This window comes from Pleurodeles waltl, chromosome 6, assembly GCF_031143425.1.
Source record: "Pleurodeles waltl isolate 20211129_DDA chromosome 6, aPleWal1.hap1.20221129, whole genome shotgun sequence".
NCBI classification, from domain to species: Eukaryota; Metazoa; Chordata; class Amphibia; order Caudata; family Salamandridae; genus Pleurodeles; species Pleurodeles waltl.
Window position 1 is genome coordinate 448024445 of NC_090445.1, and position 72089 is coordinate 448096533.

Sequence of the window (72089 nt, forward strand, 5' to 3'; positions counted from 1 at the left end):
TAATAAAATAAAAAACAACTCCTTCCATGTTTAGATTGATCACAATGCCTGACAGTAGCTGTGCTGATTTCGGGCATCCTGAACATCTAGTCTCATTCTTCTGATGCTTCCCATTGCAAATATATTAGCCGTAGTCTGCCTTTATCAGCATTAAAAGATGAAAATACGTTGAGCCCTGCTAGCCAGGAAAAAAAAAAAATTAAGTCACACTAACCACTATCACTATAAGGCTTGTCGCAATGTCATTGTTTAGCTGTGCTGATTCCCGGGTGTTTGGTCCCATAATGCTGACCCTTCCCACTGTGCAGAAATTACCTGCGGTGTGCCTTTAATGACATAGAAAATTTAAGTATACCGAAAGCTGCCAGCCATATTAAAAAACAAAAAAAAACTGATATCCTCCACCACTTGCTAGAAAGGCATCGATACCAGGATGATCCCGCTACAAGAAAATCCACAACTTGCCAATGTGTGAAACAAGCAACTGAGAAACCGGTCTGCTCAGTCTGTGTAGACGGCATTGCATTTTATAAATGACACAGCATCTCACAGCACAATAACCAGTGTTCTCTCCTCAACACAGGCAGAAAGGACCTGAACCAACTAACTAAACAGTCCATGAGACGAGTGTATTTCCCAGCTCTCTCCCTTGCATACTTTGAGAGGCTCCATGTTGCTCTCTCACCCATGTGCTTCTCCCACACACCCCCTGTGTTTCGCTCACCCTCGTGTGCTTCCCTCAGGTATTGCTTTCTTGTCTGACTGTCCTTTGTAAATCTGTTGTGTTTTGTATGGGCCAAAAACTGCTGCAACAGTAATTCACAAATTTTGCTTTGTGGTAAACGGGCATTGCATAGAAAGAAGCACTATGGCTCAATATGCCACATTCCTGAATAAATACCTCTGCCCCTCAATTTTTGCTTTAGTTTTGTTTGGCTCTTCTCATTGGTTTTGGCCATTTAGTTTTTTGTGCTTATAAACATTAAAAAAAAATGTTTATTGGAATATTTACCACGGTTTCTCTACATTCATATTATGCCTAAATAGTGAAAAGATCAAGCACTCAAGTAAAAGTCTGACTGATAAATACAAAAACAAAATACAAAGAAAAATTAAAAACTAGACAAATGTTTTGGTGGAAGTACCCTCTAGCTAAAAATAAAAATAAATAAAACTACATGTGTATAAAAAGGGACTGCACATTAAAAAGCATGTTAAGCGTTCAGCACCCACCCAAGTTCATTTTAAGGAATGCCCCTCCTCTACTTGTTCTTGAGGGAAGTGTGCGTTTTTGCAGCTCCGTCTTAAGTTGATAACTAATAACACAAGACACATGCATTTCTGTTTTATTCCAAGAATATTTATTACAAAATAAAATGACCCGCTAAGACCAGGTTTACTTTATTAACAGCACATCGTTCAGATTTATTTTGCTGAAACTCCGAGACAATATTTATACAAACAGGTGGCACACTGAGGGAGACGGGGCTTGTATGAGAAGCCCATTTTAGCTACAGGCAAATTCAAGCAAATTCCCTAAGCGTTGTTTGATAAATTTAATTACACTGCAACACCAAAAATATATATCATAAATACACCTCACCCATTATCTGGGGAAGTAATTGTAACAATCGGAGAAAAATCTGGAAGACAAACTGCAGCATCTCTACATGCCCCTAAACTACAAATGAGAACAAAACCTGATCATCAGGAGTGTGGAAAAATGTAACCCCTTGGGCAACTAGCAAGGCCCGATTCTTCTTCTAGCGGAATCTTCAGTCATACTATGTGCTAGAGCCACACTTTCATCCATCATTTATATGCACAGTATATGTGATGCCAATTGTCGACTTTGTCAGACAGAATTAACTGGCTTCGCGTGTTAGAGTATGATGACCTTAGTCATTCTAGTCCCTAAGGCTGACGACGGTAACGTTGGGAAAGGCAGCCACAATCCATTTCCCCACATGTACACACTTAATCCCTTCATTTTTTCAAGTTACTTGAAAGGAGATGCATCATTTTTAAGAACAACACAGCTTATGGAGGTCGAAGTCTTCTTCGAGGGCTTGCAGATCCGACACAGACCTTTCTGTATTAACTCAAGGATAGCATGTCAAAAGTAAGCCTAGGTGAAATTTTAATTATGCCTAATTACGCTGGCAAAATATTTTGTGTTACATGAAATTTGTGACATTTTGCATTACTCAACTGTGGGGAATTTTTGCATGTGGGACACTCGCACAGAAAATGGCACACAAACATACATTTATCTTCTGAAACCGGTTGCTCATGTGACAGAATTCACACGAGAAACTGGCAAATCACATTTCACAACAAAAGTATAATTTTGTGCAATTTCATTAACTTGTATCGACATTTTGCAAAAACTCATGAAAAAAAATGCTACTTTGTACACCCATTTGCAAAAAAATAGCCTAATCCTTACAACATTAAATTTACTGGGAGGGCAGGAGGCCATACCTCCATAATAAACGCTAGGTCCCGCCTCTCCCGGCAATTTTATCTCCTCTAAATAGAAGTTTTCCTTTGCTTCTGTGAAACTTTGATAAAAACTTCTAAGTTGTTCTATCAGAGAGAGCTTACTGCAAAGAAAAAGACCCTAGTTGGAATAAAGGAAAAGGGGCGGGGTGGCTCTACTCACACACAAATGGCTCCCAGTCCACTCCAATCATAATTCTTGAGATTCAGGCCCCTCCTATATCTAAATTGTCTAGTCAGAGGGGCTGGCTGCAGGTCTTCTCTCCTGGAAATCAGCCGAAATGTGAGTGCTTTTTGAAGATGTGACAGGATCAAGGTCAAACCCTCTGTACTAAAACTAAAATTAGTGTGCTTACCTTCAAGAAAGTGGCCTGGGAATTTATAGGTGAATTATTACTACAATTTAAAGGTACTCTAATTTTCCTTTTATAGGGTTCAGTTCATTATGACATTGGTTATCAGGATTCAATAAAAGAAACGTTTTATTTTATTGGAAACATGGTAATATATAAGCTTATCAATGGTCATTCTAAAGGTTGTACAACACCCAACGAGGATTGTTTCAAAATATTTATTTTCATATTATTTTCATTGAGATAGGAGAAAAACACCCGGATTCTAGAACTGTATCAAGCAGGGAGCATTCCCTAAATACCTTAATTTATGTTAAAAACAAATTTACAGTGCATTGTGAAGGCGCTTACAAATGCATCCTTCAGAAACCGTCCAATATCCTTATTTGATAACTCCAAAACAAGCATAACAAACTAGTGTTTTATCTCAAGATAATGTCAAGTCATAAGGTTACCTTAAACAAAGGGAGCTCTTGGCCTATTAGTAAACCTAAAGGTATATGGACTGTTGTACCAAGACCTTTACAAGTCGCAAACCCTGCAATACACAAAATCTCAGGACATGCAACCACAAAATGGCTTTTTGGTATGTACTAAACACATTTTGCAATTCAATAAAGGGTTAACAAATCATAAATTAAGTTTAGAAGTGGACACTGACTCACAATTTGGAAGGGGTGTATTTAGAGCGTCCCTTCCAAATTAGTATGCAAAGAATGGTGTGTGACCCATAACTATGACCAGAAACTATTGAGAAATTACTGTCTCCTCAAAGGAGGTAATAACATCTGCAAAAGGGACCTTGTTCCACTTACTGAATATTGGAAAATGTTTAAGGAGAAGGCAGCCTCATTTCCTTTGGGGAAATGGGGTGTATTAAAAAGAAAGGTTAGTTTCTAGAAATGCAATCACAGGCATGGTGATCTGCTGACCCTAGAAGGCCATCATGCCTGTTATAGCTTTCAATCAGAATGAGTCTCAATTTGCGACCTACATCATGAATGTATTTTAAGAATGAGACAGGTCGAATTGCAACCCATTCTGAATCCTTATTTTACAAACTGTTCTATTAGCCCAATAGTCTGTTTGGAAACTCTCATTTCATTCACAAAAACTCAGTGCACAATTTACGACCTCTTTCTGCCAATGAAATGTTAGTACATCAGGCCCATAATCTTTCTGGCCACCAGGACAAGTTTCACGTAATTTTGCTTCACACATCTACATACTTCAGTGTGAAAGTTTGTTACTATCTATCCCATTGTTCATCACCACCAATTGAAAGCTTTCCTGCATTTCATATTTTACTTACTATAAAATAAGGGAAAGAAGATACAACCATTTTCTGGAAACGTTTTCGGAATGTTGGATTAGCAATAATATGTCTGACACAGCAGCTCGGCGCTTTGCTTAGGATGAAGATGCATAATTGTGAAGGATAGCGTGCAAATTATATACTAGCTTGCTTTGCCAATTGAGAAAGTGCTCATGAAACAGATGCTGTACTGAGAAAGAAAAGAGCCTAGAAATTCTAACGCGAAAAACAATGGGCAAAGAAAAGGATTGTTAAAGACGGGGGCTTGAGCACAGAGACGTTGCTGTGTAACTAGTGAAGTCATAAAACTTCACAAAAGACCACTGCCTCTAAATAGGCAGGAATGGACAGAATGTATCACTTCAGTGCATATGCTGAGCATATTTTTCATATGCAGGATTACTGTGTGTGACTTGTAACCATGGTTACCCATTCTCTGTGGAAAGGTCTATCCCAACGACATATTTTAAATCACTTAAAAAGACAGTTTCAACCAACTTCATTGCAAAAGGGTAACTGAACAGACCTACTCTAGCCAAATCAATGATTTGTACAAAGAGGCGCCCTATAAACAAAACCTGGCATAACATCAACTGGAAAAACAATTGCCTTGGAGAAGAAAATCAAATGGCCTCATGATTTAAGCCCAACACCGGTTTCATTTAAATATACACAACCTATACTATGCTTAGGATCAGTGGGTTAAGATAATATTTCAAAGATCAAAAATCAACTTACCTAAGTGCTAATTCGACTGGGGGGGGGGGGGGGCACAAAAACTCCGTGAAGTACACTTAAAGGCAGTGAGAGATCAGCAAAATAGAAACTTTTACAGTAACATCAACGTGAATTTATCAAGTTTGTGCTTGTGATGGACACTACAGCAAAGCTTTTGCCTAAACCTTACATAAGGGCATATGTAATTTTAGAGTAAAATAAGTCTATCAAATATACCACCATCTTGTATCACGGATGTACGACTTGTGACCCTGAGTTTGCTCTAAGATTGAACTCATCATGAAAGGGACAGAAACAAAACCACAATCACACACGTTGAAAAGGCCTTAAATGTGAACAAAGTACAACAATTAACGCTTCACTGCCAAATAAAGTTTAATTATTCAATGAATAACCCATCTTTAACCAAAAATAAAGAAAACGGTAAACATACTTAGGAAAAGTATGGGAATAAAGAGGCACATTATTTTTTAATTCCAGGTACTATTGCCCCAGTGATGCTGCAATGAACTTGTTTTCACAATTTGGGTTTCCTGAAGGCTTACCTATCTCCCGACATCAAATACTCCTCAAAGGTTTTCTATTCACTTTTTAGCTAAATTGCACCTTCCTGAAAAAAAAATCTGAAATTGGGGTTAGAGGAGTTTAGAACATAGACGAAAAATACATCTCATATTTAATTAAGTGCTTAAGTGTGAGTGACCTTGAAACCAAACTGAGTGTAATTCATGTACATGGAACAAGCAAAGAGCTTGGACATACCAATCCCATGTATGGAGTTTATGAAGAGCTCTGTTCACACATGCATTCAGCCATAGCTCTTTATCTGAGCGTGGTAACATCTGGAGGACAGAGGGGTATTCAGTCCACATGCACATGTAATCTCTAACCTGTTAAAGAGGAAACCGGGTTTCATGTCATTCCAGGGTGGAAGGGTTCTTCCAATGGTTTAGGAAGAAATGAACTTCTCTTGCAGAGGGAAGACCTCACCCCTCGCTAGAGGGGTCTCTTCAAAAGTTTACTGAGAAGTTAATTCTCCAGCCACATTCAACGTGTGGCCTCCCACTGAAGCTCGAAAGTTGGTAAAGATTGTCAATCTCCACGTATGTTGTGTGCAGCTTCTGGTCAGTTAGAGAGGGAATTCTGTCTCTTTGTCCATTTAATCTTGTGCCTCCATGAGGAGGGATGGTCCTACTAAACTTATATCAGCTCAGTTCAGATCAGATCAGATCAGATCCCTGTTCAACCCACGGCCTCTGGGGAGAATGTTTAAGGAATGCAGAGACCAGCTCTTTACAGGGGCTACTAAAGTATTGTGTGCTTCCACCATCAGACCTGCATCATCTCCGTATTATCACATACTTTGTAATAAAATGGCCACGCTCACATTCAGGATGACTGCCCTAATCCATGGCAAGTGCTGTGCATCATGATGAAGTGCAAGACCCCAGTCTAAATTATCTTGCCTGTCTCAAGCACTGGGGTAGGGGAGATGGAGGGGCATTAGCCTCCCTCTGCCCCCATAAACCCAAAGTGAAACACGAAAGGGCAACTAACTGGGGCTGGCATTCGGAAATCAAACTGCAGTCTGTCGCCAAACTACAAGAGGATTCCCTATCTCAGATCTTCATGCAAAATCAACTGAGAAATAAGCATAGATAACTCGGAAAAAAACACATTGTTTTTCTCCTAATCTAACCAAAACCTGAGAATAACAGACAGGTCCACAAAGTGTTTTTGTAACTATGTCATACCTTGATATAGGTGTGGCCCACTCTTAAATGTCCAGGCATAATTTCACACAAAAAAGGCTTATTGATTCCAAATCTTCAAAATAGCAAATTGTATTTAAGCATCGATTAACAGTAGGGAAGTCATCAGGGAAGGACAGTCAAGCTCATTGCTCCAATTCCCGCGTTCCTATTTCAACATTATTTCAATAATTTAAAAAAACTTGATCTGTTGTTTCGTGATGTGGATCTGCACCGCCAAAACTAGGTGGCAAAAAATACTGTATTTTGTCCCCCCGCCCGCAAGTTTTCTTAATTACAAGCGATCTGTTCAATCTCAAACCAGTGAAGGGCCCCACAACAGTTGCTGTGTTATGGCCCCACAAAAGTATTCGTCATGCAGAGTGTAAAACCTGAAGCTCACAAGTTTGGTTCCTGGCAGCCTTTCATTTTACTGACAGTGCTAAAAGGAGAAACAATGAATTTGGTACAAATGTTCGCATATTGTTCAAGTGCTAAAAAGGAGAAGTTAGATAATAATATGGGCCTCTCTTCTAGCATACACCATTATTTTAAGAAACTTGTCTCACTGCAGCGGTTATACCGAGGGTGGAGATCTAGCTTTAAAGCAGTCAGGATAAGAGGTATAAATAATAACATACGGGATATAGGTGGGAGACCAGCAGTGAGGTGGGAGACTCAGTAGTTTTTTTAATTAAAAATTAAATTATTTTTTATGTCTTCCACCTAAAACTTCTGTTTCAATGCAAGTCTAGGGGGGGATTAAAAATCGCCGAATATTTTTCAGCAAATCTCCCCATTTGTTGTTTCCAAATGTTACCTTTTAAGTGAAGACCGAAGGGACTACGAAGTGTCATTACGAAGACAGAAACTCGCTCTGCACCATTCTCTACTGAATGCTTGCAGACGTGGAGGCAACAGCGTGGAGCAGAGCCTCGGCGGCTGCCAAGTAGGAACTGCTCTTCCTGCTCTAGATCTGAAATACTGCCAGTAGAAGCTGTGCTGCTTCCTGGTCAACAACGAATAGCCTCAGTCCCCAGTGACACGTGGAATTAGGAACTAGCAGCACAGCCTGCTGGTCACCATTACACATCTGCCCATGTGGAACTAGGAGACTGCCACAGCCTTATTTTGTAGCCTTTTTTTAAGCTCAAGAATCACATTTAAAACAGTGATAAAAGAACAAAAAGAAGATTCAACTTAAAGGCAAAAAGAGATAAACACCCATGGCTGGCGCACTCAGTCATTCAACAATTTTGTTGTTTACCATTTGTACAGTGAACAGTCTGTATTGTGGTATCTCAGTGCTTTTGGTAGTCTGTGGAAGACTTAACCGTTGAGAGTTTTTTTTTATTGCAGAATGAGGTCAGCTGACCATTCATATTCATTTGCAGAGCTGCACGACTGTCCAACGGTGACCTATGAGGGCGAGATCCAGGCCAGATATTCAGGGTATCCCCATTCAACACATGTAAACTAGACTCATTTACATAGTCTAAGATTAGTCTGAAAACGTGGTATGGATCAACCTAGGCAGACCCATTCCCACAGCTGATACTGTGCATGTCATTAAATGAATTCTCTTGTGGAGATTTGTAATAGCAGTAAGCAAATTCATCACTCTCAGAAAAGTAAAAGCTGGTGAGATTTGAACCTGTGACATGCTCTGTGGTGAGAACGCCACACACTGCTCTATCTTACTTGTGTAAAACACAAAGTATGGCTTGCAGTGGAAGATTATCGGGCTCCTTATGCCACCTGAGGAAGACTAGGCTGTGGGCTCCCCGAGGAAACTGTCATGATGTCCAAGAACAAGGACAGAAGGGTTATAGCTCTTTCTTCCAGAAAGAAATAAAGCTGTCAGGAACAAAAGACCAAACCGAAATATATAACCAGCTTGTTTCCATCTCTCATGCAAGCTTAGTGTCTCTGCCCACGAGTTGGTCTCCTGCCCCCACACCTTGTGTTGCCTTCTAAAGTACCCTGGGATCAGTGCTTAGGTTAATCCCCTTAATTGGATTGTAAATAAATAACACACAATAGCCTACATCTCCTGGGCTATGGCAAGGTACACACATATCCACACCGACTGAGAGACCAAGCTCACAAAGAGGTCTCCACACTGGGTGCTAAATCTTGAGAAGATTCTTGGCCCAACTGTTCCATTCTTGGTTTCTGCATCTACTGTAACATGTCGACTGCAAATGCAAATGGGCTTTGTTCTCAGACCAGACCTCTGGGAATCTCAAGTCCCTACAGAGGGCAACAGCTGCACATTCCAACAGATGAAGATGGAAAAGGATCAGGGGACATTAGGATTAGTTCATGGCCAGCAAGACCAGGACAGCCAGTGGGGGCAACCAACAATGTCTTTTTTAGGAATGGAAACTGAACAGCTGTCATGAAATAAACTTTACAGGACATGGCAGAGGAAATCCAGGAACTTTTAAATGCTGCAGGCCCTGAAAAGAACTATGGAAATATAAAATCAAGCATTCTCCCAAATGGGTTTGTGAGTGCAATGCATCAACTGGCTTGGTGCCTCAGGTTTCTGAAAGTAAGATGGCCACATAGAGAAGAACAACTTAACCCAAGTAAACTGTACCACAAGCAAATACATACATACTATATTTGTTGGGACCCCCAGCCTCCTGTCACATCCGACAGCTGATGCGAACACTGGGGGGGTAAATATTTAGACATGACACAGCCGAATGTGCTAACCATCAATATGGTATGGAAGACTGTCAGATTTGGTGCACTATGTAGTGCAGAAAAGTAGGATACTGTGAAGAGAAATGCCTCTTGGAGGCCGGAAACATTTATATAAAACATGGATGTAGGGAAGACTCTTAGCGAGCAGTGATGTCAAAGACTTGGCTATGTGTATGAGCTTAAGTGCAGGTCTTCAAGTATGAACAAAGTCCTCCATATACTTAGCAAGGACTGCTTCTTTTGAACGTGCAGTGCATAACAGAGTATGCAGCACTGACTAGAAAAGCACTCTGACATTGTGTGCAATCTCAATTCAGATGCAATCCAGTATTGCATAATTGGTTAATGTACTTTATGGTGTTCAGTAAGGATAGAGGGAAACATTCCCTAGATAAACTCAAGTATTAAGTACTATCAAGCACGTCTCTCCCACAGCTGAGAAAAGCTTGTTGCTGGATTATTTCCAACATCCACACCTGTTGCTTTAGACTCTAAATTGAATTAGGCTAATGAAAAATGGTATCAGACGTTTGAGTCTTGAACAGGGGTTGAGGTAAGAGCATAAGGCAAGGAGTACCAGAGCACAGGAAGGCCCAGGACATTATAAATCCCACCAGTCCATGACAGGGAACGCATCCTCCGTTCAGAGCAAAAGCTGGGGTTAACTTTCATGTTTGGAGGCTCCACGCTGCCCCCGGTGTATCTTCATGTGTTTGGAAAGATGGTCGCTGCGGGCAAACCTCTTCTCACACACCAAGCACTGGTACGGCTTGATCCCGGAGTGGGACCTTTTGTGGCGCGAGAGCTCATCTGAGCGGGAAAACCTGGAGGAAGAGGAAATAGGGTTATTAGTCTATGCAATGGTCTAAAAGCATTTCTATATAGCCGATAAAACAACCTACCTACTCTTAAGTGTGAGAAAAACACTTTTTTGTTTTACCGTTACAACCACTTTAGTTCAGTTAGAATAACACACAAATCACATTTCCATGTATGCTCATAAACAACGGCCAAAATGTGATTGTTCAAATTAGAGGAGGTTTAGCCGACATACCAGGACATATTACAATGCTGAATCAAAAGGTCAGAGAAATGACGTTGTCTCCTACTAAGGTGCATTAGATTCATATACATTTATTAAAAGGAGAAGTACAAGAGAAATATATGGAGACTATCAGAAAAACGTGGCAGGTGTATGTAGGGAAGTCAAACATTATATAACCGATATAGATACTAAACTGGCTTTCTTGGGCAGTATCAAACTCATCATTTTTTACTCTGGGAGTCTTATTAAATACAATTTGTGGTAATATATTCGCAATATCAGTTTTCACATGCAAAAGATTACTTAAATTCTATCTAAGGATTGCTGAACAACTTTGCATTTTTGCTCTGCTTTCCACCAGATTTCTTTGTCCCATAATTTGGATAGAAATTTGGATGAATGTTTAGAGGCTCCTTTGAAATGAATTTCAGAGCTTCAAGATATCATCCATTTTAAAGTGGTGTCCAAAGAAGGCAAACCACGCTTTAAATTTGCAGATCAGACAAACCCTTAAATACAGTGGCACAGAATGAGCACACTGTGCTAGGATATATGCTATTTACATTTACAGCCATATAAAAAGCTGTTTAAATAGTCCCTGCTCTTGCTTGTCCGTGTTATGCTGATCACTCTAAGAAAAATATTTTAAAATGGGAGTTATATCGAAGAAATCTTATTCACATAATTGGAAAAAATGAGGGAAATATGTGTATATGCATGTCCCAAAACAGCAGTTAGTTTGAGATTTCGGTATGCATTTTCAAATAAATGTTCCATTTTCATTTAAAAAAAAAAAAAAAAAAAAAAGAGTTTCTCACAGCTGAACATAACATTGCTTTCCCTTTTAGAACAGATTATACAAAGCTCTAAAAAGAATGTTTAAAAAAATATTACAATGCGGCATGGCCTGGCCGAGCAAGCAGCAGATCTGCTGAACCCACTCGGTTTTGGCGTCAATGACATACAGAGTATCCCACAGTGAAACCTACTAGCTGCTGCTATCCACCAGTAAACTAGGGGACACCCAGAGCACCCGCTGACAATATATGGGGGTGGGGGAAGGGAGAGTCACCTCCCTGCCAGACGGGGTTTGCCTGTTCAGAGGCCGGATTGGACCTACTCCCCTGGTTAAGGCGCTCAAGAAAATTGGGCTAGGGGAGGTACAGAGGAAGCGCTGTCCTCCTTCGCTGTAGACCCTGCTGGCTTTTAGGGGGGTTGGGGGGGAGCTGGCGTGACAGAGACGAGGTGCCAGATCCTGTCAGCCCACCGCAGTGATCTGGACTGCTTCCCTCATCTGGATGCAGGCTCCTGTGATGCATAGCCATACCCACGAGGTGAGCTGTGGGCAGTCAGGGGGTCCACTGCTCCTGTGACACATTTCTCTGGACAAATGCCCTGACGGCCCTGCTGCACGAGCAGCTCTACCGGGATTCTTTCTTCAGAAGGAGGGCAGAGAGCCCTGCAGATCCTAGGCGGGCGGCAGAGGACTGGAGACAATGAAGCCCAGGGCTGCCAATAGACTCGCCTGAGGCCAGTCCTGGAAGTGTGCTGAAGCTCCAGAGAGCTTGGGCTTACAACTGTCCCACCGGCACCAACAACCAGCACCCTGCACAAGGCATTTCCCCTGCAGGGGGAGCACTTCCTCGATGCCCACTGAAGACCTGGAATAACACCGCCCCTCTAAAACCATAAAAATATAAAATGGAAGCTGGAGCTACTACGCCCTATTCTTGGGAAAAGAGAATCAGGGAACTGCATCCCCCACATCAGTGAATGCTCAACCCAAGGGCACCCCAGGCCATGACAGGATGAAACAGGAGTCCCCCTTTACGGCTCTGGCACCAGGCCCACAATGTTCAGCAGAAGCGTGGAGTTAGTATCCTCTGACCACCCCAATGGGGCCCTGTGAATCATCAACCCACCCTTCTCCCCGCCTGACTTCCCAGCATCAGCGAGTAAAAAGCCACAATGGTGAAAGGCAAACCAGCTAAGGAGAGCAGTCAAGGAGCTGTGGACCTGCAAGGCTACAGGAGAAGGGACTTGCTAATCGGAGGCCGATCAGTGGGAAAGCCAACAGAGCCCGGTAAAGCCACTCTCCCAGGAATATATGGACCACTTCCTTACAGAAATAGGCCCACTCAAAGCAGAATTAAAGTCCTTTATCAGGGAGGTCGGTAGGGAGGTATTGGAACTGAGGGACCTGGCACCTGACACAAGCGGCAGACTCACGCACGGAAGACCAAGCAATGCTGTGGAAGAGATCAATGTCTTGGAGGAGCAGAATAGCAAGTTATAGTGGAAAAAGAAGGGATCTTGAGAATCTGAGCTGTAGGATTAACATCTGCATATGGGGTGTACTGCAGGGCACAGAAGATCCAACACTTTAGCATTCGTGTCAGAGCACTTAACACCATTGGTGAGACCCTGCTCTCCTGCCTCTAAACAGGACCAGGCTCACAGTATAGCTTCAGGTCAGGGATGCCCTCACATTGACCGCCCCTTGTCATCATAACTTGCCTCCACTACTACGAAGTGAAAGAAGCAATTACGGCAGTGCCACACAGAAAGGCTGCCATAATCTTTCACAGTGCAACGGTCCATATTTACCAACACCTGTTGCTAACAACCCTCAAAAGCCTCAGAGAGTTCTGATCAGTCACAAAAGCCTTGAAAGAGTGGAATCTCACCTACCAATGGAGCCACCCCTTCAGCCTCATTTTCCAATTTAATGGCTGGCACTAAGGTGGCTACAGGAGACTAAAACCTTGCTTGACATCCCAGCTGAAGTAGAAAGGGATGCCCTCCCCACAACCACACCTGCACCAATCACGGAGGAAAACATCAGGTTCAGACTGACACACCCACCTGGAACGGCAAACGCGGACAAAAAGTCCCCAAAGCAACAGAGGATGCTAAAGCAGCTACAGTTTCCCATCTACAACAAATGAAGGGGAAATCTCGGCCCTACTAAAAAATGAACTAGAGGAACTGGGGCTCCTCTATGCCTGACTACTCCTTCTATTCTCACTTTCACACTTCCTATTCCAGCATTGACTACATACTATTTTCCCACTCTCTTCTACCCACACTGGCATCTGCCAACATATCCACCTCGGACCACACTCTGGTAGGATGACGTGACGATCCCTGCATACCTCAACAATCTGCAGTCTAGCACCTGCACCCGCAACTAATGTGCTACCCTACGAATAGAGCAGACATCCAAGAGGCCGTACAAGTCTACTTTGCACATACCACCACCGATGTCCCGAAACACATTCATTAGGATGCTTTAAAAACCACAGTATGCGGGACTATAGCAGTCATAGATAAAGGCAGAACGAGGGAGGTCAGACTGGTGGGAAATTCTTTGATGGCTGAGATAAAACAACTAAAGGATCTGGATAAACAAAAGTCTTCTAAGTTTCTTAAGCAGGAAATTGGCCATAATTAGGGGGCATTCGAAACTTCATAGAACTAACTGAACAGAAGGCATCCTTCTAATGACCTGTTTCTACAACGAGGTGACAAAGTTGGTACCATTCTCTGGAGAAAGATAAGCAAGAGGCCTTCCAGGACTACTACCAAACCCTCTACACACAGGACCCAGACCCTGCACGTGTGTGTAATTTCCTCCACCACTGTGCATGGGACCCAATTACTGCCCAATAAGGGTATATCCTTAGAGGCCCCTATAGATGCGGCGGTACTGCAGAGCGTAGTCATGGATAACCCAGCAGGGAAAACCACAGGGCCAGAGACGACCTACCAGTAGAATTTTACAAAGTCTCCCTACCAGCCCTGGGGGCCTAACTGATCCACTCTAAAACTCATTCACCTCTGCAATATAATTGCCCACCCTCTATGCGGGAGGCATAAATAACCTTACTCCCCAAATCCGGGAAAGATCTGTCAAACGGAGCGTTGTATCGCCCTACCACTCTCATAAATGTAGCAGCACAAATCTTTACTAAACAACTAGCAATATGCCTAGACCCTCTGTTCACCTTCCTCATAGAATCGGACCAGGTCAGGTTCATACTCAACCAGCTAGGCTTTGACAATAGCCGCTGTCCGGCCCATCTGATTGAAAAAGGAACAGAGCCATGAGATCCCTACCATGCTTCTCTCCTTCGACGCAGAGACAGTACATGACCAAGTGAGCTGGACGTTTACAGCAGAGGCCTCCAGAAGCTGCAATTCCCAAGCCGCTTTTGGGAAAAAGTCCTAGCAGCTTAAACTGCTACTTCCGCAGTGATCAAGCTCAATGGATGACTCTCTGCCCCTATCACCCTGTATCGGGGAATGAAACAAAGATTCCCATTACCTAAACTACTATTTGCCCTGATAGTAGAACCACTTGCCATCACGATTAGGCTGGAGCGGCAAATCACTGGCATTCCCTTTTCAGAGCAATCACATAAGACTTTCTTGTTGCAGATGACGTCCTCCTCACCTTCACCAACACCATGGTCTCCCTCACTGCACTAGACGCCATTCGAAAAGGAGTATGTGGGTATACTGGGCTTTAGGGTCAAACTAATTAAATCACATGTACTCAATCTCACAATTCCACCCACTGACCTCACGACTCTTCAAGAGTCGACCACCATCAATGGGCTTGAAAGTCGATCAAATACCTGCGGTTTACCATTACCTCACACCTGCTGGAATGGCCTGGTGCAAGCTGCAAGCTTTCCCGCAAAGAAATACTTGAGAATCACTGGTGCCTGCTTTACTTGGCTTGGCCGGGCCGCATCAATGTTGTTAAAATGAATGTCCTCCCACGAGTCCTATACATATTTAAAACGCTGCCAACTCCCATCCCCAACCAAGATATTGTGCGGCTTCAAAGCAACATTTGCAAACTTGTCTGGGCAGGGAAAATTCAGCAACTCTCCAATAAAAATCTAATGCATCCACATGATAGAGGAGGTATGGCCTGCTCCCATCTACTGGAATACTACCAGCTGGCATACATCCAGTATGTCTTGGAATAGATCATCCATAAGAGTGAGGAACATTGGCTACACACGGACCAGGCTGTCACTTGGTCACTGCTCTGGGACCTGACGTGGCTACCTAAACAAAATACATGGCCTAAAAGCACCTATATCGCTACGGCCACCCAAAAAGGGCTTGACATTTGGGACCACAAAGCGGTTCAGAGGAGGCTCATGACTTTTCAATCCCCCAATAAGCCCTGAACTTCATCCCTGCCCTAGCCACCTTCAAAGAGAGTGAAAGGAGAGACTACAGATTTATAAGCCATCTTTGCACAGGCAAGTCAGTCAAATCATTTGAAAGTTGCAAGCAGGAATTCCATGTCACAGACAAGTCACGGCTCCAGTCATGCCAACTCCACTACTATGTACTCCACTCACCCAATCAAATGGCGCCACACAGCGCTTGACCCTCTTCAAGAAGCTGGTGAGATCCTTCTCAGGCACTAAAGGCCTTACATACAAAACTTACCATTCCCTTCAGGATTCTAAACTATGCACTCCACACACCTATCATAAGAGATTGACAGCTGACCTGGGGAGGGACAAATATACCAAAGATCTGGGACTTACAGTGGGTGGTCATACCAAGATCCTTCCAAAGTATCCCCAAAAGGGATTCAGCATACAAGGTGACAGCCAAGTGTACCTCACACCAGTCAGACTGTCGGCCTGGGAAGTGCTGCTGTGAGTCCTTTTGCCCTGGATGCGATCTTGTGGGGGGACCTGGGATTGTCTCTCGTTGTACACTTGTTTCATTGTGTTTGTACTGGTACAGATTATTGCAATAAAGAATAAAGTGTACTGGGTTATAGTGAAAACAAATAAAATGATCTGCCCTGACATTGTGTGCAAATAAATAAATAAATATTGTGCAAGTTCTCCAGCATTCTGAAACACAAGAGATTAAACTGCCTAGTATCAAACTTTTGTCTAATAGAATAAAATGTAAATTATTTATTATAGCAATGTTGGTTTTTTGCGCACTTGTTCAAGATCACAAGAAGGTTAAAATATGTGCCAGTTATCTCAAGATTAACATGCTTTATAATACTGGAAAAAGAAAGAAGTAGCTAGGTCTTTGAATATTTCTCCTTGCTTCCCCTTCTGCCTTTGTCACAGATTCTCAGTACTTACCTCCATCCACAGTCCACCCAGGTGCAGATGTAGGGCTTCTCTCCTGTGTGCCGTCGGAAGTGTGCCTTCAGGTGCGAGCTCTTGGTGTACATTTTGCCACAGCCAGGGTGACTACACTTGTGAACCCGGATGACAGATGGGGAGACCTTCTGTAGTCTTTGCAAGCCAGTAGCCGTACCCAGAATGCTTCCCAAAGAAAGTGGCCGGACTGCAATAGGCAGAGGGGCAATCCGGACATATTTTTGATCCCCAGCACCTGGGGGACTCTGGGATACATGTGGTACAACAGTTACACTCTGGCCCTGGACACTAATGACCAGTTGAGCAAGACGGATACCCCCGATGACGCTGGGTGATAGGGGTCTGCCACTGGCTACCTGAAGAGGCTGAATCTGTAGGATAACTGGGATACTGCCTGTGGAAGGTGACACAACAGCAGAGTTCCCAGATGGTGGCTTAGTCTGGACTGCATCGAGAGTGTTTCCTACGGAAGAGACTGATGGCCCATGCTCACTGGATTTGGAACTTGGTCTCTCCAGGTGCAACTCCGATTTGATGTCAGTCTTCAGTTCAGATTTAATCTCCAGCTTGGATCCAATTGACTGGTTCTCACTTAGCTCCCCTTTGATCATCTCCATCTTCTCTTTAAGAAACTCTTCAATTTCCTCCAGAGTTGGGACAAAGTCTCCCAAAGGGGTGGAGCAGAAATCAGGCAACTTGAGGTGGGCCTCATACACTGTTGGGTGTGACACCTTGCTGGACTCCAGTGACCTAGACAGCACAAAGTCCACTTCCTGTGGCGGGATTTCCAGCTCTTTAGAGCTAGAGCAGCTGTGCACCATGGAAACCTCCCCCCCATAGTGATCTGCCAGCATGGATGGTGGCATCTTGTCTTTCTTCAAGTCGACAGGAGGCTCACTAGGGCTTACAGATCCTGCAGGCAAATACACAGAAGGCAAAAGCTGGCTCTGTAATACTGAGACCATTTGTTGACAACTCAATGCCTTCCTCAGTTCCCAACCAACTAGCGAATGAAGCAGAAGGAGTCCACAGGAGTGATTCTGAAGTGATGGCCGTAACCTGTAAAAAAGGATCAAATGAAACACATTTATTAGTAAATGCACAAAGAAAGCATCACATATCCTAAGATTGTTAAAGTAGAAAAACTGTTTTTGAAGACATATAAATCTAATAATTGACAATCAAAAGTACACAATCTCCCGGGACTACCTTGCCAACATACTGACCCTTTGCCCACCTTTTAGGAATTTACAAAACCATTAACCAAAACTTGTGAGTCACACTCAAACCACTCGATCATCCAGATTCCAGTTTCTCTATCTTGTAGGCCCTTACATCAACAGAACAGAATGTGCCCTGCGATTCGACCTTGTTCCAAATGCACAGTTAAAAAAAACCCTAAAACAACATCAAGAATCTGGAACAAAAGAAAAATAAATGACGATGTTGCAAAACTGTAAGAAGGAATATTATGTTATTTTACTATGTATTGCTGAATTATTGCTGCTTACTCTTTAGCAAAGGTCAGCCATGGAGCCTCCCTCCCACTTCTCAAATGTAGGGCCACACCTGGTTTAGAATGTGTTGCAATGCAGCTTACAATGCAACCCCTTTAGGTTTTCTCTGTGCCATGTCTCTGAGATCTATTGCCTTTGCAGATTCCTACTAGCTGAACAGCTACATACAACTCTGCTGGTGAGACGTGTGGCTGGATTTCAGGTGCACACGTGTCAACAACCCTCACAATTTAGTCACGATGCCTACATTTTTTGTTTCTTAGCCATGAAAGTGAACAAGACTATAAAGGAATGACTATACTTGGTAAAGAACTGTGAGCACACACAGTTATGATAACTATGCTTAAGCAAACGAGTAAAATAAATAAAAAGTAACAATTACAGCGATCAATGTAAAGCTAGATTTGTTCTTTTTATATGTCAACTTACACATATATTGATCAGTGCACCATCACCAATGCAGGTATAAAGTTTCCAGACAAGTCAAAAACTTTCTAAGAAACTGTAATGCTTCACTGGCAGGCAGTGTACATTTCTGAAAGCAGAAGTAAATGCAATGCTGCTTGCTCAATGGAGACGTAACAAAGATACTAGTCGATCTCTGAATATTTCACCAGTAGTAGGTATAAGACCCAAACAAACCTTGCCAAGGAGGATTATGAAAGCCTTCTGAGGAGTGGCGGCTCTTCCTAAGTGGGCGCTGGGGCTCCACCCCCTTTATATTTCCACTAAATGCTTTTTAATTTTGTTTGTAACTGTTCAAAAAATAAAGGTAAACTGAGGGCAGCTCTTCAACAGCACTTATCTCAGACGCACTCTCCTGATGTAATCCTTATCAGATGTTGCAGCTGCTCAGCCTGCCGTCAATCACAATTTGCCGGGTTGATGAGCTCACAGCCCTGAGGCCTGTGACGTCATCAGCTCGGCAAAATCAATGTCCCCGAGTCTAAGCTCCACCTTCTGATTATGTGGGTGTAAAGTTAGCCTCCGGGCGCTTGAGGGTGAAGCCCTGTAGCACCACAGGCTACACGTCAATCAGGGACTGGAGCCAAGCCACCCCACCCTTTCACCAATCGTCACAGGGTGGGGTGGGATCAAGCCTCTCCGACCCCCACCTCGTCCTGTGACGAGTTGTGAGAGGGTGGGATTAGAGGCTGCAGGCGCAACGAAGGCATCGGAGTTTGCTAAAGAGTTTTAAATATACGATGCCGCTGCGCTCGTTCCTGCTTCCTGCACTGGCTCTCTAGTGCAGTGATTCCCAAACTGTGCGCCGCCACGTTGTTTTCTTCTGTGTGAAGGAGGTGGATAGAATTTCTCTCAAGCATCACTAACATATACGCAGCTGGCCATATTGTTTTACTTGGTACTGGACGGATGAGTGCTGAGCTGCACTATGCACAGCGAAGAGGGCCCGTCTATTATAAACTTCAGCTTTAATCTTCTAGAAACTTTAATTTTGTATTTTCTGTTAGTATGATTTCTTGCTTCCTATGCTACAAAAGACGCATGTGTGTCTGAGCAGCAAACATCAATTAAGACTCAAACATAAAAATGAAAATTAAATACATTAACAAGGGAATATAAAGGGTACGTTAAAAGTGATTATTGCAAAATATATTGTCTAAAATGCACTTTGTAGATCTAAACTTTTGTAAACTTTATGATTCCTGTTTTCTATTTGTTTGTTAAGGTGGTTAATGTTTTTTAAAGAGGTGAAAAGGGGCCTGTAATTAATATTGCAGATGCTTTGTGCTGAAGTCGTTTTAGTGTCCACCAAGGAGGAAGTCCATGTTCTTTCCTGAGAAATATATATCATGAACGAGTGAGTGAATTTAAAAACCGCGACACCTCTGTCTAGTTCGAACATTGTCACGCTTTGCAGTCCTGGCAGCTACATTGTCTGATCTACATGTCCTCTGTCAAATCTTTTTGTGGAAAAGGATTACCTGTAAACACATTTATGATAGGTGACATTTATTTACTAAGAAAGTGTGGACTAAAATGAAACAAACATTAGGGATTTGTTTTCCATCGTTATACATGCAGGAAAACTCCTCCTGTGATAATGTTGTGAAATAGAAACAGCACTGTAGTTTGAACCTTGCTTGCCCTCAAACAATGCTGCCTACATTTCCAAAATGAAGACAATATTTTTGAAGAAGGATATCTGATACAACAATCAAGAATGTATTGTACTTGTTGGAATACAAAACATGAACATAGTTTACATTTTGAGTGCTTTTATGTTATTGCATTAAAAGACCTCAGCTTTTTAAACATTACATTACTTTGCTTTGATAAACGAGGTAGGTTACTGTATCTGAGACCCGTTTCACAATTGAAGATGAATATAAAGGTAATTAAGTGCCTTGTGTTTGTATGAAATCTAATGCATGATTAATAAACATTGCTTAGGCTGAGGCTGTAGTTCCCAAACTGAGCGCCGCAGCACCCCAGTGCCCCTGGCTGGTTTTGGTTGCGTATGTCCAGCTCCGGGATGAGCGTGCATGAACATCAAACAGATGCACTGTATGACCTGACGGCACACACATATGTGACAAGGGAGAGTAGACATATCCTTGCATTTACACACACTGTTCTTCATACCTTCATCTCAATTATTTTCAGGGATTAAATGGGAAGTACTATAGAGGCCAGGCTTACAATCCCCACCACCACTGTCCCCTCCGCTGCCAAAACAGGTAATGTAATGGGGAGCCGCACGCAATGGTCAAGGGAGCCACGAGTCAAAAAAGTTGGGGAACTACTGCTCTAGTGCATCGCTGTGCTGGAGAGGGAGACTTCAGGGAGTGTGACTCGAGTTTGCCTCAGGTACAAGAAAAAAGTTTGGCAAACCAGACAGACTCTCTGCTTGGCCCAATACGTATAGGCACGTGGGGTGGATGTAGGGGGGATGTGCCTAAAGTGTATTTGGCCGTCACCTTAAAGTAACTGCACATAATAAACATGCCTTAGACGAAAAAGAAATGCATGTGTCTTTATCACGCATATTAGTTTACCTCACACTCTCCTGGCTTACAAACAGGTTTAGTCATCTTTCTTCCCAGGCACCCTCACATTGTTCTCAAGTCTGCTCCCCAGTGTCTCCCGACTGCAGGCCTGCACTCCTTCACATCCACATAGTTAAACACCAGTGGCACTGGACCCCACCAAACCTTCCTGTCCCAGCAGGAGATCGAGGGCTTCGAGAATATAGGAGGGGCATAGGGAGGGTTGCAAGGATTGGGCTCAGCAGAGCGGACATCAGGGCCGGGCATAGGGCATGAAAGGTGAAGAGAAAGTGCGAAATGGAGAAGGACCGCTCCCAAGCTAGAGAGGCAGCAAGCTGGAAAAGCGGGAAGTGCAGGAAGCCTACCTGTAGGGTATTCCTGGGTGTCTGGAAACATGGAGAATTGCCTGATAATTCCATGTTATTGGAAATGTAAAGTTTCCACTGCTGGATATTTGCAAACCGTTTTCACATGAAGTGTACGACGACTACACCAGCCGCCAGGATGCATTATGTTTCAGAACGCTTTAGTGGCATGAAAAGACAGACACGAACGACAAAGTAAACACAGTACCTAATATGCTTTACAGACTACACTTTTAGTGTGTTATTTATTCTTATTGTTGTCTGTGGACAGTGTGGTTTTGATATCACCATTATTTTGTCTTTGTGCGACTGATGGTTGTCTGGTCTTTGCTGGTGCCTGTCACTGTGGCCGATGTTTTCTGCGCACAGCACTCCTTACAGGCTGTTTCTTTGCAACTACTATTGTACTTTTAATTTCTCCTCAGGCGACAGCACAGACTTACTACATAAACATAGTTTCTTTGCTCTTGCACACATTTGTGTGCTTCAAGCTTGATTTATTTTTCTGGAAGTGGGAATTCCTGTCTGTTTGACCTTCAGATGACATTTATATGAGCAGTGTGGGGGTGAAGAAGAGTGTGGATGATAAGAATGTGGCTGTCATAATGGGGTTTTAGATTACTGTTTCTGTATTTTTTTGAGTAATGGAGGTTCTGGATGCTTGTATCTGAGATACGGAGGTTACGTGTGAAAAAAGGGGGAGCTGTGAGTGACTCAGTCTTGTATGTTTGTAAGAGGGCTGTTGGCGTGTTTGGTGACTCTTGGCAGGTGTGTTTGTGATGACATGGGCATGCTGGCCTGAGTGAGGGAGTGATCCCAGTGTGCTTAAAACTCAGTTTTTTATGTGTGTGACTATTTTGTGTCGTGTTTGTTTAGTGTATTTGTTAGAGGTTTTATGTTCAACCTGTCTGTGATGATTGTGCTTTTGGGAGTTTGAGTTGTGCTGATGTATGTTTAATCTGTGTGTCTGTGTTGCATGTGTTTGCGGTATGCCTCACTGATAGATCGAGGTAATGCCTGCAGTGTGCATCCATAAATTGCAACATCGCGCTCTCTCCCCTGGGGAGATTTGGAACAGTAAACCCTAATTGTATATTTACTTGCTGCAGAGGAAGATGTTAGCAAAAACACAGGTCACACGTGTACCTAAATATATTTAGCTTCTAAACAAAAGTGATAAGGGGAACACATGCTTCAAGTGTAATCATCTGAGATCCCTCTAGGCAGGGTTCAATTCCGTTGTTTATTAGGTTGTTTAAATCATTACAGAAGGTAACTAACAAATTACTGAGCAAGTGTATACCCACCTCCAAATGCCAGCCATGTGCTCATTTTTTCCTTTTTAATTCCAAACTCAGTCCAGACCGGTAAGGTCTTGCAGGCAACACAATGACTCATAGGTAATACAGATTGTTCTGTTATCAATACAGTCACTATCTGCCCCTTGTACAGAGAGCTGTCAGGGCTATGATAAAGCTGGGCTCAGGTAGTTCCTGTGCTACCCACAGCAGGGTAGTTTGCATCCTGGGGTACCCACAACAGAGACACAGAGAGGTGCAAACTTTCATAACCTGCCCATGAACAGCCACACTTAAGTGATAAGGAAAGAGCCAAAAGAATTGCCTCAAGTAAAGGATACTTCTCACAGTGAACAGCAGACTGCAGCCCCAAAATGTACTTCCCCAGCCCCATCCAAACCATCTTCTAAGTGTCTGTGCCTCCGGAAAACTTGCTAGCAGCCCCTCTCCGCAAAAGGACCTAATGGAATTTCTAATGGTGCCTGTCTACTCTCTCCGGCTTCCCTGTCTAGATCTCCTTCCGTATGCTTCAGGAATGTCAGAAACACATTTCCACCTTCCGGCGAAAGCAACCTCATCCCCAGCTTACGCACATGGACAGGCCATGGACTTTCAAAATAGAACCCACAGGCCTCCATTACTCTCTTTCACTTATACTTATCCATCTACCACACTGATAACATGCAGAAAAAAGCATCACATACACTTGGGACGTCAGCACTGGGTATCTTCTTTAGCTTGTCCTCTTCTGATTATTAAAACTAATGATTTTAGTCTGCACCAATGATACTAAGTTTGTGTGAAATTTCATTTACGTTGTATAATATCGAGAATTTCACATTACACTTATGTGAAATTGGCAAAATTAGACCATTAAGCCATGTTGCGTAATTATGCTGCATTTGGAGCAGAATCATAGAGTGAGAACAACACAGAACAATGAGAATGCAACCTACTGTTGATGTAGCACTTGTGTTTTGGTGCTTTTTTAGCATGAAATGTGTCATTGCATCACAACTGGGTGGTGATACATGTACTAAATGCTTCATTTGTATTTTTTGCAGTTCTGCATATTTTCACATCATTTTCCCATAATTGTGCCTAACTATATAAAAGCAAATTTCACAAATTTTACTCACCCCCTAATTGTTACTACCCAGTCCTGTCAAGTCATCATGTTTCCCTAAACGTCTTGCCCTCTTGCATTACAGAGGCTGCAGGCTGCACATGCATCTTTAGGCTTTCCTTACCCTGAAAGCCTGTTTGCTCACTAATGGAAAAATGATGGTTTATTTTACGCCCCACCACTTTCAAATTTCACCAGCCGCCACTGCTTCTGAGTGAAAAGGCAGCATGTCATTAGGCAAATGAAGCTACCAAGCTTATTCACGTTTCAATTTTAAGCAGGTCATGCATGCCGAGTGGTCCCGATTTTCAGTAAAGACAGTCTAAAAGCCTGTTTCTATTACCGAACAACAGCCATTCACACCATAACTTCTACACCAAAAGAACGCTCCTGACCTCACCCTTGACGTGACAGGTGAAATTATAAATGTCATGAATAATCTTATAAATGCGTTTCCATGTTGTATTACCCTTAACGCTATGAAAGAGAAATCTTTGCATTAGTATTATTTAGTGGTTTGAGTCTGCGTTGTTATTGGTATAAATACTGTGATGTCATACACACTGCATTTAGAGTGCAAGTTATGGTTTGCATGGCTGCTGTGAGAATTATCTGCACAGCTTTTTTCAGTTTTATATTTGTAACCATAACTGTACTTTGTGTTTCTTTAAGTCAGTTACTAAGGACGATTTTGAACAAATGTTAAGGTGTTGTAATGAAAGCTAACCATAACTTCACTGTAATTTTATTTATTTCGGTAAATGTAAGTTTTTTTTAAATATCACACTGCATCAAAAATTGGGTGCAGGACCAACTACCCCTTACTCCTCACAAATTATACTGGTCACCCAACTCTTGCTGCAAGGCCTTCAGTCAAGCCAAGCACCCATCCTGCAATGAGCGTCCATCCACCCACCGTGGGCCGTGAAACCCCCAAAGGGTAAGCACAGAAGGGATGCTTGCAGGATATGGCCTTTAACTGGTAGTTAACATACGGCATATCTTTTGCTGTGGAGCTGCAAGTCTGAACTATACCATGCTCTTAATTTAATGTACAGAAGTTACAAACAAGTGTGTTTAAGCAGAACAGACAAGCCAAACAAAGGGTTAAATCCATACAATGAGATTAAAAAAAAGAATCACATTAAGTAGGCGATTTGAGTAGGACAGCTGTTTTCCTCTGTAAAGTGATTCTAACATAGGAACTATGAATCAGAATAACTATTCAAGTTAGTAAATAAGTACTATGGCAACAACATGATATTTGACACTTGCGCTGGAGTAATAAACGAGTGACTACATATTTTATTTGAACACGGTTTAAAAACGTCCGATTGGGTGGAGCATTTATTTTCATTGGTATGGTATTTGTGTAGTCAGTGGAAAAAAGCTTGGCTGAATTAAAGTTATGGTTCATTTGTGGGATCTGAAAAATGACAAGCCTGGTAAAACATTAACTGACGTGGCATGACTCTTAACAATCCAAAACGTAATGAACACTGCATATCCCCAGTTATGGTTATCTACTGAACTATAACGACCCCTCCTAATACCCCACCTATGCAGTTACGCCATGTCCTGCATCCAAGTATACCTTCATGTGTTTACCTCTGTCCAGGACCACACCAGAAGCACAAGGCATCCATCTAGGGCACTAAATTAGGTCCAGTACACTGCCTGCACATGTGCCCGGTGGGTTCTGGGTATAACATTTTGTGCCATTTGCCCTATAATCTTGGCCAATCGCAGCTCACCAGTTCTGTAACGTCATGAAAAAAGTTGATAGGTGCCAACCTTGCTTCAGAGCTATTTCAAAGACGAAGACTATACAGAGAATGACCAACCTGATTTTAAATCAACATTATTAAAAGGTACATCAGTTTTTCTTTTCGGCATGACCACAACTTGACCCTTTTTGTCACTGTGTGGCACAGGAGAGCTCCCAAAAACCCTGTGTTTAATTCGTAGCCTCCCCGCCCCCCCCCAACTAATGTTTCCTAGTGTCCTTCTGGGATACAAATGCGTGCTCACTCCCTATTCAACTCCTTTATTCCTCCTTCACTTCTTCTATATTTTCCCTCCTTGATCTTCCATTGAATCCAGGTTAGCATTTCCATTTGAGACCCTCCTACATCCTTCACCTTCAGTGCGATAGGTCTCTGTTCTATCCTCCCTCATATGGCCAGTTACCCTTATAATCTCTCCTCCTCCTTCCTTTTGACACCTCCCATTAATCTTCTTTTGACCTCTTTGAGGAGGAAGAAGAGATGTCCTCATGTGAGCTGAGTTGAGTGAGAGCTCATCTTCTGGTCCACCTTCTTACTAGGTTTACAAAAGAAACATACATTTGTGGATTGGTAAGGCTGTGAGGAAGATGCTACATTGCAATTGAAGCTTTTGGTGGACTTATTCACCTCAGAACGTATTTGTGATTTAATTAGTAAAACAAAACATATAACCTGGTAGCTGCTTCAAGATGCTTGCTGCGGCCAATGTGAGCACCAGTCTTTAGGGAAACTTCATAACGTGATTCTTTTCAAAGAATTCACATGTTCCCAACTTACTTTGTGTAACAAAATTCGAATGGAGGTTGGTCTGAAAAATACTTGCCGCCTACTCTTCTCCTTGGTCTAGCACATCAGTGAATGATCACTATCAGGTGGGATTCTGGGATAGTATATTAAAGCAAAGTAACATAATTCTAATGTGAAAGGATCAATTCCCTTAATGTTAACTATTGTCTAGGACCACCTTTAGTTTCGATGGGTAAGGCACCTTGAGTGCTTAGACAAAACACTGTGCTTGACCGAGGATCACACATTTCTGGTAAGAATCCCAAAATTAGAACCCAAATATTTAGCTTGCATCGTTTAAAGTTGAGCCACTATGCCACATTCCCTCTTTTCAACAAACAAAAGCAAATGACCAAGCCACATCAAATTTTAAAATTCTAAATATAACCTGGCTTAAAAAATAAAAAAAAAGAATATATCAATGGCCAGAATGCAGCACAAAACGCAAAACACTGTTTTATTATATTTGCTTATTGTGTGGATCTTTGGGATGTTTTAATTACTTTTTTAAATCTCATAACTGAAAATGCCTACTTCCATGGGTACCCATTTTTTGACCTTAAATGAACGAAAGGTTGAGCCAACCCTCGTGGTATTTTAAACATATGAGATGCAAGCTGGACATGGATCATAGCCATAAATACTTAGGGCCCGATTTAGAGTTTGTCAGAGGCGTCACTCTGTCACAAACGTGACAGAATCCTGTCCACCATATTTATAATCTATAATGGAAATGTAATACGGCGGACGGGATATCCGTCAAACTCTAAATCAGGCCCTTAATTAGTTATCTTGGTGGTTGTTTGTAGCCATCTGAGGGATAGTCAACCAAATGAGAAAGAGTTAATATGTCTGTATTGGAAATCATTATATATACTACTGATTGAAGAGAGAAGGGTGTGATGTGAACATAGCATCAATAACGTGCTGAGAAAATATGGTTCGAGAGTCTTTCACTGGATGCGAGCCCAGATTAATTCTGATGTTGATAAGAAATGATCTACACATTATTTTACTTTACACATAACAACTAGAAGAATGGGCAGGTGGGTGGCTGGTGCTGCAGTGCCCCCATAAAACGTAAACGACTGAATGAACAATAAATAGGTATTTCAAAAGATTTTCCTCTGTCAGATGTGTATGTTTTAAAAGAAACCTTGACAAATTACTGCTATGCTCCAGTAAGTTGACGTTGATGGATAGCATCCCCACTTGGAAAACATCTTGAGCCCCAATGACTGTATGTGACACGTATAGAACATGTCACTTTGACTCCACAAATAAAGAGGCCCACAAAAAATACATTCATAATTATCAGTGTCACTCACATGAGCTCTTATAGGCAGCCAGGAACTTACCCAGGACACCACAGCCACTATGAATTCTATTCAATCTGACGCTCCCACAGACCCCCGCCGCCACCACCACCACTTCTTCAACCTCAAGAGAAAGGAAATAAGCGGCAAATTAACTACTATCCATCAACGTGGTCACCTTCCCCGAGGGATGGAAGCACAGAAAAGTCAGACACATCCTCAAGAAACCCTCCGACAGGCTTGGCCAAGCCAGCAATGGAGCCGGACGCCTAGTCCGGAGCTCCTGCTGCCGAGTCCCGTAGGGAGAGGCAAATATCCTGTATGGGGCACTGACCAGACCCCACAGGAGAGATCCTGAGCCCTAGGGGGGCATGGGGAGCCAGAGACACAGCCAGCAACGGGCATACAATGGAGAGGGGAGCAACAGTAGGCATCGCAGATGGACAAGCTGAGATGGCTGTGGGCCCCGAGCCGCAGCTCCCGCTATACTGGAGGAAGAAAAACAAAACTGAACAAACGGATGCAGATCGGGTGTTGGGGGCCTATGAAGTCCCTAAGAAAAACCAGCAGCACATCGGGACAACAGTGAGTCCAGGGGCGGGACGAAGCAACGACCGCCATGTTCAGAGACACGGAGGTGGGCCGAGAGGATCTTCCCGGGGAAGAAAAACAAAACTAAACAAACCGAGCTGCCCCGAATATAGATTGGAAGGCCCACAAAGACTCTACAAAAACCAGCAATACCGCGGGACGGCGGCGAATCCGGAGGCGGGTGGATCACCACCACCATTTTCTGAAGCGTGGAAAGAAGATAAAAGAGCGTCAGGGGGCCCAAAAACTCCGGGGAGGAGTGGAACAGTCCTGATACGAGGAGGCGCAGATCCCGAAGACGCAACGGCGGGCTCAGGGGGACACAGCACAGGAGGTTCCCTGAGCTTGCGCCCAAAAACAGAAAGTAACAGAGACAGAAGGGGGCCCAACGAAGGAAGAGAAAAATATAGCACTGTCATATAATGCAGGGCCCCCATGGTAAAACAAGCAAATAAGGCACCCTGGGACATCGGAAAGAGGAGCAGGGGTGTGGAATTTATTAAAATATCTACTTGTCCAGGGGACAGGTTGCTTCTCAAATCTACTTGTCCTGTAAAAAGATCTACTTGTCCCTTTGGTGCCATGTAGTGTGGCGACAAATTATGGCAGCAATATCATTATGTAAGAGCTCTGATAATAGCCTCTCTGATTATGCCAGGGCTACTACCATAGTAGGGCTTGAATACTTGCAATTTCAATCCCTACTGTAGCAATTTCCTTATTTTGCCACCTTTCTGCAGATCTGCATACTGGGGCTGGAGGAAGCAGTAAGCAATAGTTCCAGGGCTGGAATGCCTTTGAGTCTGCAAACCTACTAACCTGCATGTTTTAAAGATTTGCACCAGCTTCTCTCTAATATTTTCCCATAATAAGAAAGGTTGGACATTTACTCCTGACAATGGCAGAATTAGAACTCCTTCCAGGGTTGGGAAGAAAGTGGCTGGAGGGAAAATGAACTTGCAAATGCTCAATAGATTTTCACGTGAGCAAATCTACACATGCGTATTTACCCATGCTAAAATACAGTTCACAAATATTTTATAGGGGTACGACATATACCATGGGTGCACTTTGTGACTTTCTTTAAGAATTTGGGGCCACATGTAGGTAGGTTCAGATTTGCGACTCGCAAATCCAAATGTAGGATGGTGTCCCTGACACCATCTGTGATTCGCAAGGGCTTCGCAAATGCCCACCTAATGAATAATCATGAGGTGGGTCGCAATTTGCAACCCCCTTGCGAATAGCAGCCCTCACAGGGATGGTGGCCTGCTGGAGACAGCAGACCACCATGTCAGTGACTGCTTTTCAATAAAGCAGTTTCTTTTTTTTTTGTAATGCAGCCCGTTTTCCTTAAAGGAAAACGAGATGCATTACAAAAACGAAAACTGAAATGTTTTTGTTTCATTTTTTCAGAGCAGGCAGTGGTCCACAGGACCACTGCCTGCTCTGAAAAAATGTTTACAGTGACATTCACAATGGGGAAGGGGTCCCATAGGGACCCCTTCCCTTTTGCGAAAGTGTTAGCACCTATTTGAAATGGGGGCAAACTGCAAATGGTTTGCTCCCGCGTTCACGGTCACAAAACAATCCTACATTGCACTGCGAGTTGCAATTAGGAAGGGAACACCCCTTCCTAATTGCGACAACCCGTTTTGCGATTCGGTAACCAGGTTACCGAATCGCAAAACTGGGTTTGTGCATCGCAATGTGCTTTTTGCACGTCGCAAACATCGAAAGTCGCTGTTTGTGACATGCAAAAAGCTACCTACATGTGGGTCTTGGTCCCTAATTAGGTCTGGTGTTAACAAAGACATTTTGTTTTTATTAAACTTCTATTTCTCTCTCTTTCGGCTGGCTTTACTGTGAGTGATCGCATTCTGCTCTTCCACAAGGAGCATATTGGCACACAAAGTAGTTTTGTTCAGTGTCAGGAACTACAGTGGCAATCAGTGACGTAACGAAACTGGAGGGTGCCCCTTTGCAAAGAACATGGAGGAGCCCCCTCTCCAGACTCACTCAGGGCAGGTGCTGTGCTGAAGGGGCCCCCTGGAGGGCAGTTGTGGGGTCTTTGCTATGCGACTGCTGGCAATGTGTGCTTTTAGAGTTCAAAAACGTTTTTTTTTTTTTTGCCTGTGTTTGTTACAATGTTGAGGGCCTGGCAGCTTCCACAACAATAAAGTGTTACAAAAGCCATGTCAAAACAAGACACGCATTGATGAAACTAAAAGACTTATAAAAATATGTCAGATCAGTTGGCTTTGTCAGTGTTTGTTTATTTTCATGCTTCCCATATTCGTGTTGAAAATCGTTACACTGATTTTCCAATAGAAATATTTTTGGGAAATACTAGCATGCATCAACACATTTTACTAAATGACACTTCATTTGCATCTAATCAGAGAGCATTCTGGGAGCATTATACTTAGCCTCATAGCCTAAACTTTTCAAACATGTGTATACACATTTTGTTTTTTTTTGTACTGGAACCAACGTCAGTAGTGAAGTGTGACCTTAAAACATTTATTTACAGCACTCACCCTAATAATGAAGGCTTTCAAATAATGAACCATAAATACAAGTTCGAACAGCATTATCTTTTGGAAACACATTACCTCAACTGCAGAGAATTCCACTCTCTGTAAACAAGCACCCAAAGGGTTTGTGCTGCAGAGGGTTGGGCCTACTTGTCCCAAGGACAAAGTAAACATAAAAACTTGTTGTCCTTGACCCCAAACAAGATGTCCATAGGAATTCCACATCCCTGAAGGAGCCTAAGGTGGGGCTGCAGAGGGCCCTGAAGTTGGGGAAGCAGCCCTCCTAGCCCACCGGCGAGATGATGCCCCAGGCGAGATGATGCCTGGGGACGGTGGCAGCTAAGGCCGCAGAACCGGCAGCTAAGGCCGCAGAAGAGAAGCACAACAAGGAGACATAGGGGAACGCACACAATGTGCTGGATCGTGTGGGAGAGCATGAGAACACGCCGACACACTACAATTGAAATGGCATGGATGAGCGACCAAGCAGCAACAACTGGACGACAGTGGAAATTGAGAACGGAGACCCCAAGGTGATCACTCACCCCTCCTTCTCTCAGAAGAATATGGGGAAACAAGGGACTCGCAAAGATAAGCCAACAGGGCCCTCCCCAAGCGACGATACGAGAGAGACAGCCGGAGGGGATGAAGCTCTAACGCAACATACCACAATGATTCTGGTGGCTCTACAGGAATCCAAAATGGCCTTAGAGAATCAAATTGCAACACTTGCCGGGGAAGTAGGTCTCCTGTGTGACAACCATAACAAGTTGAAAGACCGAGTTAAAGCAACAAAAGCATACGCTGGGTGAAACGCCCTGCAGGTAAAAGCACTTATGCAGAAACTAGCACTCATGAACCACGAAGTGAGAACATAGGCCATTAAAGTGGAGGTTGCTGAAAGCCGGTCTCGTCAACACAACATCCACCTGGTGGGAGTCCAGGTAAAGACAGAGGGCCCATCAGTACAACTTTACAGAGAGACTTGGCTGAGCGATGTGGTACTGGGGGGAGCAACCACCAAATTATTCTCGGTGGAATGTGCCCACAGGATCCCGGCAACTCCTCCACTGCAGGGGGCATACCCGAGACCGATAATAGTGTGATTAATAAACTTTAAGGATCGAGATGGGATCCTCCAGGAGACAAGAAAAAGGGGGCCCTGGAAAACTGAAGGGAAAGAGATAAATATCTACCCAGACTACACGAATATGGTGCAGAAACAATGGGCAGCATTTACCACAGTCAAAAAGGTCCTCCCCCACAATGATCTAAAATACGCACTGCTATACCCTGCAAAAGTTCGGATCGAACACAAGAAAAAAAAAAAACACTTCCTGGCATCGCCTCAAGAGGCCTAGGAATGGATAGAGATGCAGGGTCTTCTCCAGGGCAATGGAAATGGAAAAGAGGGTACCAAGACTTGGACCACAGGTAAAAAGAAACACAGAAGGGCGAGGGCCCGGGTGGGGGACCTGCCACTGCACCAACACAGGAACAAATTAAGGCTGCCCAAATCAAGACTCTCCAGGACCTCAAGGGGACAACCGAGATTCAGATAAGCGGAAGATGGAGGGAACTAGCTGCGGACACCAGAGGTAACGGAACAGAACAATCTGGGTCTGGAACAGAACCGGAGACTGATTAGCCACCTCAGGTGACCCCAATGACAGCGGACCTGCTGGAATAACAGATGATTTAAAATACTAATCAATAATACCAAGGTCATGGCTGAGCGGGAACGGACGGAGAGGTGGCGGGGGGGCATCAGTGTGGCCTCCGGCCTCCTTTGCCCCTTCCCTCCCCCTATACGCCCCGTGGAGGTGGGACAGCAGACAACGAACAATTAATGGAACCGGTCCACGTCGCAGAAAGACATACAATGGGGAAAGCGGGTCTCCAACCAGAAGTTCGGGCTAACAAATACCATGAATTGAGGGGGTGGTTAGTTCTACAATCACAGCACAGTAAGGTGGGGTGGGGGAATGGATAACAGTTCAGTTCAATCAGAGGGGGGAATTGGATGTCAGTACAAAGGCCATGGGGAGTGTACGGGAGGATAATCCCTTAAACAAAGACAGACTACTCTCGCAGAAACCATCACCATGAGTAACGAGAAACTGTCCCTCCTCACATGGAATGTGAATGGATTAGGGAATAAAGCGTAGCGGAGCTTAATCCACAAAGCCTTCTCTAGCTATAAATCAGACATAATATTCTTGCAAGAAGCCCACTTCTAGATGCACAACATAAAGCTATGGAAAGGGGGAAATACAAAATAGTGCGACACATGCAATTTACATCCGGTTTTAGAGGGGCCATGGTACTTATTAAAAAAGCCCTTCCGTTTCACACCACCCACCCATAGGTAGACCCACACGGCTGTTACCTAGAAATACTAGGGATGTATAAGAACACACCTATACTATTAGTCAATGTTTACCTACCCCCGGGTCTACAGGGAGAGGTACTCCAAAAAATAGGTACAATACTTATGACTTACCCACCCGCATCAATACTAATGGGAGGTGATTTAAATATGGTAATGGATGCAGAAATGGATAGAGCTAACAAATCGAAGAAAGGATGCCCAACCAGAGGAAAACTGGAAGAGTTCACATATGCAATGGGCCTGAGTGATGTGTGGAGTTCTCTCTATGGACAGCAAAAGGAGGGGTACTCATTATTCAGCTGTCCACGACACTCACTCCAGATTGGACTAGTTCTTACTCACTACAGACTTGCTGACTAGAATTAAGAAGACAGAATATTTGGCCAGGGGTATTAGTGATCATGCCCCATTACAGATGGTGCTGTCTCCGGGACCCCGACCACCAGGGAGTGGATGGCGGATGCAAACATGGCGACTACAAAATACAAAAGTAGTCAAGAACCTAGAACAGGTCACACAGCACTATTTTACTGAAAACGTGAGGTCGGTACAAAGCCCGGTATCCCTGTAGGAGGCCTATAAAGCCACTATAAGAGGGGAGATCATAGAGGGAGAAGTAGGTGAAAGACAGCAAAGATAAAAAAGAATGGTAACACTAGAAAATGAACTTATAACTTTGGAGCAGAGATATACAACACAACCGACACAAGACAATTAAAAAAAAGATGATACAAAAAAGGGAGGAATACAATATAGTGACCCGAGATGAAGTACAACAATACCTACTACAAAGTAAACGGCTATACGAGGCTGAGAATAAAGCAAGCAAACTGCTAGTATGGTTGGGCAAGAAGGAACAAAGTGATTCCCTTATTAGTGAAATTTGGACAGCACAAGGGAAGCAAATAAGGGATCCCAAAGAGGTAATGGAGGAAATGACAGCCCAAATGGATGATTTTTATAAATCCTGCACAAACATCCCAGAGGCAGAAATAGATAGCTTTATAGCTGACTGCCCCATGACACACTTATCCCCCCAGCAAATTGGGGAATTAGAGGAGGAGGTCACAGAGGAAGAAATGATGGCAGCGATAGGGCAACTACAGAGAGGGAAATCCCCAGGACCTAATGGATTCCCCGTAGAGTTTCTTCAGAAGCTCTGTAAGGGGCAGAAACCACATTTGCATGCAGCATTAAAACAAGCTTTTGAAACCGGAGAACTTCCAGCTGATATGAGAACAGCAACGATTATCCTTCTGCCCAAACCAAACAAGCCCAAAGACCAGAGTGATTCCCATCGCCCGATCTTGTTGTTAAATATTGATGCTAAAATACTGGCAAAGACATTGACAATCAGACTGAGAAAAGTGATGATGACCCTGATCCATCCGGATCAAACAGGGTTTATACCTTGCCGCTTTACTGCCCTGAACCTCCGAAGGCTTCATAGCAATCTGGCCTTAATAACAAATTCAGCCAAAGGAAGAGCAATTCTCTACCTAAATGTCAATAAGGCATTTGATTTGGTAGAATGGAGATATATGTTCGGCATACTAGTTAAAAAGAGGTTTGGCCTGAAATTCTGGAGATGGATTGCGTTACTATATAAAAGACCCACTGCAAAAATGAGAGTAAATGGATACACATCACAAGAGTTCGGCCTCCATAGGGGGACCAGACAGGAATGTCCTTTGTTGCCGATGCTTTTTGCCAAAAAGAGGCCAACTGGATTAGAACAGACCCGCTGATCAGAGGATGGCCCACTAATAGTGGCGAGGAAGAGCGGATCTTGTTGTATGAAGATGACATCTTATTGTATTTGACTCGGACATCCTCTTCAATAGGCCGCCTAGTAGAATTTTTTCGGGCTTTTGGGGAGGTATCAGGATTCAGAATAAACTGGGGTAAACCTCTATTATTCCCAGTAGATATATGGGAGATGGACCAAACAATAACACTGCCATTTAAAATGGAACTAGAGTAGTTCAAATACCTAGAAATCTGGATATCCAATAAACCCCACCTCCAGTACAAAACCAATCTACAACCCCTATTGTAGAGATTTGAAACGCAGGTAAGACATTGGCAAACCCTCCCGATTCCATTGATGAGTAGGGCAGCAGTTTTCAAGATGGTGGCTTTACCTCGCTTCCTCTATATTTTACACAACTCCCCATACCCAATCCCAGATACATTCTTCCACAAAACAGACTCTCTAGTATGCACGTTACTATGACGGGAGGGCAACCCAGAATCAAACTGCACACCCTAAAAACGATCAAAATATGAGTGGAACATAGCCCTAACAAATATCCGGAAGTACTACGAGGTACTACGAAGCTGCACAACTAAGCATTATAAAGCACTGGGCCTTCGCCCCACGAGATGACCCAGCATTTCGAGGGGTAAGGGAGCTGATGCACAAAAACAATTACCTGTACTGGCTATCCGGAGGTAAATTAAACCCTGCATTCAGCCCAGCAACAAAAACGGTCATACAAACATGGAAAAGACTCACCGGAGTAATGGATGGGCCACACGCTTGACCCCAGAAACACCCCTGTGGGAAGGAACCAGATTACCCAAGATAAATACCTTAAGGGGCTACAAAGGTTGGAACAATATCAGGATAACGTACTTAACTGACATATGGGAAGAAAACAGGGTGGCACCCTTCTCACACCCCAAAACAGAATATCAAATGTCGGACACATAATGGTTACAGTACGCCCGCCTACAGGAAGCCCTGAAATATAGCATCCCTGCAGAAGAGGAAACACAGGAAACTGCCCCATTAGAAAAGAGGCTTCTAGAGGGGGAGATACAAAGGAAACTAATATCACAGACAAGATAGGGAGGGTGACAACTGCTAAGTGTCTGCAGGGATGTGGGGACGAGGGCACATTCTACCGTATGTTGTGGGCTTGCCCCCGGGTCGCCAGATTCTGGAAAGACTTAGGGAAGACCCGGGAACACGCAACAGGGACCAATATAGAAATGACACCGGAGACAATGATACTGGGGGTATGGGGTCAAACCGACCACATACGACATCAAAAACTACTGGTGAATCTGGGTGGTATGATTGCAAAAAGGGACACAGCCAGAAGATGGGGGATCGGGGATAGCACCAGGCCATAGCGAGTGTTGGGAGATGCTGAATACTTGAAAGGGAACTATACAGAGAGATAGAGGCAATAAAAAAAGTACGAGATGATATGGGAGAATTGGGAGACGGGATAGGTCAACATGGATACTGAGGGACAACCTTGGTCTCAGAATATCTGTGAAGGAAGATGAGAGCCAGGAAAACACAGCAAAGAAACAGCGGCTCACAGGAAACAGAGAGAGAAGGACGGGAATGCCATGTATAATCAAACTAGTACGGGACAGAGAAGGGGACATCTTATGAGGAGAAATGTACTGAGGGAGGGGAAGTTTTCTAGTGAATATTATTATTATATAGTTAATATAGCTAATATGTTGTTTGAGATGTAAGCAAGGTATTATCACAGCCTACAGTAGCACACATGAAAACAACAATAAAATCAACAACAACAACAAAAATCCTCCGTCAAACCCATCAAACTCAAAAACTATTTTACATGTATGCTGTGGGTCACAAATTCTAATCAGATTCACAAACATCATTAGGTCAATGGCCCTTACGTCATGGAACTGTATGCTTACGACTGTCCAGATATTTTTGGTCATATTCACAAATCTATGAGGGTTAATAATGCACCTAATGCAGTGGTGTGTGTGTGTTGTTTGATCACAGGATTTAATCATACTGTGATACACTAGTGAGTTAATTCACCTACTGCAAAGATTTTTGCATAACCTGGTTGCCACTGGCAATCAGTGTAAGTTATCTTCCTAAAAAAAAAAATGCACCGACTGGAGGACACGTTGTCACTGGTGGTTAGAAATCTGCATGCTTCTCAAATTTTGTGAATATCAACATTCAAATTTTATGAGCTTAAAAAAAAATATGTTTAACTCTGTTAACGTGTGTAGTTAGACCAAATGATGTATACACAGCTGAGAGACTAACAAAACAGCTACAAGATATATTACTCTTAGCCACACACCTGACTTCGTCCTCATGTACTCAAGATCACAGTTCCCATACTATTTTTAGGTCAAGCCTAGGCAGCGCATTCGTTGTCTCTATGAGGCATGCTGCTATCTACTCTGTGGGCTTTGCCCACGCCCATCGCTTATCATGGATTCAAGGGTCTACCTTTCGAAATTCCCGTTCTTTCATTGGTGAACAGCTTACGTTTGTCCTGTCTTTTGGCTGTTTTGTGCCACCCAGGAGACTGGCCCTCTTACATGGAACAGTTCCCTTCTGGTCATTTATATTAGTTGCCGCACTCTACTTTTTTCTTTTCCCCCAACTCCTGTCTTAGGATGCTTGTCTTTATTGGCTTTCCGAACACAACCACCCACTTCCCCCTCTGCTCTCTTCGCTGTGCTCGCTTGTTTTCTTTGACATGGGCTTCAGTACCGAGCGGCATTTGTAATTTTCATTGCCACTACAGATCAGCATTTATTTGTAATTTTGTTTCCCTTCTGTATTTGGTTTAGATGGCTACTGTATAATTTTATTTGTTCCAATCCGCATATTTTATATATGAACTGGGAGAGCTGATGCAGAGACTCAAGGCCTGTCACGACAAAGCTCTCCGAAGCAGCGTACCCTTATGCTATTGGTTAAAAAGCTTAACCTTCTTTCCAAGTGCCCAGAGTATGGGGAAAGTGTTTGACCTCATTAGTGTGAGCAAGGTGCCCAGTCCTTATGCAGTGGTTCAAAAGGTAGCTGAGGGGGCATGCAAATGGCACACGTGCGTGGGTACTGCCATGTTTCTCACAGGTAAAGACATATAGTTGACAGGCCATCACAAGGACCCAGGACTTCTTCAAGGTCATGTGGGATGCCAAGCAGCCAGAGATGTGTTCAATTAAAAGGTATGGGTGTGGAGGCTGAAAAAGGCCTTAGTAAAAACATTAATCATTGTAGCGCTTTGAGATGTGTCTCCCATCTCCTCATAGGGATCTGAACACAAGTAGGGAATATTGGAGTATAGGTGCCCTCGAGATAAATTAACACTTTCCTCCCCTGTGAGGATTGGCAGCCCCTAATCTGGGGTCTCCACGTCTGTGAGTCTCATGAGAAACTGGTAGAGAGAGAAGGCTCTTAAGAATGGAAAATGACATTTTGTAATTGAATCTCTACACAGTACACCAGATACTGCGGAGATTACGTCAGTGGCACTGCAGTTTCCCACTCCCTGCTGCCTTTGCAGCAAAAATGCCCATCCCTTCTCCTTCGCTTGGTGCAGAAGCTTGGGGGTCCTCAGCCCCAGATGTTTCTTTTCCTCCTGATGATACCCCCCCCTCCCAAGCTTCCTCCCTCTGTCCCCTTTGCTGGCCTTCTGCACCCTTCAGTGGGATGGTTCACGGATAAATATGAACCTGTTTGTGGTTTACTTTTTAAGGGAGCACTGACCACATATCAAAATACCCAAACCACCTGTCTCCCTACCGCCACCAACGTAGAGGGTGGGAAAACACAACAAAAGTCACAGATATTACCAATGAGCACAGCCTCAGGGTTCCACGCCCCTCCCAGGGTGAATTCATGGATGACACATACCCCAGAGGGCTTGATTCCTACAAGTGTCTTGTAGTAAGTGAGAACCTAGGGGCCTTCCATCTCAATTGGGACTTATATTCCCTTGCAGTGTGTGCAGAAGGGAGTTGGGGGAAGTATAATACCGCTCTCAATAGGAGCTGGGGTAGCGCCATGGTACTTCTTCATTCATCCATCCATCCATCTACGAGCATACATTATTTTGTGGTGCATTTATGTAACGCTTACTATGTTTGACGAGTAGTAGATAGGAGAGTCTAAAAACAGCCCTTTATGATGAACTCATTTTACACCAGTTTGCTTGTAAGGTAGTGCAGGGGATTAGGTCTCCACTGTAAACGTGTGTAATTTTCAGACTACAGTTTCAAATTCAGAATGACTCGTTTCTGCCCCTCTGTTTTTTTAAGGTCGAATAATAAGAAACTTTAAGGTCGCTTATAAAAATATCTGCTGTCAAGGTGGCAAGAGAATAATCAATTTGTGATCTGAGTTATGGATATGATCACTATTACTAAACTCTTGGGCAGATACACTTCCGTTGTTCTTAAATATTGCGACGTAAGGCGCTTCCAGGCACGTCCCGAGCAATGAATTTTGACACATGCTGTCTTATCCTGTAAAAGTTCAATCACGTCATCGGTTCAATCACGTCATTGGTACAATGTGCTGCATGGCTAAACGCTTGTGAGGTCCAAAATGCGAGACCTATTGGCTATGCCGATGCTTGTTTATACACTTAGAGCACTAAACCCCTCCATCTCACTCGCTAGCTGGCCTTCTGTTTTAACCCTTCGAACTGTTCGCTTCTCATCACCCCCGCTGAAGTATCTCGCCACTTTACCTCGAGGCCCATGTCACGACTCTCATTTCATTCTCTCTCTTATTGAATCCTTGCCTCTCTCCTACTGCACCACGATTAACTCTCTCATACTCCCTCGGTACCCTGGGCTGTAGGTGCGCCCCAGCTACTTCGCACTCTCATGCAGCTCTGAGCCCCACATTTACGTCACCACGTACTTATTACCTCTATCAAGTGCCTGACTCTCTCAGGCCGTGTCCAGTCCCGGTTCCGGGACATGTCTCGGGGTTCCTTCCATGCTGGCACTTCTGGCTCACATGACTGGCCCCACCTCCACCCTCTCCCATGTAGGCTGGGCTCAGTGGCAGCTATGGTTGGCTGGGCCCGTGTCGGCGTGCTACTATTGGACAACAGTAGGAGGCTCGACAGGTTTCCTGTGGTTCAATTAGTCGACGTGCTAAGGGGGCTCGTCTTCTCGTGACCAAAAGCGTCATTACGCAAGTGCTGGAGCGCGGGAACGTCACGACGCGACTAGAAGGACGCTCGTGTCATTGAGGCTGTGCGTAAATTGAGAATCCTAATTACCAACTTAGAAGCAGGAAGCTAGAGTGGATATCTTTCAATAACGAGGGTACAGCAGTGGGTGTGATAAACGGAATGTCTCACATAAACACGGGGGTAGGAGGGAAAGTAAGTAAATTGAGTCAGCAAGGAAGTTAAGTCTGTTGGAACTGAAGCAGCAAAGGACGTGGGACCGCGGGGAAATCAAGAAGTATAAGAATGTAACACACACACACAATGCCTATGCCAATAGGTCTGGTTTATGGATGAAAGTTACTTTTGTGTCTTTAATGGGTTTAGGCACTCAACAAGTAATCTACACACACTTTGTCAATCATCTTTCATCCATTCACACACCCACTGACTCATTCTTGCATTCACCCTCTGACACAAGCACAACAAAACACGCACAAAATCAACATTTGTAAGATAAATTAAAAGAATACAAGTAGAAGAAAGCATATGCTTACAATTATAAAACTAAACGTAGCAGTGGTTGTCCTTCTTGCAGAGATATTGTAAATAGTCTATAGTTATAAAGTTCCAGCCAAAGTTAGAACCTACTTGTTGGCCAGCCGGGAATGTTAAAACAATGATAAACTACAGACTACAACAGGCCATAATGGTTTCCTGATTTAAAGGAAATGGCCATGTGGGATGCACTGCACTCAGATTATATGAGCGGCAAGCAAGCAACCCACTACATTGACTGGAGAGCTGTAGTTTCGTCTAAAGCAACATCTGAATAAAAAGAGAAGAAACAAAAAAATTAACGGAGGACTATAAAAGGAATACATTGAAAACTATAGGACTGCTAACCAGCCCTGACACTTATTCATTTTCAGGTGGTTGTACACGTGATTAGAAAAAATGCCATCATTCACAGGTCAAGAAAATAAATGACTGATGTTGACTGAAGCATTACCCATGCTGTATGCTGTTATGAATGGTGTAGGAGGCTGGCCTGGTTTGTAGTGGGTACCAGAGGTACTTACACCTTGTGCCAGGTCTAGGGATCCCTTATTAGTGTAGAAGAGGTGTTTCTAGCAGCTTAGGCTGATAGATGGTAGCTATGGCAAAGCAGCTTAGGCTGAACTAGGAGACATGGAAAGCTCCTACTATACCACTTATATCATGCACAATATCATAAGAAAACACAATACACAGAGTTACTAAAAATAAAGATACTTTATTTTTATGACAATATGCCAAAAGTATCTCAGTGAGTACCCTCAGTAAGAAGGTAAGATATATACACAAGTTATATGTACCCAAACCAAAATTAGGTAAGAGCAAGAAAAGTAATGCAAACAGTGTAGAATTACAATAGGTTGCAATAGGCAAGCATAGGTACAGGGGCAACACAAACCATATACTCCAAAAGTGGAATGCGAATCATGATTGGACCTCAGACCTATGTGAGCTTGTAGAGGGTCGCTGGGACTGTAAGAAAACAGTGAGGGTTAGAAAAATACCCCACCCCAAGACCCTAAAAAGTAGGAGTAAAGTGCACCTACTACCCCCAGAGAGCACAATAGTTGTGATAGGGGGATTCTGCAGGGAGAACAAACACCAGCAGTGCACTGACAACAGATTTCCGACCTGAGGACATGCAAGGCAAGGGGACCAAGTCCAGTAGTCACGACAGTGTCCAGGGGGGGCAGGAGCCCAGAAAACCGTGGATGAAGGTGCAAGGAAGCTGCCTCCGGTTGAAAGAAGCTTGGAGTTCTGCAAGAAGGAAGAGGACTAGGAACTTCTCCTTTGGAAGACAGGTGTCCCACGCTGCGATGAAGCTTGCAGAGGTGTTCCCACGCAGAAATACAACAAACAAGCACTGAGGACCAGGAAGGACCAGGATGTCGCCTTTTGGAGGAGGAGACAGAGGGGGCGCTCAGCAACTCAGAGAGCCCTCACAGAAGCAGGCAGCACCCGCAGAAGTACCTCAGCAGGCACTTAGAAGAAGAGTGAACCGGAGTCCACGCGAAGTTACAAAAGGGGGTCCCACGACGTCGGAGGACAACTCAGAAGGTTGTGCACTGCAGGACGGAGTGCTGGGGACCCAGGCTAGGCTGCACACGAAGGAAATCCTGGAAGAGTGCAAATGAGCCGGAGCAGCTGCAAATCACGCAGTACACAGCTTTGCAGTCTAGCGTGGGAAGGCAAGGACTTACCTCCACCAAACTTGGACTGAGAAGTCACTGGACTGAGGGAGTCACTTGGACAGAGTTGCTGTGTTCCAGGGACCACGCTCATCAGGATGAGAGGGGACCAAGAGGACCAGTGTTGCAGTCTTTTGGTGCCTGCGTTAGCAGGGGGAAGATTCCGTCGACCCACCGGAGATTTTTTCAGAGCTTCTGGTGCAGGGTGAAGGCAGGCTACCCCCAGAGCATGCACCACCTGGAAACAGTCGAGAAAACTGGCAGGATTAGGCGCTACAATGTTGGTGGTAGTCATCTTGCTACTTTGTTGCAGTTTTGCAGGCGTCTGGAGCAGTCAGCGGTCGATCCTTGGTAGAAGGTGAAGAGGGAGATGCAGAGGAACTCTGGTGAGCTCTTGCATTCATTATCTGAAGAATTCCCCAAAGCAGAGACCCTAAATAGCCAGAAAAGGAGGTTTGTCTACCAAGTTAGGAGGATTGGCTACCAAGAGAGGTAAGAGCTTATCAGAAGGAGTCTCTGACGTCACCAGCTGGCACTGGCCACGCAGAGCAGTCCAGTGTGCCCCCAACACCTCTGTTTCCAAGATGGCAGAGGTCTGGGACACACTGGAGGAGCTCTGGGCACCTCCCCTGGGAGGTACTGGTCAGGGGAGTGGTCACTGTCCAGTTTTGCGCCAGAGCAGGGCTGGGGGATCCCTGAACCGGTGTAAGCTGGCTTATGCAGAGATGGGCACCATCTGTGCCCATCAAAGCATTTTCAGAGGCTGGGGGAGGATACTCCTCCCCAGCCCTTCACACCTATTTCCAAAGGGAGAGGGTGTAACACCCTCTCTCAGAGGAAATCCTTTGTTCTGCCTTCCTGGGCCAGGGCTGCCTGGACCCCAGGAGGGCAGAAACCTCTCTGAGGGGTTGGCAGCAGCAGCAGCTGCAGTGGAGACCCCGGAAAGGCAGTTTGGCAGTACCCAGTTTCTGTGCTAGAGACCCGGGGGGTCATGGAATTGTATTGGAATGGTATTGGGGTGACAATTCCATGATCTTAGACATGTTACATGGCCATGTTCGGAGTTACCATTGTGACGCTATACATAGGTAGTGACCTATGTATAGTGCACGCGTGTAATGGTGTCCCCGCACTCACAAAGTCCGGGGAATTTGCCCTGAATGATATGGGGGAACTTTGGCTAGTGCCAGGGTGCCCACACACTAAGTAACTTTGCACCCAACCTTCACCAGGTAAAGGTTAGACATGTAGGTGACGTATAAGTTACTTATGTGCAGTGGTAAATGGCTGTGAAATAACGTGGACGTTATTTCACACAGACTGCAGTGGCAGGCCTGTGTAAGAATTGTCAGAGCTCCCTATGGGTGGCAAAAGAAATGCTGCAGCCCATAGGGATCTCCTGGAACCCCAATACCCTGGGTACCTCAGTACCATATACAAGGGAATTATATGGGTGTACCAGTATGCCAATGTGAATTGGTAAATTTAGTCACTAGCCTGTAGTGATAAATTTGGAAAGCAGAGAGAGCATAACTACTGAGGTTCTGGTTAGCAGAGCCTCGGAGACACAGTTAGGCACCACACAGGAAACACATTTAGGCCACAAACGTATGAGCACTAGGGTCCTGGCTAGCAGGATCCCAGTGACACATAACAAACACACTGACAACATAGGGTTTTCACTATGAGCCCTGGCCCCTGGCTAGCAGGGTCCCAGTGAGACAGTGAAAACACCCTGACATATACTCACAAACAGGCCAAAAGTGGGGGTAACAAGGCTAGAAAGAGGCTACCTTCCTACAATCTAGGTTTCATATTTTATGTTGAGATGCATGCAACCATGTCCATGTCTGTTTGTCTTTTGGCCCAGAAGACTGAGTTGAAGGACTATCTGTCCTCAAGGTGGTCTTGCCTGCAATGTACAAGAACAGAAGGAAAATGACTTGGGAATTACTCACTGCTATAGTTACAATGCCATATAGTAGAATGAATGACCCCTTGCTTTGTGACACAGAAGATGACTGTGGCGTTGGCTGTGCTTGTTCAACCAGTGCTGAAATCTTTGATTGTTAGAACTATTGACGTGTGAGTAAAATGGACACAAATGGCTCTGGTGTGGTCTGTGGTATCTCAACCAATGCTGGTAATCTTGATTGCTAGAACAGTTGACATACGAGTTAAATGTATATACTGCTCTCCTTCCACTAGGATGTATTCCAGGAGGATGATGCAACAAGTTAAGTATTCACTACACACCTATGAAATATTAGTCTAAACAGAAAGTAGTCAATTGATTATCTGAGCTAGTGAGACTGCATCGCTGTTTGGTTGGTATTTTACTGCAACTCCTTAAAAATATTGTTTCCTAATTGCATATCCCGATATAGCGCTTTGTTCTGAGTAGTGTGTTAACACCCTGTAATGAGATCACACTCTTCTCTGGTCAGTGGCAAGAACTATAAGACATTTGGTACTAGATTTCTAGCACTGGCCTATTAAGAACATGATTACTGGACCAAGTGGAATGTAAAACAATTAAATGATTATAGTGTATGTACCGTCATACATTGTGAGAGGATGGTGTTACATTTTTAAGTATGCAGTGCATACTCCTCAATGCTCACTTGCATAGTTTTTTGTGTAAATGGCCTGTAAGTGTGTACTGCAGTGCTGAAGCAAAGGGGAGACAGCTGGCTGCTTTTGAGGCTTAGAGTGAGCTAGAACCTTCACAATCAGACACAGGGGCTTATTAAGACTTTGGCAGGTGGTGGAGGCCACCGGCCAAAGTCCACATTGGGGTAACCACCTATGTGGCTGTCCCTCTGCGGGCCCTATTATTAGTTTTGCCCAGCCGGAAACACAGCACAACATTGATGCTGGATTGTAATCGAGCTGGCTGCAATGTTGCGGTGTGTTGGATGCGACAGCACTCGTCACGCTTTTCACTGCCCGTAATTCGGGCAGTGAAAAGCATGACATGGTTGTCCATATGGGCCCCTGCACTTCCCATGCAGAGAGCATGGGCAGAGCATGGGCAGTGCAGGGGCCCCCATGTGGCCGCTGATGCCTCCTTTCCACCAGCCTTTGCATGGCGGTCCGACCGCCATGCAAAGGCTGGCGGAAAGGGTTCTCATAATCAGCAGTGCTGCCCTGGCGGATTACGACCGTCGAGACTGCCTGGCTGTCGACTGGCTGCAAATTGGCGGTGCCGGCAGTCAGAGCCACCACCGTCGTAATGTGGCAGTTCAACCACCACTATGGCAGAATTCGGACCGCCACTGCAAGTGTGGCGGTCTTAAGAGCACCACATTCATAATGAGGGCCACAGTGTGTTAACAGTGTACTGAGTGATTGAGAGAGGATGGGCCCCGACGGTTTAACACAAAATTATACCCCTCCTGAAGAATTTTATGAGGGGCCCCTAAGTCTCCCATATCTTAAAGATATTAATTGGCCTTTGTCTGAATAGGGGGTCCCCTTGAAGGGTTGGGAGTCCCCTGCAGGGTTGGTGGGACCCCAGCTCTTCAGGGGACTTCTAGAAGGGCCTGCGTTATGCCCCTGACTCCTACTTCACTTATGCATTTGTGTGCCACCTAGTATTTGAAATTATTGCTGATATGTAACCCATGTGAGCATTGTTCATCCCAACCATTGCACCCTGCTGCGCAGAGGACGGTTCTATATAGCACCTATTTATAGAGCCTAATGTCAGCTTGAGTGCAGCGCTTTATGAAAACACAATACTTCTTATTAAGGATGCAGGTTGCGGGGTATTTTGGGCCCTTAACCGGTCCATAGTACCCCCTCTATACACATTTAACATGCTCACTAGGAAGAGTGAAGGTTAGGGGCGTGTGCATGAAAGCAAGTGTCCCTGTACTCCATTAAACACGCAGGCCAGGAAGAGTGTCCGCTCCTGGGCAGTTAACCCTCTCTATTTCCAAGGAAGGCCTGTCACACTTCAAGGGGTGTTAGTGCCCTGGTGGGTAAACCAGGGGTACACATTAATTTTGCATCCAAAAATTATTTCAACCCTTACCGCTCCCTGCAACACCCCCCAACCCCATAGCGCCACGACGTCTCTGATCTCCCTTCTGTTTTTCTTCAACATTGAGTCCTCTGCTTTACAAGTGCTATTGCCGCATGGGATAAACTTGTGAAAAGATTTCTAATCTAACACCTGTACAACCCCTTGAGCGACTCCTTCTCACTGGCGACCCGCTTTTCCCGACAGTCGGGCGGACCTGGTCAGACGGCTGCAGTCGGCAGTCTGGCTTGCAGGTTGCCTTGAAACCGACGAGAAGACCTCGACGCCAGAGCCGCGGAACCGGCTGACCCGGATGCTCATTAAAGGTGCAGCTTTACTGACTTACTTTTGGGCTGCACATACAATATGCATGCTAGCAACCATTCTGCTTTTGATGAAACATATAACTAAACATATCACATTTCCGACCCAATCAGGAATCATAAGTTGTTTAAGAAACCCTGTGTGTGTAACCAGGAACAAATCCTGTAGCCCGGTGGGTTTACATTAGGACCACTGAAATGATGCGGCAGGGAGGACCAAATTATGAGGCAGGGTTAAGTAAATTATGTAGCCAGAAAAGGCAAATTATGTGGCATAATGCATTACATATTGTGATTATATCACTTGATTAGTTTGTAATTTGTACACATTGTAACATTGCCTAGGGAAATGTTTCACCTTAGTAGTACCAGTTACACCCAAATACAGTAATGATCAACTGGAGGATGACCATTCAACCTTTATGAAGAACCTTCAACTGCACAGAAACACTTGTTATTGTGTTTTAGTAACTTTTGATCCTATTGAGCTAGAAACACATTTTTTTAAAGATCTGTAGATGATGGATTACATGGCAAATATAGCTAATCCATAAATATGTGAAAAATGTCACAGCTATAGAATCACTTAATTTTAGTGTCCCGTGTTTACATGTGGCAATCTGCAGAAACGCAGAAGTACTCCAACCTGTAGACGCCAGGATAAGGGACACCAAACCCAGACTAATACCAGATTTTCCCAGAACATCTTGTGCGTTGGTGTTACAACAGTAGCAGCGAAAGCCCATCGAGATCTACCTTTTCACCAGCACATTTTCGAGACTGGAGGAATCCTTATGGAATTAACCTGTGGCAGTGTATTACTAAACTGTATTCCCATATCGACACGGACAGGTCAGTACTAGACACTACACTTAGGGATTCTCGGTCAGCGAGCTTCGTCTGTGAAATCTCAATAGCATGGGTTACATATTAAAGAATCCTACAGGCAAAAATGCAGGGGCACAGCAATCATTAATGCAGGCAGTGGCAATGGTGTCCCAGTGGCATCAGGGCCTACTTCACCCCAGTTATGACTGGTATGTATTACCTTAATGGGGGGTGGTGATTCATTTTCTCTACTTGCATTAAGGCCCGTGGTACCCCTGCTCCTTTATTGCAAGAAAGTGGACTCTTCTCACTGTAAGTCTACTTAGACACCCAGTTGCCCGTCTGCACATAGATGTATGATGCTGATGCAGTTGAGAACTTGCTCTGAGATAGCAAGGACCAATTCAAGGCAGTAGCAAAAGTTAGATTATGTCCTTTATTCTTTAAAGGCATCTAATAGCAAGTTGGGTTCTTTTGTGAGTTGCCTTTGGCAGGGGTCCACCTCCATTTCTCTTCATCAAAACCTACATTTGATGTTTACCATAAAGATTATGCCCCCAGGTTTTCCACTTTAAGGGTGCTATTTTTGGCTAATTACTCTTGTGAGGTCCTGGAAGAAAATGCCAACCAAATGTTTGAAGAGGACTCACTCTTTTTAATTCCAGAAAAACACAACTCTTCCTCTACCTGAGTCCACATGTCAACCTTGTTACAGGCTCACAACAGCTAAAGGATCCTGCAGGTATGGAACAACAGAAACCACACTGCCATTTCCTTTCAAAAGCAAGAAACCTGACTATGTTGAGACTGTCCCCTATTGGTGATTAGGAAGAAGAATCCAATAGCTTCATCAGTCTTGGGGAAAATGGACTTCAGACACCTGAGTCTGTACAAACGTTTGGATGAACACCAACATCTCAAAGCGGATGGTGCCCATTTGCAACGTGACGGACATCCTCCAAGTAATGAATGTCATAAGTGAGTATTAGGGGAACCAGAACTGCTGCATGCTACCCTCGATGTCCATTATTTATGCCTGATTTTTCTAATCATTGAACCTTCTGTACTTTTAGGCGACAGGACCTGCAACGTAGACATTCTGCAATGGATGACTGTGTGTTCTCTCTTACAGGCCCTCATCTCACCATTCACAGGCATTCAGAGGGATTAATAAATATAATGCCTGCATTTTTATTATTAATAGGCAGGAATCAGTGCTTAATTTGAAACAGTGATTTGCGGTGCTAAATTCTCAGCACCAGCACTAATGCCAGACCGCCACATGGTGGTACTGTCTGTCTAATTTTTGGATGCTAAAGTGTGCAAAAAGTTATGGATTGAATGCTTGAATTAATCTCAGCCACTGGCTATTACTCAGGCCGCATCCCAATCCATGATTATTTTGTACCTATGCCACCTCAGTTTGGACCCGCTGTTTGCAGATCAGTCTTGATTCTGCTCCAATGGGAACAGTCCTGCCCGAACTGAGAAGCCATCTCTCCCCTGAGCCAAAACACAAGTACCCCAGAACTGGCTTCACCCTAGTTACGGGCTCAGCAGCATCCGTTTTTGGCCTAGGTAGAGCTCATCTGCCAGGTATAGCTTGGTTCTAGTGACACTGTGTGGACGGTAGCATCTCAATCCATGTTAATGCTTTGGTCTGATTAGACATAACTGTGACTGTCACGTACATCAACTGACAAAGGTGGGCCTCGATCTCGGAGCCTTTGAGTATTTCCACTGGGTTAGAGGGTAGAAGTTCATCTTTTGACACCATCTGTAGTATACATAAATGGCCAGGACAACATCCAGCCCGACCTGCTCCGCGGGTTATTCCTGAGATCCCTGGAGACCTTGCTTTGCCCAGAGGTTTTTACAATTCATTTGCGGGGGAGGGAGGTTGGTGCTCCATTTATGTTCGCATCTCTGGTAAATACGCCACTACTAAGATGCTGTCCTCGGTTCCTGAAGCCAAAGCAAACTTTTGGAGCGTATAAGCCCTGTAAGCTTTTGCACACTGTTGCAATATGCATGCCTAATGTTAATGCCTTTTTATTAGGATCACATGATTCCATGCCTAAAAACATAAATATATTGGCTAAACCCGAAAGAATTCTACTTCTAAGTAAAAAATAAAATTAAATAAATGATCATATAAGCACATCAAACTATTAAATAATTGGCCCCATTATCCATTGCTTACAACATTTAAAGCAGCCTCCCATTAATACCTGATATGTATGATTAATTTTTACACCCGAGTATGAACTGCCATTCTTTCCATACAGCCGATTTATCCCCAGTCCAGTGTTTCATTAATGCAAGTCTTGCAAGCATCATGACCACGAAATAGAAGGATTCGTTGATATAAATGTATTAACCCTAAACATCGATGAGGTCAGATGATGTTTAATCCAGTTTTCAGTATAACTACAAATAGTGTTAAAACTCTGTCCCCCAAACCCTTACTTAATTAGGCAGGTTATTAACATATGCACGAAGCTGGCCAATTAACCACATATATTTCAGTTGATTGACACCCTTGTTCTCAAATCTTGCAGATGTGTGGAATAATAAGAAAACCTAAAATGAATCAAAAAATTGAATATATATTTGACAGTTTAATAACCCTAAAACAAAACTTAACCGGAATCAAGGTCCTCCAACAAATTACCACTTCCATACAGCTTTGGGCACACAGATCATCTAAAGTGTGGCAATAAAATGAAACATGCTAATTTTACTAATTAAAGCAATGACCCGTTACCAGCTCCCACCTACCCGCTCAAGACTGAGAATCTGCAAATAAAGTAATTCACATAAATAAGGAACTGTACAAATATTGATCAATGTATTCCATTTAGAATTATGTACACTACAACAATTACCCTAGCATGCATCACTCCACAGAACGAAAATTGTAACAAATAAATGTCAGGTTGCGGTAATACTCCAAGGAACCAGTGATTTTCAGAGAGTTACGCTATGACTCGTAGCTGTCTCAAACCCAACATAAACCTATTAAACCCGCATTACAGTTTAAAACCCTTCGCGAGACTTGTGTAAGTAATATGAAAGCTGGTAGTGAGACAACTATGAGGGATGTACATGTCTGTTATCACTGTGGGAGTAGCGCACCCTTGGCATAGAGTAAATGCTGTGCTGCAATCATAAAGCTGGTGATAAATGTGGCCAGCATGGTCATTTTTCGAAGGTAGGCTCTGATCGAAAGAGCATTTTCAATTCAGTTCGAGATGAGGCAGGAGAGATGGATAAATGCGCACAGAAAAATAAAAGGGTTGTATAGATTGTGTAGCATGTAATGGGCGAAGAGGGAAAGGTAACATTGTTAGTTGCCAATAAAAGTTGGAGTAGACTAGTCGTATTTAAATTTATTTTTACTGTGGAAAGCGAGAAAGGAGAAATGAGTTGAGAAATATTTGTGTGGAAGTTAAGTGAAACGGATACAATGAGGAAAAATAGAAAATAGTATTTAAATGTTTAAATGGTTCTCGAATGCTGACATGATGTTCAAAAACGTGGGATACTGTGGAAGAGTGAATGCGGCTGAGAATCGAAAAGCAATTTTGAGCTGGAGGGATCAACATGCCCTTTGATGATTTTGAAAACAGGTACTGGAGAATAGGTGCTACTGGAGTATGATGAAGTTGTGGACAACATGTTAGAGTGACAGTGGATGTGAGAGTGAAGTGGGGATTATAGATAACAAAATCTAGAGTGCAAGGTTAAAAGCAAAGGCTGAGTTTTCCTAAATATTTGTTTCATTTTTACACATCATTTGGGGGTTCTCCTTGTCATGAACTCTGGGTACTTACTAGAAGTCTTTGTTCTGTGGAAATTCCATGACTACACCAAGGCTTGTTCCAGCTTTCCCAAAAGGCACTCCAGACCCACTCGAATTTCAGTGTGTATCATGGATACTCAGGAGGAAGGGGAACGGGATAAGAGAGAAAGCTAGCTATTGCAAGACTTTTTCACATCAGACAGATTTCGGTAAGCGCACCTTCCATATTCTGGTCTACTAGAGGAAATGTAACTTATCAGTTTTCTTTTAACTACTTTCATAAGCTGGAGTCTAATAGCACTTTGTTTTGAAGGAAACTAATACCTGTTTTACAAACAACTCTTCCTCAGCTGCTCTACTTAACTTTCTTATAACATGTAATTGTAGTACTTGTTATGCTGACATCCTGTACTGAGAGAATAAAAAAAATACGTGTTAAAGAAGACACTCTACTCCTAACATTCTCTAGAAGAAAAAAACACATGAAATGTCACAGTATCATAGAAAGTGAGTTAACAGCAGTCCCAACCCAGTATGGTTCACAAAATATGCACACAGTTTAACCTTTGATTTATTATAAAATGATTCCCAATTCAGCAAAGCTCATTCCATAGGGTGAATAGAGACAAAGCAAATCCTTGCAAGAGATTATTATTTAAATTCACTAAAAGACAGCCAAGAGTGAAATTACACCCTCCTACCAGACTCCCAGGACCAATAATAATGGCAAAAGAGACAGACATCCTAGGCCACACGAAGAGCAAATTATGGCTTCAAAACTTCCAGATTTTACAAGACTCCAGCAGCAAATTTGGGAAGCAATTTGATTCACTTCACCTTCTCCTTTTATACTGAAGATTCAGATGGCCAGTACAAAAAAGGTCCATAATATGGGATATCTAAGTCTTGCAATATTTCTCTTTTAGTTTCACTTCCACTTTGTGGCATCCTTGTCCACAGTGACCACCATTTTGTATGAGGCATAACTACAACCAACATTCTGCAATGGAAGTGTGTTAAGGAATTTTGAAATAAGAATCAATATCCTTTTATTACAGCCTGGGAGACAATCTCTGTATTGCTCTTTAACCTTATTCGCGATCACAACAGTAGCCTCTCACCCCTTTATGGGCATTTTTTGGTCTTGGTTTTTAGAGTGAATTTTATGAAATCTATTTATTTGGTAAGGTAAATTAATATTTTCAAAAGGTTCCCATGCTCTTTCTTCAATTCCATAACCTTTCAGGTAAATCAAATACTGCAGTTTCTTTTTTGTATGACAAAAATCTAAAATAGACTCATATTCTACATTGGAGTCTTGAATGGTAGGTGAAGGAGATTTCATTAAAGATCCAGGAGAGACTGAACAGATTGTCATGGTTTCTGGAAGTGCTAACCTCAAAGCTACTGGACTGATTATTTTACTTATTGAAAATGGACTGGTGTATTTGGGTTGGAATTTTCTTTTTTCCATGATGTCTTATATGCTTGGTGAATAGCCAGATTGTATCCCCTGCTTGACATTTTGGAGCCTCTCTTCTCCTTTTGCCTAGGTGTTTATTGTTATTTATCCAAGTGTTAGTTAGATTTTCTGTTAGATTTTTGTGTATTTGTTCTAGTGTTTGTAGTCTTTCCTGACCAGATGGGTATATGGAATCTTGCTTTATATTGGCTTTGATGAGTTGTAACTGGAGACCTTGAAAACTAAAAAAAATAAGTGAAGCCAGTAAAATAACGGATGGTGTTATTATGGCAGAATTCTGCAAGCCATGAACGATTCATGCAAGATGATTGATCCTGAGTATAAGATCTTAAATACATTTCTATTTCTTGATTAATTGTTTTCTGTCTGACCATCTGAGGATAATAGGCTGAGATAATCAGATCTCCAATTTTAGTTTTTTTACAAAATTCGTTCCAGACTTTGGATATGAATTATGCTCTTAGTTCAGATAGAACAACGGTGGATAGATCATGTAATATTCAAAATTAATTGTAAAAATACAGGTTTCTGGTGCTCATTGTTTTCCTTTGCTAGGAATTAATGTGGCATTTTGGTATATGATTTTACAACCAACAAGATAGTAGGAAATACTTTGTCTGATGGAAGATCTACATTAAAATCCATAGCTACAGTAGATCATGGTTGTGTTCCTGTGTGACCTGCTAATGGTTATTCATATGTTTCATTTAAAATGTGATTTTTACTGGTTTTTGTAGGAAGGTACAATTTCTTATCATACCATTGTAATTCATTTTTACCTGTCTTGTTGCCACTTTTCTGGCCCATTCTGTCATCATTTCTGAAGAGATTATCTCTTTAACGTGATTGACAATTTAAATAATCACAGATATATTTGGAAGAATAATTTGATTTTCCTTATCCCTTTCTGTAGATCCTTCCACATCCAGGTTTTGGTTAAGGCATCTGCCTACTTGTTTAATTGTCCTGTTTGAAATGTTATGACAAAGATGTTTTCAGAAAAGAAAAAAGGCCATTCATTTGTCTGGCTGCAAGAAATTTGGCTACATTTAGGAATAAAATATGTCAATGCTGAATAAAAACAGTAATAAGTATTTCATTTCAAAGAAGTAATGTCACCATTTTGAAAATGTTGTTTTGATGGCTAATATATTCTTTTCAGCTATTGTATAATTACATTTTGCAATATTCAATTTTTTGGAGAACTGTGTCACTAAATGCAATTGTCCAGGGTCAGGATGTTGTTGGAATAATGCTGCTACAACAGCGAAATCTGAGGCATCTGCTTCCACTTCGAATGGTAAACCCGAATCTCCATGGCTTAAAGCTGAATCTGAGGTGAATCACGTTTTCAGTTCTATAAAGGCCTTGTCAACATAAGGACTGTAATGACATTTGGCACCTTTTGTCACTAATTTAGTGATTAGAGAGACAATTTGAGAAAAATCTTTGAAGGAATGACAGTAAAAATTTGCGAAACCCAAAATACTTGAAATAACATTTGCTGATTTAGGAGTTGGAGAATCCAGGACTGCTCTCATCTTACTATCATCCATTTTATATCCCTTTGGTGACATAGTGAATCCCAAAGATTTCACTGTGTAGACATGGAAAAAACATTTCTCTGCTTTGGCATATAAGTGATTTCCCCTTAATTTTTATGTACATGATGAGCGTGATCCTCAAGATCTCCCATTAAAATTAGGATATCGTCTATGTATATAGGGGAGTGAATAATGATTCTTAATGGCTATTTTGTTTAGGGCTCTGTCATCAATATAACTATGAAGAGCTCCTTCTTTCCTCAGCACAAAGAATACTGATAATGATACAGAAGCCTCAAAGTGTTTGATAAATCAGTTTGCCAAATATGTATCCAAATAGATTTTTAAGGGTCCAGTCTCTTGTTCAGTTAGAGCATAGATTTGACTAGAAGGGAGTTTGACTCGTGGTTAGAAGTAAAATGACAGTCATTTAGTCTATGTAGTGGTCATTTCTCAGGGTCTTATTTACTAAATACATCAATTTAGTCAAGATATTTTCAAGAGATAGTCTTATCAAACTCTTCAACTTCTGTCTCCAAAGTTACAAGGATGGTGGATGCTTCTAAATGGGTATCCTTGTCCTCCCCATTCACCTTATTCAAACCCACAACCTTTCATACTTCTTGGAAAACTAGAGAGGAAAAACAAACTGTACCTTCTACCCAAACTGTAGGACGGTTATGCTTGGTTAGCCAATGAATCTTCAAAATCATCTCAAATTGTGGATCTCAATTACATCAAATGAGAGTATTTCCTTATGTATGTGTGAACTTATAACTTGAATGGGTAGATTGGAATGTGTTATCTGTCCTTAAGTAAGGGATGTACTGTCTACAGCTCTGATGTTTTTTGGGGGAGTTTTAAACCTAAATGACAAACTAACTCCCAGTTTATAAATTTGCAACTCCTGAATCAATTATTCAGCTAACTGTGAAAAAATACATTAATTTTGACTTAGGAAGACAGATATAGGCTGTCCCAGGTTGTAAGGTATTTAATAATACTTCTTTAATGGAACTAGCCACAGAAATGCTTATCAATGAATCATCCTTTACTTTCCCTGAGTAATTTCGTTTCCTTTCCAACTTCGTTTTGTTTATTTGGGGTATTGTTTAGCAAAATGTTTGTCTGAGCGACAATACAAACATACATTTATTGATCTGCATAATTCTTTATTATTACATATTATTTTAAAATTACCTCAAATGTAACTGGACCTTACCTAAATTGAACTCCAAGTCTTAGTGCCAAGAATCTCATGAAGATCATTTCTTCGGTGGAAGCGTTCTTCCCAACCACCACTAGCATTCACATCTACAGGAGCCCCAGTTTATTTCCATATCTGGTCTTACATCTTGCACGCTACGGTGAGGCTGAGAGAAAAAAAAGGGGTAATGGGGATGTGCAGTTCCTCATACTACCCATTTACAAATAAACAAACTGTTTACCCTCAACTTCACAAAAAGCTTACTAAAGAAAACCCGAATTCCTTTGAAAAATACTCACTAAGGCGACCACCATACTGTGTGTGTGCAAAACAGTTGCAGAGCAGCAGTAATGAATCACGGTTCCAAATTCTTAAGAAAATAGATGGCATTGGATGTTGAGGGACCAAAATATAACACATACAAAATTAACTTAGCAGGGTATATGTGGTCTCTCCCCCTCTGTCCATGACAATAAAATAAAAAAATGGAACTTTAGGAGTCACAATGAAAAAACATAGTTGATGAAAAATGTGTTGGGGAACTGATAGCAGCTGTAAATAAAGACTCTAAACAGGTGACAGTGCAACAAGCTCTCAATATATGAAACTTCTTTGATGAATCAATGGACACAATTTTAATATTTTCAGTTTAATGTTTTGTTATTGTAGGACGTGTTACTTTTAGATTGAACCCAAGCTCTCAGTTTAGCAGCTCTCATTGCCTGACTGGCAAATCTCATCTCCACCTATTCAGAAAGCTGAAACACATCTCATACTTAACTCAAATCAGCACTAGAAGCTTTTGTTCCAACCCACCTTGATGGAGGAAATTGACTACTGGTGAGCGGTCTGAACCCTTCAGTAGCACGCTTAAAAATACACAACTTTTTACTTGAGCCAAAACATATGACTATATCACTTCCATCTTAAGGCATCTCCACTGGCTGCCTTTAGAGGTGAGAGCTGATTTCAAAATATTTTGTAAAACTGAGAAAGGAACCTACATCAACCTACCTGAATGATAAACTGCACACAAATGGTTGGAGGAACACCACAAACAGAAGTTATCTAATGATGAAAATCCCTAAAGCTAGAAGAGTCAAACATCTAAACAAGTGTTCTTTTGTTTAGATAATAGATCATGGAATTCTTCTACTGATTAAATTGTACGGAATCCTGGCCTTCCAAATTGATTTGAAAAATTACTTATTTCAACTATACGTATGTGATTAACCATCTCAATATTTTCCAGCCTATCCATGTGCATTCACTCTTGGTTTTAGGTTACCAGTGGTATCTGTAATGCCTACCACTACCCTTGGCTAGGGTGACCAGATCATGTAAGACACCAATGGGGACAATACACAAACATCGGAGTAGGACTACAAATTGCATTGACTGAGGGGCACAGAAGAATATAAATAACAGCACTCGCCCATGTAGAAAAGAACGGTAATGAGACCTTAAGGGGAGTTAAATGCAGTATTATCTGTGTTTCCTAGATTTAATTCTGATCGGGGCTGCTAACTAATTCTGCACTTGAATACACAATCAACCCTTTCTTTAAATCTGGACATTTGTTTACTTTTCTGAAATTTGCCATGACAAATATTGAACAATCAGGAGTATCCCAGCAAATCCAGGACGTTTGGTCACTCTGTTCTTGTGGCTAGGGCCATACAATAGAAATACTTAAAAAATAATGCTTAAACTCATAAATCGTGATAGTTTTATATACACATGGTCAACAAAGTGCCAGTATGGAATCATTAAGTTATTTTGCAGATCTTGAGTTTATGTTTTGTAGTACAACCAAGTGGTGCTTTTGCACCAAAAATGTGTAACTTATTGAAGAACACCACATGGAAAACTGCATGTGGACCCCTCTAGGGTCTGGTTCAGTGTGATATTATCAGTTGAGTCAAATGCCATGGAAGATCAAGAATAATTACAAAATGCACCACATTGGCATTTTATGGAGATGGCATGATTCAGCATTCTGAAGGTGACAATTCAAAGGTACAACTTGGACAGACGCCTAGTTAGAAGTTGGCTGAGAGTTTTGAAGCATTTTGAATTTATGATCGAAGGAATGTCAATTGGCCCTCATATGTCACAGATGTATATTTTATATAGAATCACATACCAGTATTAGAAGTTGAGAAGGCATGTGGTAGCATCAGTGACTTTTCATTCTTAGTAATTTAAAGTCTTTGGGATATTAGAGGTTATATATCTTGTTGTTTGAGTTTGTAGTCGCCTGTATAACAACTACAGTACACTGACCGGTCCCTTAATCACTAATGTGAAGATCAGGCCCTCTGGAATATATGGCACCTGCTCCACCTGGATGACCCGGAATACACATACTTGCATACGTTCACGTCTCAGAGGCACAGATTGACTATTTTCTTGTTTAATCTATACCTTGCAGACTTGGCGATGTCCTTGCGGTATTCCATTGGCGGTACACACCGCCGCGCTCAAAATACACACACATCTCCAAAACACCGCCACATTGGACATTTCGAAATACACACACCTGAGACACAAACACACACCACTCCCACACACCCAACACAATATAAAACACACACCCACATCACCCACAAACCCCTACAACCAGAAATTCTGAGAGAAGGCGAGAGAGAGCACAGAATAGACAACCCATCACACAGAGGCACGCAACACCATCACCCACACAACATCCAAGCACAAAACACCACATACCACTACACTCACCACACTCATCACCACATACACCACCCCACACATCACACACACCACCCCATGTCACGCCAAAGACACCCCCGCTTCTCCGAGGAGGAGCTCAGGGTCATGGTGGAGGAAATCCTATGGGTAGAGCCACAGCTATTTGGCTCACAGGTACAGCACACATCAATTGCAAGGAAGATGGAGCTATGGCAAAGAATAGTGGACAGGGTCAACGCAGTGGGACAGCACCCAAGAAATAAGGAGGACATCAGGAAGAGGTGGAATGACCTACGGGGGAAGGTGCGTTCAACGGTATACAGGCACCACATCGCGGTACAGCAGACTGGCGGCGGACCCCCACCTCCTCCCCCCTCAACTAACAACATGGGAGGAACAAGTCTTGACCATCATGCATCCTGAGGGCCTCGGAGGAGTCGGAGGAGGAACGGACACTGGTAAGTCAAATCTTAACTATCACATCCCCCACCCTACCTGCATGCTATCACACACCCCCACCCTCACACCCTCCCCTATAACCTAAACTCCTCACTAATGTACTAATAACACCAACTACACATCTCAACCCCAATACCTGCATGACACAACTAATCATGGACACTCATCACTAAAGCATGCCCACTGCACATACCCAGAACACCCCCCAACCATCAGCACACAACCCCACACACAGGAATGCCTGCACTGGGGTTCACGCACACCCGACCATTGCACACCATTACACACACACATGCAATAATCATGTACTTATACCCCCGCAGGAACCCAAAGGAACGTCACCACACCAGAGGGTCCAGACAACACCACTCCACCCCCAGAAGAGGCCCACAGTGACGAGAGCAGCTCTGCCCTACTGGATCTTGATGACCAGCCCGGACCATCGTGGGCCTCAGGACAGTCGGTACCCTCGCACAGGCACAGCCCAACACTGACCTTCCACCCTCTGGTAACACCAGCACAGCACCCACCCAGCAGGCCAAAACCTCCCTACCCAGGACAGGTCAGTCAGCTGTGTGTCCACCACTACAGGGCACCCAGGCTAACCCACCACCCCAACAACAACAGGGACCTGGGGGCAGTGGTAGTGGGCACACAGTCCAGGGGACGGAGGCACAGGAACACAGGGGAACTGGGAGGGCTGCTGTGCGACAGAGGGAGGACAGGCCAAGGGAACCAACTCTCCACGAGGCCCTCTCCTCCATCATGGGAGCATACCACCACTCCCAGGAGACGATGGCCATGGTCCTGGACAAGTTGCAGGAGACCCTGCGTCTGCAGGAGGAGCAGTATTTGGGATTCAGGGAGGAGCTCAGGACCATCGGCTCCTCCCTGGGCACCATTGTAGGGGTGCTGACGGACATTCAAAAGACCTTGAGGGACACCGTGGCACTCCAAGGGGCCCCTGACACTAGCCACGACGATTAACTGCCTACTACCTCCGCTGGCGCTAGTGGACGGGACGCCCGCCACAGGACCACCACACCAGCACCCCATACCCTGCAGACAGACAACCACCACGCAAGCGGGCCCTGAGATCCAGGAACAGGACAGAGCAAGATGGCAAGACCCCCACCAGGAAATAAGACCACCCTGATTGTCCCCCCACTGTCCCACTTTGTTACCCTGTCCAAATCGGAACTGCCCCAGCTCCACTTGCAATGGGCAGATGTTCAATGTACCTGTGAGACTAATAGACTGGACTCTGCCATGGACATTCCTTCACCATCACCCGTCACCATTTTACAACCCCCCTTTATTTTTAGCACTTAAATAAACACCCTTGAAACACTAAAAAGACTGGAGTCAGTCTATGATTTGTATTTTTCTATTATCAATGACAGTGTCATAATGGGTTACCCATTGGAAGGCTAACATACCAATGTCACACATCACAAGCACTTCAAGGATGCAAGCAGTTGACACGTAGGTTACCACATTTGTGAAACTGAAATGGAAGGGGACAACTCAGTTAGCAAATAGTGAGTGAAATGTCGGTACAGGATAGAGGTAGACGTGTGAAAGTTAATGTAATGTTACACCGGAAAATGTACTCACCTGAGTTTCACTGGAAATATTGATGTATGACTGAATCCCTGTTGTCGTTTTCTTCTTCCTCAGCTTCATCCTCATCACTGTCCACAGGCTCCACAGACTCCACAGCTGCAACAACACCGTCATCTGGATCATCCTCCTGCAGAAAAGGCACCTGGCGTCGCAATGCTAAATTATGGAGCATGGAGCAGGCGATGATGATGTCGCACACCTTCTTCGGTGAGTAGAATGGGGACCCACCTGTCATATGGAGGCACCTGAACCTGGCCTTAAGAAGGCCGAAGGTGCGTTCGATAACCCTCCTAGTCCACCCATGGGCATCATTGTAGCGTTCCTCTGCCCTGGTCCTGGGATTACTCACTGGGGTCAATAGCCAGGAAAGGTTGGGGTAACCAGAGTCCCCCAATAGCCATACACGGTGCCTCTGGAGTTGACCCATCATATCAGGGATGCTGCTATTGCGCAGGATATAGGCGTCATGCACAGAGCCAGGGAACATAGCATTTACCTGCGAGATGTACTGGTCTGCCAAACAGACCATCTGGACATTCATCGAATGATAACTCTTCCGGTTCCTGTACACCTGTTCACTCCTGCGGGGGGGACCAGAGCTACATGGGTCCCATCAATGGCACCTATGACGTTCGGGATATGTCTAAGGGCATAGAAGTCACCTGTCACTGTAGGCAAATCCTCCACCTCAGGAAAAATGATGTATCTCCTTACGTGTTTCAGCAGGGCAGCCAACACTCTGGACAACACGTTTGAAAACATAGGCTGGGACATCCCTGATGCCATGGCCACTGTTGTCTGAAAAGACCCACTTGCAAGGAAATGGAGCACTGACAGCACCTGCACGTCAGGGGGGATTCCAGTCGGATGGCGGATTGGTGACATCAGGTCTGGCTCCAACTGGGTACATAGTTCCTGGATTGTGGCACGGTCAAACCTGTAGGTGACGATTAAATGTCTCTCTTCCATTGTCAACAGGTCCACCAGCGGTCGGTACACCGGAGGATTCCGCCATCTTCTCACATGTCCCAGCTGACGGTGCCCACGAAGGACAACAGTGATTAACCAGTCAATATTCCTCCAGGTATGTATCCACAGTCACACACAAGACTACACCAGACAATGAACCCTTCCTGTATGTGTGTTGACTGTAGGCCTCGGTATGTGTGACGCAGTTGAAAAAGAATCCATGTGGGCCCCTGAAATGGCGGCTGCCTGACCTCTAAACTGGGACAATGGGATTGCGGGGTAACAGCGCTGGCATTGCACACCGTCGTGGTAGGCGGTCGTAGACCGCGGCGCACTGCTGCATTGGTTAACATTGGACCCAAGTGTCCCAGGAGCCAATGAACAGGTGCGCTGGCGGTGATGATGCGCACCGCCGCGGACATCACCGCCATTTTCTATCTGTTAAATCACTAGATACCTGACCTTCAACAGGAGAGGACCTACACTGCTAGTGCTGCTGTGACCTTGGTCTGGAAGCGACGATGGCTGCTGCGTCTGGGGAAAGGGCCCCTGCCTTCACTGCACAGGAGTTGGAGAAACTTGTGGATGGGGTCCTCCCCCAGTACATGCTACTCTACGGTCCTCCAGACCAACAGGTTAGTACACAGGGAGCACGTTGTATGGGCTAGGCCTGGGTGGACAGGGCTGGGGGGAAGTGTGAAGGGGGCAGAGTTCATACTACAGTAAAGAATGGGAATAAATGGCCCACATGGTCAGAGTAGGGAGGTGGCCATTCACATTGATGGTGCAGTTGGTAATGACTGTTCCTCTTCCCTTGTGCATGTCATGTAGGTCAGAGCCCACCAGAAGAGGGACATTTGGCGTGCCATCGCCAAGGAAATCCGGACCCTGGGGGCCCACCAGAGACGGGGCACCCACTGCTGGAAGAGATGGGAGGACATTCGCCGCTGCAGCAAGAAGACGGCGGAGGCTCAGCTGGGGATGACCTCCCAACGTGGGAGGGGTGCCCGTCGCACCATGACCCCCCTGATGTTCCGGATCCTGGCGGTAGCCTACCCGGAGTTGGATGGGCACTTGAGGACATCACAGCAGACACAAGGGGGTGAGTACAACCTCATTCTGCGGACTTTGCTTGCAGTGGAGGTGTCTGGGTGGGGGAGGTGGGCTGTGGGTGTCCCTAGGCCAGGGCGAATTCGGTAGGCAAGGCCCCTCCGTAATGTAGGCCATGTGGCACTCTACCCCACCTCAGAAGAGTGCCAAGTTGAGGTATAGTTGCCCCTGTGGCATCCATGTGCCCAGATGTCCACCATTGCCATGTAGGCCATATCCCAGAAATTGCATGTGCAGAGGCCAGGAGCACGGCGTAATGCATGGGGCTGCTGCGTCTGTCTTGTCCGCCAACTGTAGCGGTATGCCATGCACTAAAACTCTCTTACTTCTGTCTCCCCCCCTTTTCTGCTCTCCCTGTCCTTTTGTACATCAGCATCATCAGGCGAAGGTACAGTGGCACCGGAGCACGAGGGAGCTGCATCCCACATGGTCATGGAGGGCCACACCACAGACTCTGAATGCACCAGTGGGACGGAGGGCGAGGGGAGCTTCACGTCGGCCACCGGATCTGCAACCAGCGACACGGACTCGTCCGACGATGGGACCTCCCCTACCAGCACTGCCCTCCCAGCAGCCCCTCAGCGTTCGCCCGGTGCCCGCTCACCCAGGAGGGTGGGCATCACCTTCGCCCCAGGCACCTCAGGCCCTGCCCCAGTCACCTCTGCTGCCCTCAGTGAGGAGGTCATTGACCTCCTCAGGTCACTCACTATTGGGCAGTCTACCATTGTGAATGCCATCCAGGGTGTAGAACGAGAGTTGCAACACGGTAATGCATTCCTGGAGGGCATTCATTCTGGTCAGGCTGTCCTTCAGCGAACCCTGCAATCTCTGGAGTCAGCACTGATGGCAGCCATTGTCCCTGTGTCTAGCCTCCCCCTCCAACTTCCTCCACCCAGAACCAATCCCCTGTACCACAGCCCATCCCAACCACACTTACAGACCAGCATGCACACAAGTCAACACACACAAGTAGCTCAAGCAAACATAGGCACCACACACACCACAGGCACTCACACGAGCATCACACACATACGGATACAGCAACATCCACTGTCTCCACTGTGTCCCCCTCCTCTTCTTCTCCCTCCTCCCTCCCAGTCTCGTCTACACACACACCTGCATGCACCACATCTACAGGCACAAGGACTCGCACCAGGACACCCAGCACCACAAGCCGCTCACCTGCACTATCCACCTCCACTGCCATTTACACGTCCCCTGTGTCCTCTCCCAGTGTGTCTGTAACGCCCCCTCCCAAAGTACCCAAACGCCGGCAATCACTCAACCAACATCCATCCACCTCACGACAGCCTCCAGTACCTGCACCTGCACCCAAAACACCTAAAGTGACACCTCCTACAACCACCTCCTCTTCCTACACTCCCAGACGCCCTCCAGCTACCCATCCCAGTGTCCGTCAGAAACTGTCCCTCTGTCAAATTGACCTTTTTGCCCCCACCCCCCCCACTCCAATTCATCAGTCCCGTTGTAGCGCCTCAGCCAAAAAGCCTCCAGTACCCGTGGTGCGTGTTCCAGGTTTTTGGAGTGCACCGTCCACCAGGGCAGGCAGTAGGACCCGGAGCCAAGGCACTGGCAGCCCACCCCCTGTAAAGGCTCCAAAATTGGAGAGTGGACGATGGGACCGTGTCAAGACTCCTGGTGGGACAACAAGTGAAATGGGATCGAAGGCGATTGGTGAGTCAGCTGTAACTCCAAAAAAGGTGGGGAAGGTCCAGAGGAAGTATGCCCAGCCTGTTGTGAGTGTCACGGCGGACAAGTGCGCCATCTTTTACGGCGGTCCAGACACAACCGCCAGCACCGTCGACACTGGTCCAGAGACCACCGCCAGAGTCACATCCCAGGAGGGCACAAGTATCGTCACTGGTCCAGAGACCACCGCCAGAGTCACAGCCCAGGAGGGCCCAAATATCGTCACTGGTCCAGAGACCACCGCCAGAGTCACAGCCCAGGAGGGCCCAAGTATCGTCACTGGTCCAGAGACCACCGCCAGAGTCACAGCCCAGGAGGGCCCAAGTATCGTCACTGGTCCAGAGACCACCGCCAGAGTCACAGCCCAGGAGGGCCCAAGTATCTTCACTGGTCCAGAGACCACCGCCAGAGTCACAGCCCAGGAGGGCCCAAGTATCGTCACTGGTCCAGAGACCACCGCCAGAGTCACAGCCCAGGAGGGCACAAGTATCGTCAGTGGTCCAGAGACCACCGCCAGAGTCACAGCCCAGAAGGGGACAGGATGCCACAGCCCCGCTGGCCAATGATGGAACATCATGCCACACACCAATGTCCAGTGTGAAGATCGTCATGCCACACACCAATGCCCAGTGTAGAGATCGTCATGCCACACACCAATGTCAGTATCAGGACCGCCATGGCAAAACACCGCTGAACAGGGCAAAGACCGCCATGGTAAAGCACTGCTGAACAGGGCGAAGACCGCCATGTCAAAGCACCGCTGAACGGGGCAAAGACCGCCATGGCAAAGCACCGCTGAACAGTCATGAACCTCAATGGCAAAGCACCGCTGAACAGGGCAAAGACCGCCATGGTAAAGCACCGCTGAACAGGGCAAAGACCGCCATGTCAAAGCACCGCTGAACAGGGCAAAGACTGCCATGGCAAAGCACCGCTGAACAGTCATGAACCTCAATGGCAAAGCACCGCTGAACAGGGCAAAGACCGCCATGGTAGAGCACCGCTGAACAGGGCAAAGACCGCCATGTCAAAGCACCGCTGAACACGTCAAAGACCGCCATGGTAAAGCACCGCTGAACAGTCATGAACCTCAATGGCAAAGCACCGCTGAACAGGGCAAAGACCGCCATGGTAAAGCACCGCTGAACAGGGCAAAGACCGCCATGTCAAAGCACCGCTGAACAGGGCAAAGACCGCCATGGTAAAGCACTGCTGAACAGTCATGAACCTCAATGGCAAAGCACCGCTGAACAGGGCAAAGACCGCAATGGTAAAGCACCGCTGAACAGGGCAAAGACCGCCATGTCAAAGCACCGCTGAACAGGGCAAAGACCGCCATGGTAAAGCACTGCTGAACAGGGCATGGACCGTGTAGGAATGAATGGACCGCCACATCAGGCATCCTTATCCCATGTGCAGCTGGGACAGTGACAGGGCAGGAACTTTCAAGGGGAGACGCATCCAGTCTGGGCAACAGTCCCCCTCCAGAACAAGTGGAGACCTGCATCTACTTGAGAGACTGTGGCTTTGCACTCCCCAGAATGGCACAGTGGGCAAGCCACCCACTGTAGAGACTTGAGAGACTGTGGCTTTGCACTCCCCAGGATGGCACAGTGGGCAAACAACCCACAGTAGAGACTTGAGAGACTGTGGCTTTGCACTCCCCAGGATGGCACAGTGGGCAACCCACCCACTGTAGAGACTTGAGAGACTGTGGCTTTGCACTCCCCAGGATGGCACAGTGGGCAACCCACCCACTGGAGAGACTTGAGAGACTGTGGCTTTGCACTCCCCAGTATACATCAATGGGCATGGAGCCCCGTCGTGGATCTGGCTTCGCATTCATCTGGCTGAGGTGCCCCCCCTCCCCCTGAGGTGCCTGTTTTATTTCTATCGGATGCCCCGGCAGTGTTCTCTCCGATTTTGGTCAGGTATCTATTGTGGGCCTCGCCCATGCATTTTTGGACTGTTGGTGCACGGACATTGTTGTGTACATATCTGCACTACTTCTTGTATTGTATATATAATTATGAGTGATTTAGACATATATCTGTATATTTTTGTATGACATGTATATTGTCACATTACAATGTTTGACCGAAATTCGCTTTGTCTTTGGATTCTTCCGGGGGGATTGTGGGTTGTTAATGTGATATTTTTGACTGCATTGGTGTGTATGTTGTAATATGAGAGGGTGGGGGTGTTTTGTGGGTGTCCCCCTAACTTTTGCCTCCACCCTTCCCGTGTCGTAGGTGCAGTACTCACCGGTATCTTCTGCACCTACTTCGCTGTTGGTCGTAAAGGAGCAGAAAGACAAGGGCAGGTAGTATTTGGAGTTCGTGGTCCATGGAGTCGTCATTCCTCGTGGGATATGTTAAGGTGAGCGTTTTCCCATAGCACAAGCTGTTTCCGCCGTGTTTTTATCCACTGTGAATCCGCCCCGGAAAAGGTGGCGGATTGGCGGGTTGTAAAAGTGTGGGTGGTACATTGTCTCCCGCCTGTCTGTTGGCGGTGACCGCCGCGCTTCTTGTCTGTACCGCCGTGGCGGGCGGTGTGTTAAAGTGGCTGTCTTTGTTGGCGGTTTCCGCCAGGGTCATAATTCCCTTTTTTTGTCCGTCGGCCTGTTTGCGGTATTACCGCACCTTTTACACCATCCTCCAGGGTCGTAATGACCCCCATAGTCTTTAATTACAGACAAAAACACGCTCGCCACAAGACGACATGCCTGGACCGTATTATCATCATACAAAACTCTACGGGCTCAGGAATATCCTGCAGTGCCCCTTACCCAGTCTCTGAAATATAAATTAATGCTACTGAGTTTTGGCATGACGGAAACCAAAGACATCGTCTCTTCATGGAGACAGCAGTCACGGACACAATCTTGTCACCTCTGTGGGTATTAACAAGAGTCACTTGTTCATGTTTTTGAATGTGTCCGGTGCTGGCAGAACACAGGAGAAAGTATTTGAAATACATTCTAAGGACTCTGGACATACGCTCATGTAGGCCAGCCAATAATAGATGGATAAGTGGTACTTCAATTCCTTTTTCTTGTTGGGGGACTAAATTCATGGTGCAGACCTTCAAATGAATAATTGAGTAAGGTGGAACATAGTTAAGAGCTGACCAGCATGCCATTACTTAAATGTTTATGGGTCTAGTTAATGAGTATTCGATTGGCAAACCTTAGTATAATGGGTGGATGGAGAAAACACCTGCCATCTTTTTAGAGTTGAAGAGTTACTGTTCACCGTTGAGGAGTTTTTAAGTAGCTCAAATTGATAAACTAATTGTAATATGCTCTCTGTCACTCAGAAACTGACTTTAGTTTATGTTTAGCAAACTAGGTTGCACTGTCACTTTATACACGGTCACAAGTGAGCGCTTGGACTTAAGACCCCGCTTTTAGCTTTAACATTTTAAGAAAAGTTTTAGTATTATGACAATCAGGTGGGGCAAATTTTTTATATAGTGTGTCATCAAATGCTAAAATCATTCAACGCTATTAATTTGGGACTATTTTTTATTGTGTGTATTCGAAGTTCAACTTGAGAGCACATGTGAGTGTTTGTTTGGCGCAATTATGTGACTAGTTCCTAAACTGGCATTGGTTTTAATTAACTATGCTAATAAAATTTACTTACTTACACACACGTATAGTAGAGTACCCTAGGTATTAGGTTACCCTTCCAATTGACAGACACTGTTAGTCCCTAGTATACAGTAGGGCAAAGGTGTACAATCTGCCTATAAGCCCCTAGATGAGAATATTTGAGTTCCCTGATTGGGTATGTGCTGTGACCAGGTCACAGACTGCTCAGAAGGGAAATGCTGGATACTTGGACCCTGGAACAAAGGGGTAAGCCTCCATGGACAGCGGTGCTGAGACTGGTGAGCCAGTCTAGGGAACTCCAGATGTACAGGAAGAATCTGACCCTGATGAGGAGGATCTGACCTCTGAGGATGGGACTCCATCCTTACCAGATCTGTCTGACTTTGCAGAACTGACAGGAGGCGGTGGACCCTCCAGAGAGTAGTTTTGCCAGGGGCAAAAAGACTGTTCCACCCTTGCGGTCTTGAGGCAGATTGCATTAAAGCAAGAGAAAGGATTTCACAGGATCTACTGGGAAGATGGGCTGCTCTATTCTGAGGCCAGAAACCTCTGGGAGGGGGCCACCAGGAGGTTGGTGGGGCCTCAAAAGTACAGAGAGTTCATCCTGACTTTGAGTCATGATATCCCCTTGGCAGGACATTTGGGGCAGTACAAGACTTTGAACCAGTTTGTGACTCATTTCTATTGACCTTGTATGTCCCAGAAGGTAAATGAGTTTTGTAGCTCCTGTGTCACCTGTTAGGCCAGTGGCAAAACAGGGGGCACGCCCAAGGCACCCTTGATAACACTACCCCTTTTGAGAGGGTGGGAGTGGACATTGTTGGTTCCCTAGAACCACCTACTGCCTCAGGGAATAGGTATATCTTGGTAGTAGTGGATCATGCCACAAGATATTCTGAGGCAATAACTCTCAGAACAATAGCTGCCCCTGTGGTGGCAAGGACCCTGCTTGGAGTGCTAACCAGAGGAGGTTTCCCAAAAGAGGTTGTTTCAGATAGGGGCACAAACTTCCTGTCAAGCTATCTGAAAGGGATGTGGGATGAATGTGGTGTACAAGTTCAACACCCCATATCATCCTTAAACCAATGGTCTGGTGGAGAGGTTTAATAAGACCCCAAAAGCATGATCAATAATTTGTCTGACAAACACAGGAGGAGAGGGGATGTTCACCTCCCATGCCTACTGTTTGCCTACAGGGTGGTCCCACAAAAAGGGGGTTGGTTTCAGTCCCTTTGAGTTGTTGTTTGGGCATCTTGTGAGGGGGCCATTGTGCCTGCTGAGACAGGTACAGTACATTGACACTGGTGACAGCCCACCTGTCAACAATAAACTGTACAGGTTGTCTGACCATGCCAGAGATAGCATTAAGGCTGAGGTAGCTAAGATGATGGAGCTGGGGGTAATTGAGCCCTTTGACAGTCAATGGGCTAGTCCAGTGATGCCAGTGCCCAAAACTAATCCCGGGGGAGGGGGGGAAGAAGGAATTAAGGTACTGTGTAGACTTCAGAGGACTGCATGCAGTCACAAAGACTAATGCTCACCCTACACCTAGAGCTGATGAGCTCATTGATAGGTTAGGGGCTGCTAGGTATTTGAGTACATTTGATTTGACCTCAGGATACTGGCAGATTGCCCTCAATGAAGAAGCAATTGAGATGTCAGCATTCTCCACTACAGAGGGCAATTCCCAGTTCAAAGTAATGCCCTTTGGCTTGAAGAATGCCCCTTCCACTTTCCAAAGGGTGGTGAACAGAGTCCTGTCTGGGTTGGAGCAGTTTAGTGTAACATATTTGGATGATATAGCTGTGTACAGTTCCACCTGGGACGATCACTTAAACCACCAAAGGGAAGTGCTTCAGGCCATGCAGCAAGCAGGCCTCACTATTAAGGCCAGCATGTGCCAGAAAGGGCAGAGCTCTGTGGCGTACCTGGGTCACCTTGTAGGTGGAGGCCATGTAAACCTCTCCAGGCCAAAATCCAACCTATTTTGGATTGGACAGCTCCTACTACCCAGACACAGGGCCTTTCTTGGTCTGAATGGGTACTATAGAAGATTTGTTCCGAATTATGGGACCATTGTGGCTCCCCTGACAGAACTTAGGGTGACATGTAGCAAACGTTTGCGAGTTGCAAATGGCGCGATTCGCAATTTGCGACCCCGCAAAATCGGAAATGGGATGCAAAAATCCCATTTCCAACTCGCAAAATGCGACGTGAGCCATTACCGACTCGCAAAAATTGCGACCCCATTTTGCGACCCGCAAATAGGAAGTCGCAATTTGCGAGTCGCAAACCATATGCAATAGCAACTCGCAAATTGCGACTAGTCGCAAAAAGCCCATTTTGCACTTCCAATTTACCACTAACTCAGAGCAGGTGGTAACCATTACCAAAGTATAAAAGGAGACCCAGAAGGCATCTGGGTTACTCAAGATGGCGGAGATATACCTGATAGCAGTGAGGAGGAGAGCCCACGCCGCACAGCAGAGTAGGAGGAGGAGCCAGAGACAGGAGAAGATATACAGAACAAGGCAGACACTTTACCAACAAACAGAGGAAGAGATTTATGATAAATATAGACTCAGCAGCGCAGCTATACTAGATTTAATAGAATTACTCAAACCACAGCTACAACGCCAGACTGTGCGTGGCTGCGCCATCCCTACACATGTGCAAGTGCTATGCTCACTGCACCTCTTGGCCTCGGGTAGCTATCAGGGGGTCATTGCTGTGGCAGGTGGGGTATCCCAAAGTGCACTCTCACAGTTCTTTAGGGCATTCCTAGATGCCTTACTCACAACCATGTCCAGATACATATACCTACCCAGGAATGAGGCAGAAATCAACAGCACCAAGTTGGAATTCTACCGGATTGCCAACTTCCCCCATGTCATAGGGTGTGTAGACGGGACACATATACAAATCTGCCCTCCTGCAAACCTGGAATATCTGTTCCGCAATCGGAAGTGTACCCACTCACTCAATATTCAGGTGGTATGTGACGCCCATTATGTCATCACTGACATGGTAGCTAAATTTCCAGGTAGTACTCATGACTCCTACATTTTTAGGCACAGTGGGATACACCAACGCCTAGAATGTGGGGAGTTTGGAGACGGATACCTCCTAGATAGAGCTGAAAACATCTTGCAGACATACACACAGGTCAATGTAGAAACCACCCATGCCCAGCTAACATTGTACTTTTTGTGCCAAACAGGTGACAGTGCATATGCACTACGACCATGGATCCTTACCCCATACTTAACACCCAGCAATGAGTCAGAGAGGCGATACAACAGTGCACATAAGAGGACCAGGAACATCATCGAACGTACCTTTGGACTGCTGAAAGCAAGGTTCAGATGTCTCCACAGAAGTGGAGGTGCTCTCCAGTATACCCCAATAACAGCTTTTAAAATCGTTGTCGCATGCGCTATACTGCACAACATTGCCACCAGACGTGGGCTACCTCTCACCCCTGAAGACCCTGATTCTGAGGATGAAGAGCAAGAGCTACCACAGCGCCATCATGGGGATAGGAGCATCGCAAATCAAGGCAGACTGAGACGGGAACATATTGCAAACCAATACTTTGGAAGGTACGTGCTAACTTTTACCATACTCACCATGTCTCACACAAAGAGTCCAGGTGTTAAGTGGAAAGCACAAGTGGTTTAATAAGTGTAAACAAAAAAACTATATACAATTGGAACAGTTCAGGGGCTTTAATAGTCCACCTGGCATGGGACACATTGACGTCATGTGCCCCAACCCCAGGACTGTGTGGAGCTCAAACCCTACGCCGGGCTCGGCCAGCATGGCTGGTACTAGGGGGGTCATCAGTGCCCTGCCTTGTGCTTCCACTGCGAAGCACCCTGGTGTCACCGGCAGAGACACTGCTGACAGTAGAGCCCTCCTCACTATCCTGTGGCGTGTCGCCTGTGCCCCTGGCCACCTGCCGTGCCTCCATTATGTCTACTGCGTGGCTGAGACGACCCAGTCCACGTGCCACGTCACTGACGCCCATGTCCACTTGGAGGCTGACAGTGCGCCTAGAAAGACCTGTTGTGTTCACGGCCAGCCTTACAATTGAGGATGACATCCTGTCTAGGCGGTTCAGCAGCTGGCGGTCCCGACGCCGTGCACTCTCTGTCTGCGTTAGCAGTCCTGCCACTAGTTGACG

The 72089-nt window shown here is 44.7% G+C and overlaps 1 protein-coding gene across 1 annotated transcript; it reads right to left on the reverse strand.

Moving 5' to 3' along the window:
* Window positions 1-5262: 5262 nt before the first annotated feature.
* LOC138299875 (Krueppel-like factor 15) lies at window positions 5263-40116 on the reverse strand. The gene is made up of 3 exons (XM_069238557.1): window positions 39990-40116; window positions 16560-17639; window positions 5263-10198 (listed from the first exon to the last, which is right to left on the reverse strand). Exons 2-3 carry the CDS (start codon window positions 17543-17545, stop codon window positions 10036-10038), a joined length of 1149 nt encoding a protein of 382 aa, XP_069094658.1. The 5' UTR covers window positions 17546-17639; window positions 39990-40116; the 3' UTR covers window positions 5263-10035.
* Window positions 40117-72089: the final 31973 nt, after the last annotated feature.

Excerpts from the sequence above, each read along its gene's own strand:
- LOC138299875 (XM_069238557.1), bottom strand. The coding sequence starts at position 17,545 with ATGGTCTCAGTATTACAGAGCCAGCTTTTGCCTTCTGTGTATTTGCCT. Across the intron at positions 10,199-16,559 it reads TGGGTGGACTGTGGATGGAG|GTTTTCCCGCTCAGATGAGC; the intron begins GTAAGTACTGAG and ends CTCTTCCTCCAG.